This window comes from Aotus nancymaae, unplaced genomic scaffold (assembly GCF_030222135.1).
Source record: "Aotus nancymaae isolate 86718 unplaced genomic scaffold, 86718_ANA_hifiasm-v0.15.2.pri h1tg000039l, whole genome shotgun sequence".
Classification (NCBI taxonomy): Eukaryota; Metazoa; Chordata; class Mammalia; order Primates; family Aotidae; genus Aotus; species Aotus nancymaae.
In genome coordinates this window covers 8,920,708-8,992,251 of record NW_026988453.1, presented here as the reverse complement: position 1 = coordinate 8,992,251, position 71,544 = coordinate 8,920,708, and the positions used below count along the sequence as shown (strand labels likewise).

At 41.1% G+C, this 71,544-nt stretch overlaps 2 protein-coding genes across 14 annotated transcripts; both read left to right on the top strand.

Moving 5' to 3' along the window:
* The first annotated feature begins 5,970 nt into the window (after positions 1 to 5,970).
* On the top strand, positions 5,971 to 13,132 carry RAB29 (RAB29, member RAS oncogene family). 12 transcript variants are annotated; one of them, XM_064360291.1, is made up of 6 exons: positions 5,971 to 6,044; positions 6,477 to 6,602; positions 9,191 to 9,262; positions 10,128 to 10,309; positions 10,605 to 10,726; positions 11,009 to 13,132. In XM_064360291.1, the coding sequence occupies exons 2-6, from the start codon at positions 6,479 to 6,481 to the stop codon at positions 11,118 to 11,120; spliced, it is 612 nt and encodes a 203-aa protein (XP_064216361.1). In that variant the 5' UTR covers positions 5,971 to 6,044; positions 6,477 to 6,478; the 3' UTR covers positions 11,121 to 13,132. The 12 variants fall into 12 exon arrangements, with proteins under 12 accessions (XP_064216361.1, XP_064216368.1, XP_064216364.1 ...); XM_064360293.1 differs by having other exon boundaries at positions 6,009 to 6,072; XM_064360289.1 differs by having other exon boundaries at positions 6,030 to 6,044; positions 6,360 to 6,602.
* A 19,386-nt stretch (positions 13,133 to 32,518) lies between these two features.
* NUCKS1 (nuclear casein kinase and cyclin dependent kinase substrate 1) lies at positions 32,519 to 64,504 on the top strand. Of its 2 annotated transcripts, none has more exons than XM_064360285.1 (7): positions 32,519 to 32,613; positions 50,790 to 50,839; positions 52,426 to 52,531; positions 56,039 to 56,094; positions 60,472 to 60,624; positions 61,432 to 61,578; positions 62,633 to 64,504. In XM_064360285.1, exons 1-7 carry the CDS (start codon positions 32,597 to 32,599, stop codon positions 62,830 to 62,832), a joined length of 729 nt encoding a protein of 242 aa, XP_064216355.1. In that variant the 5' UTR covers positions 32,519 to 32,596; the 3' UTR covers positions 62,833 to 64,504. The 2 variants fall into 2 exon arrangements, with proteins under 2 accessions (XP_064216355.1, XP_064216354.1); XM_064360284.1 differs by having other exon boundaries at positions 61,429 to 61,578.
* Positions 64,505 to 71,544: the final 7,040 nt, after the last annotated feature.

Here is a 71,544-nt window from a genome sequence, read left to right as displayed (position 1 = left end):
TGTACTCTTCTGAGAAGACTCCCTCGTCCCCACACCCAGCTTAATTTTAAAAAATAGTTGTAGTTAGAGGTAGACAGACATAGTAATAGATTTGGATCACCGCTCTCTCAGCTTGTAGCCATAATTAGCCTCTTTTGGTCCCCAAAATGGAACAATAATGGCCTCTCTGTGGGGTTGTTGGGCACACAGAAGCTTAGATAAATAGCTTTTACGATGATGATGATAAAATGTGGGTTGAATTAGTGGTGGTAATAATACGAAGGAACTGGTGAATGAAGTGGATAGCCCTGGAGCGACGCTGGGTTTTGTCCATCTGTGACATGGGTGCAGCTGAAGCTGGACAACGCTGAGCAGTGAGAAGCACCAGCCCACTTCACAGTTAGGTCTCCACTGGGTGAAGGCTATGACCCGGCTAAGCTAAGCCAACTGTGACCCTGAGCCCAGCCTCATCCTCAGAGTCTCCGAAACCTAGTCCCATTCAGACATCATCCCACTCAGGGAGACCGCCAGACCCAACACCCCCAGAGGCCTGTGTGTCAGACCATATGCCAGCTGGTCAGGGGACTGGACAGACATGTCAGCCTAACCAGCACATTCTCTCCCTGGAAGCAAGCCACATGGAAAGGCAGATGATCAGAAAGTACCTGGAAAGTCACGAATCCTAACAGAAGTTAGTTTTAAAACTCAAAGGTCCAGCGGGCACCAGGCCTTGTTATATTTGGCTGCACAAGTCTGCACAACAGGGATACCTGACAGAGGGCCAGCTATTCTCATAAGACTCTGGTCCCTCTGCCAGACAGAGCCCAAAGGAGTGAAGCCAGAATTCTTGCACAGTCTCTCTTCTTTGCCTCTGAGACCTTTCTTTAGATCAGCGCCTTCCTTCTTTAGGTGTGTTTATACCTTCCATCAGTGTCCCTTCCTGGGCACCTCTCATTACATGGATTTCACAGTTTATCTCTGAGAGGCACAGGAGGACAACACTACTTCCAAGTTCTTGGCAAGGAGAGGCAGGTTATCAGTGGGTAACTAAGGATGGCCTATGGGTGCAATAATCTCTGCTTTCCTCACCCCCTAGAGATCTGAAATAACAGGAAAATAGAACAGTCGTGTCCGTGTTGGAAGGGAACTTTTTTTTGTTTCACAGATTAGACTTTCCCAGTGCCATGTTGACAGTTGGGACCACACAACTAATTCTTTAAAGTTTTTTCTTTAGTTTTCACTTTTTTGCTGTCTTCTTTCCCTGGCCTTTATTTGGGGTAGAAGGAGGATAGCCACAGAAGGAGGCAAATGTGGCGAACCAAGGCAGTGGAAACTATAGTTCAATGTTTTCCTTGGATACTCCCAGGCCCAAATCTAGCCTAGATCCTTGGCACGGGCCAGCAGAGGAATGACTGGCAGGCTTCCCTTTGAACTTGCCAGCCTCTCTGTCCTGAGGGTTTCCTTGGGCACCTTGCTGCGAAGTCTTCCGGCTGAATGCTTAGCTGGGTCACAGGCATTTCACCAAGCTGCCTGCCCCTCCCCAAAGGAATCACCAAAAGTTATTATCATTGAAGTGAGTCTGGAGGTTGGGACTGAGGAAAAGCTGCAGCCTCCTGGCCTCACCCTTCTCTGGATTGGTCCCTCTTCTCTGCACTGCTGGGCTGTTTGCTGTGTCACTTCAGTCTTCCCTTCATGTTACAAAGCATTTTTCCATTCTGCTCCTAGGACAGTGGTGGAGGCTCTGGAGGTTATATAAGCTGTCTGTCTTCTATTTGAAGTCAAGCTCCCAAGTCCTTAGCAGATTGCCTGGCACCAGATCATTTCTTCAACAAGTGTTTATTGAATTCATAGTGTAGGCATTGCCAATAACTACCTGACATCAGCAACATGCTAACAAGTGCACCACATCCTCTGTGTGGGGCTCTTGTCCAGAATGTTTTTTACATCTAATCTTGAGGAAACAAACAGACAATCCAGGATGTGAGACTTTCTATAAGACAACTGGCATGGACACTAAAAAGAAAGTCAATGTTATAGAAAGTTAAAAAAAAAAAAGGCAGATTGTTAGAGACAGTACCGTCCAATAGGCCTTTCTGTGATGATGGAAACAGTTTAGGTCTGTGCTGTTCGACATATTAACTGCTATCCAAATATGGCTATTGAGCACTCAAAGTGTGGCTAGGCGACAGATGAGCCAGCCTTTACATTTATTTGTTTTAATTAATTAATTTAAAAAAATTTTTGGAGACGGGATCTCACTATGTTGCCCAGGCTGGTCTCAAACTCCTGACCTCAAGCCATCCTCCTGCCTCAGCCTCCTGAGTAGCTGAGACTGCAGGCATGAGCCACCGAGCCCAGCTAATTTTATATGATTTAAATGTAAGTAACCACAGAGGGCTACTGGCTCCTATATTGGACATAGCATACTCCTAAGATTGAAAGAGACTGGAGAAATAGAATAACCAAATCCCACGCATGAAAATTCATTGTGTTCTGGATGAGAGGTGAGGAGAAAATGAGAAAAAAATATTGAGGAGCTATAGAGAGATGTAAAGGTCAACTGTTTTTTAGATGATATTACTGGATTAAGGTTAATTTTCTTAGGAGTGATAATGGTATTTTGGGCCAGATGAAGTGGCTCAGACCTATAATCCCAGCACTTTGGGAGGCAGAGGCAGGCAAATCACTTGAGGCCAGGAGTTTGATACCAGCCTGGCCAACACGGCAAACCCCATCTCCATTAAAAATACAAAAAATTATCCCGGCATGATACACACACCTGTAGTCCCAGCTGGTTGGGGGATTAGGCAGAAGAATTGCTTGAACCCAAGAGGCAGAGGTTGCAGTGAGCCGAGATGGTGCCGCTGCATTTCAGCGTGGATGTCAGAGTAAGATTCTGCCTCAAAAAAAAAAAAAAAAAAGATAATGATATTTTGGTTTTGTAGAATTTTATTATTAGTAGCTGTATGTTGAAGTATTTAAGGTTGAAGTGTCTGCTACTTACTTTCAAATAGTTCAACACACACACAAAGAGACAAAGCAGATACAGCAAAATGTTAGTAATTTGTAAATCCCCACTGAAGGACATATTAGTATGCATTGTACTATTAACTTGTCTATGGGTTTGAAATTTTTCAAAATAAAAAATGGGAAGTAAAAGTACAAAAGAGAGAGGCAGACACATACAGGAAATGTGACAGTAACAGAGCAAGGCTGACCACCTTCTCCAGCTTCCACACTATATGTTCCAAACGTATACCAGCTGACCCTTGCACAGATCCACTTACACGGGGCTTTTCTTCCTCTTCTACCACCCCTGAGACAGCAAGACCAAACCCTCACCTTTCTCCTCTTCCTCCTTGGTCTATTCAACATGAAAATGCCAAGGATGAAGACCTTTATGATGAACCACTTCCACTTAATGAATAATAAATAGATTTCCTCTTTTATTATTTTCTTGATACATTTTATTTTCTCTAACTTACTTTATGTTAAGAATACAGTATATGATACATATAACATACAAAATATGCGTTAAGGCTGGGTATGGTGGCTCCGCATTTGGGAGGCAGAGGCAGGTGGATCACGAGGTCAGGAGTTCAGGACCAGCCTGGCCAAATAGGGTGAAACCCTGTCTCTACTAAAAATACAAAAAGTAGCTGGGTATGGTGGTGCACACCTGTATCTCCAGCAGCTCGGGAGGCTGAGGCAGGAGAATCGCCTGAACCCAGGAGGCAGAGGTGGCAGTGAGCCGAGATCACACCACTGCACTCCAGCCAGGGTGACAGAGCAAGAATCCATCTCAAAAAAAAAAAGTGTTAAATGGCTGTGTATGTTATTGGTAAGGCTCCCAGCCAACAGTAGGCTATTAGTAGTTAAGTTCTCGAGTAGTCAAAAGTGATGCACAAATTTTCCACTGGAGGTTAGGTAGGTTCTCTTAACCCCTGAGTTGTTCAAGGGCCTACTATATATGCAAATCAATTGTTTGGCACTTTGAAAGTGTGTTCTCTCTTTCTTATTTATAACTGTCTCTCTTAAAAACTACAATCAGAACTGCGATTTAGTATAGAAGAAATGCACCTCTTGGCCAGGTGCAGTGGCTCATGCCTGTAATCCCAGCACTTTGGGAGGCCAAGGTGGACGGATCACTTGAGGTCAGGAATTCAAGACCAGCCTGGCCAATATAGTGAAACCCCATCTCTACTAAAAGTACAAAAAAAGGATCTGGGTGTGGTGGCGGGTGCCTATAATCCAAGCTACTCGAGAGGCTAAGGCAGGAGAATCGCTTAAACCCAGGAGTGAGAGGTTGCAGTGAGCAGCCTGGCCAACATGGTGAAACCCCGTCTCTACAAAAAATACAAAAATTAGCCAGGCTTGATGGCACACAGCTGTAGTCCCAGCTACTCAGGAGGCTGAGGCAGGAGACTCACTTGAGCCCAGGAAGTGGAGGTTGCAGTGAGCCGAGACCCAGCCTGGATGACAGAGTGAGACTCTGTCTCAAAAAATTGAATAAATAAATAAAAGAGTATAAAGGGACATGTATAAAGGAAATAATAATGCTCAGAATCTGAAGTCTACATGGAGGGAAGAAATGACGAGTCCAGTGACAGAAACAGGGAAGCTGAGAAAAGGAGCTATTTTCGTGGCAATGTAATAAGAGGGAGGATGTGGCAGGACATCCAAGTGGAGGCATCTTTTGGGAAGCCGAATATCACTGATCGAAGATAAAGAACAAATAAAGTGAAGGTAGATCTTTGACACCAAGGACAAGTCACTCAAGAGTTTGTAGAATGATTGACTAAGAGACCAAGAATCAAGCCTTAGGAAACACTTAGAGGGAAATGGGATGGAGAGAAACCTCAAAGAAAAAGATAATCATCAGAGAAGTAGGAGGATGAAAAAGAAAGAACAGCGTCATAGAAGGCATATGGGAAACAAATGGCAAGGAGTGGTCAGCTATGTCAAAGCAAAGAGGAACAGAGAAAACTGAATCCTTACAGGTGAGTAGCCTGGCCTAACCTCCTGTGCCTGGGCAACAAACATTTTGGGCAAAATATATTGTGAACCATGCTCATGTTCTTTCCCCACAGAACGTAAGTGATAGCCTCTCTATCAAGAGACCTAAGCAAGATTCCGTAGTGTCTGGTCCTGTGCTGTTCACATGGCCTTGCTGGTTCTCTTCCTCAATTCCTAGAAAAAGTATAGAAAATGGAACTCTCTTTGCTTGCCATTGAGCTCATGTCCTGCCAACTCCTACCTAAATGACAGGCAGGTCAGTAAAGTTACAGGCTGAGAAATTAGAATTATTCGTCAAACCCTAGTTTTATGATGATCTGTTAACAACAGCCACAACAAATCAAGGATTCCCAGTGTATTTCAATTAGCTTCTAGCTCAAATGATACATGAATAGCATGGTTAGAACAGGCATTGTAGAAGTATGAAAGAGGACTGTCTCCTGTTTTCTGTCTATCTTTATTGTTATTGTTGGATATCAAATGCTGTAACTTTTGGCATAGGTTTTTCCAAGGAATGGTCTCTTGGGTCAAGTTTCCCTGAACTTGCCTGGTATTGGGCAAGTTCATACGGAAAATATGAGTCATTTCACGAGGTCCTGGGCTTGTGCATCTATTTGAAGGAATAGGAAATGGACTTCCCTTGGAGCGTGATCTATGAGGATTGGGCTTTTATTAATGAAATAAGTTTTAATCTTAACTACGCAAAACCTTTAAAGACAGGAGAAAACTATCTGGGGACAGATTCAGGCCAGTGAGATCACGTTGCACAAATCTCCTCTTAAGGGATCTTTACTGACCCAGAACCGTTTCAAAATAAGATTCCGAACTGTTGAAGGAGTTTGAAGCCTTGAAACATTGTGTAGGTTGGTTTAAAACCAAATAATGAATACACTACATTTCCCAGGAGGCTTGGCGGGTGAGCCTCTGCACTCGGCTAGTTCTCTCTACCGCGAGGATAGTTGGGAAATGTAGTGCTCCAGGCAACCCTGCACGTGACGCTTGCGGAGGAAGGCGAGAGAGAGGCGCAGGAGGGGGTCTAGGGAATCGAGGTGCCTGCTGCTTTTTCCTCACAATTTGGTTTGTGCAGCAAGGGGAGGGTCCTCATCATCTGGCCCCAGTGGTGTAATGAGCTGACTGGGATTCAGTTGCTGGCTTGGAGCCGCTCCGGGGAAGTCCCGGTGGGTGAGGTTCCGCAGCGCCTGGTCCCGTTTCTCGGCAGTCGGGTAGCGGGGTAGGGGGGAAGGTGCGAACAGCCGGGGGCACGGAGCTCGCGCCCTGCGCCCCACCCAGGTTGTGGCTGCCCGGGGAGGAAGCGCGCATAGGTTGAGTGCAAAGTTTCCTTTTTTGCTTTCTCGTCAGAGCAGCCCTCACAGGCGGTGGGTGGGAATGCCTCACTTCAGTTTGAAGAGGGTCCGGAGCCAAAGGGGTTAAAACAAGCTACTTCCCCACTTTCCGCCTCTCTAAAACGCACACTCCGCTAGCCATGGGCAGCCGCGACCACCTGTTCAAAGTGCTGGTGGTGGGGGACGCCGCAGTGGGCAAGACGTCGCTGGTGCAGCGATATTCCCAGGACAGCTTCAGCAAACACTACAAGTCTACGGTGGGAGGTGAGACGTCTCGGGGGGGAGGAGTTGGAAGAGGCCCCGACCCCGGACTCGAGCTGGGGACCCAAGTGGGATGGGGATTTGCTGTCGGTTGTTGGGTCCTTCTTCGGGCCAGGAAGTAGTGTCTGGGAATCTGGATGGAGTAATTGCTGAGTGTTTGGTTTACACGCCTCTCTTGGGTTTCCCCAGTTCGATTTTCCCAACCTGAACCGACTGCCTGGAGAAAGATGAGAGCTAAGGAGCGACGATGAGAATAGGGAAGGGAGGCTGAGGATGAGCAATTGCTGTTTATTGCGAGCTCACTGTGAACTTGTCTCCTGCCTCAGCCTTTCAGCTGTCAGGGGCAAATCTCTCCAGTCAGCAGAAGCAGCTGAGATCCTCTGTAGGGCCTCCTGGTTAGGTGCAGTCTGGGGCTGTTGTCCTGCCCCTCTCTGTTGAGGAAGGAACCGCAAGGTGTTTAAGCTGGCTTCTGGGGGAGAACGCAGGAAGCAGAACTGGTCGGAAGAACTTGAGCTCAGTTATGGGGCTGTGGGTGGGATGGAAGACACAAAATCCCCAAACGAGCCCCTTGGCTACGCAGTCAGATGCCCATGAGGGCTGATGAGCTGTGTTTTTTGTCCGTTGATTGCTTAAATAAAGGTAACCAAGGAAGTCTTCGAAGAATGTGAAATATACCACTTCTCTGATCTGTCTTCCCACCACTTTTTCCCTCAAACTGGAGAAGATAGGGAGGAAGGGAACACCGTCATTTCTTTCTCGGGCGTAGCCTTTGGACTCAACTGTTTTTTCAGAGGTAGAATTGCCTTATTGTTAATTAGAAGGTATTTAGCTAGGAAGAGCTGGTGATGGGGGAGAGTAACTTAAAATTTTATTTATCTCTGTTAAAATAACTTAAGGGGGGGAAACTTGTACTAATGGAAAAATTGAAAATGTGTGCTCGCGTTCATATGGAGGTTTAAAAAGAAATTAACAAGCATTTACTTTGCAATTGAAACATTCTCCTTAAGAACCCCCAGCAGGGCTGGGCACAGTGGTCCACTCCTGTAATCTCAGCACTTTGGGAGGCCGAGGCGGGCAGATCATTTGAGGTTAGGAGTTCAAGATCAGCCTGACCAACATGGTGAAACCCCATCTCTACTAAAAGTACAAAAAAATTAGTCGGGCATGGTGGCACACGCCTGTAATCCCAGCTACTTGGAGGCTGAGGCAGGAGAATTGCTTGAACCTGGGAGGCGGAGGTTGCAGTGAACCAAGATAGCACTACTGAACTCCAGCCTGGATGACAGAGCAAGGACTCTGTGTCAAAAAAAACAAAACAAAACAAAACAAAAAAACAGTAGCACCCAGTGAGGTGGTTCATACTTGCAATCCCAGCACTTTAGGAGGCTGAGGCAGGAGGATTGCTTGAGACCAGCCATGGGAAACATGGCAAGGCCCCACCTCTACAAAAATTAAAGAAAAAAGTAGCTGTGGTCCCAGCTACTCGGGAAACTGAGATGAGAGGATTGCTTGAACTCAGGAGGTCAAGGCTTCAGTGAGCCCTGTTCACACCACTCACTGCACTGTAGCCTGGGCAACAGAGCAAGACACTGTCTCAAAAACAAACGAACAAAGAAATTTAAGTCCGGCAAAATTAAAGGTTTAAAGTTTCAGACACTCTATCTTGACCACTCAGCCCTCCCACTCCTAAATAACATAAGGTCCCTATTTCTCAGATTTGAGTTAAAAGTGTCCTGCTATTAATAGTTAATTTTTAATAATTGCTATAGTTTTCCCTTAGCAAAGAACATAATTGACTCTGGCTAATTTTTTTTCAGTGTTTATTCTAAATTTCCCTTAGCTTTGATTCCTGTCACAAATGTGAAAGATAATATTTCCAAACCTCAGAAATTACTCTGTTTCTCTCCTTATCCAAAAGCTTTCCCCGTGGAATACTCACCCAGCCTTAACTCAAGGAGTCTCAGCATATGCAGACTTGGTGGTAGATTCCAGCAGGACTCTTCAGCAACATCCATGCAGTGTCTTCTTCCTGGGACTCCACTGGGACCTTTTCCATTTATTCCATTCTTGCCCAAGATAATACCTGCAGCCTTACGGTGGATGTAGAGTTCCCCAGGGTGTGTTCTTCTCATAATACAATTTGATTAGAAACCAATAGTGAAATTGAATGTGGACGATACAAAAGCAACCACACGTATCTCATTTCCCCCTTCTCCCCCATCATCCCTTCCCTGAGAAAACCCCCTAAATCTCCCAGAAACTGTTTAACCTGAGAATGAGAGTTGTTTTCATAGTTACTCCCACCCCGTCTATAGTTACTCTTGCCTCCAGTCTTGGAGACAAGTCTTAGCAAATAAATGAGCTTAACAAGAGAGTAAAAGCTGGAAACCCCTTTGGAGAGTGAGTATGAATCATCCATCTCACACTTAATACATGCATGTAGATTCATCTCATGAATTGAGGGCTTAAAGATAAACAAATGGAACTGGTTGTGTGTCCCTAGGGTTGTCACTGCCTTTTTGATTGAAGTTTATCCCTATTCATTTTTTACAGTGAAATTTTATTAAAGTATAATGTGCATATATTTTCAGTGGATTTTGCTCTGAAGGTTCTCCAGTGGTCTGACTCCGAAATAGTGCGGCTTCAGCTGTGGGATATTGCAGGTAAAGTGGGAGGGCTGGACAGGAACAAGGGAAGAAATTTTTATTTAACCAGCAAGCTCTGAGGAAAAAAAAAAAATGAGGCAGCAAAGCCAGAAATTGTTTTTCTGAAGCTAGAATGATTGAGCTGCTCTGAGGACATACAAGCTGAATAGATGCAGAGCTTTTGTAGATGTTTTGCCCTGAATAAATCTGGAGCAGTCTGTATGTGGGTGGAGGGGCTGGCAAGGTGGTAGATTGTCCAGACCTTAGGTGGTCACTCCCAGAGCAGGGGAGGCTGCTTTTTCTAGATTTAAGGCTGACTTTGGTGAAAAACAAGACCCCCAGAAAATAGATACAATAAAAATAGTGAATCCTAATTATGTGCCAATCATTCTTCTAAGCATTTTAAATTCAGTGACTCATTAATCCTCACACCAACCCTATCATAAAAGCTGCTTTTGAAGAATCTCTTGAACCTGGGAGGCAGAGATTGCAGTGAGCCGAGATCGCACCATTGCACTCCAGCCTGGGCAATAAGAGTGAAACTCTGTTTGAAAAAAAAAAAAAGGCTACTGCTTTTATCTTCGCTTTACAGTTGAGAAATCTGAAGCACTGAGAGCTTGATTTGCCCAAAGTCACATAGTATGCAGCAGAGCAGAGATTTGGACTGGAGCAATCTGGGTGCCGAATCTGCCTTGGAAATAATCAGGCTTCATTATCCTTTTATGGGATAGATAGAAAACCAAGAGTCAGAGGGGGAAAGTGAGTGGCTCCCTCTGCCACACGTGCCTTCCTCTTCCACAAGGAATGGGGAGAGGGCGAGGTGTTAGGATACAGAGGCTGGCTCTCAGGTCACCTTCTTGAGAACTCTCCCCTTTTTCCCCAGGGCAGGAGCGTTTCACCTCTATGACACGACTGTATTACCGTGATGCCTCTGCCTGTGTTATTATGTTTGACGTTACCAATGCCACTACCTTCAGCAACAGCCAGAGGTGGAAACAGGACCTAGACAGTAAGCTCACGCTGCCCAATGGAGAGCCTGTGCCCTGCCTGCTCTTGGCCAACAAGGTATGTGACCAATCTCAGAAAATGGCCCCTAGCCTCTGTCTGTGGTTAGAAAGTAAGTAAAATGCTCTCGGATTCTGGGCATCCATTTCCCCTTCTTAAGCTGACAGAATCATCTCTACCTCCTTTCAAAGGATGTCGAGGGTGAGACTTTCTTTGGGAAGAATGTTGGCTGTAGATTTGCAATGCTGGTGTTCTTATCCATTGGTGGGAAAATGTTTTATATCCATAGTATCTGAGCCATATTCTTATTCCCAGAAAGTTTATGATGTTGCCTTTTATTTTTTCTCTTTGCCAGTGTGATCTGTCCCCTTGGGCAGTGAGTCGGGACCAGATTGACCGGTTCAGTAAAGAGAACGGTTTCACAGGTTGGACAGAAACATCAGTCAAAGAGAACAAAAATATTAATGAAGCTATGAGGTAAGTAGCTCGTGCTGTTCTGAGAATAGACATGCAGATGTATCCATCTTCCACTGTGACCCTGTGGACCCTCTTTTCTTGTTTCTGAGCCAGTAATGACAGAGCCACTGGAATGCCATCCCCTAAAGGTCAGAGATACTGTCTTCTCTCCCGAGATAACTGGGGACAAAGGGGCATTTAAACCTTCTGGCTTTACCAAACACAGATGACAAGTCAGACTACATCTGCCATTTCTGCTTTTCCTCTAAAATAAGCTTCTCAGGCTTGTTTTTTGTTTTTTAGCGTCCTCATTGAAAAGATGATGAGAAATTCCAGAGAAGACATCCTGTCTTTGTCTACCAAAGGGGACTACATCAATCTACAAACCAAGTCCTCCAGCTGGTCCTGCTGCTAGAAGTGTTTGGCTTATTTTCCATCCCAGTTCTGGGAGTCCTTCTCAATCTCTTCCCTTTGGTTGCCAACCTGGCAATTTTATTAAGTACATTTGAATTGTCTCCTGACTGCTGTCCAGGAAGGAGGCCCATTGTCACTTGGAAAAGACACCTGGGACCCATGTGCATTTCTGCATCTCCTGGATTCGTCTTTGACATGCTGCTGGCTCATGTTAGTTCCAGTTAGTGCCTTCTGTGTAAGATCATCTCATCATTCCTCCATCTGTGATCTGGAATTTTGTGAGGAGGATAAGAAATCAGCACCTGCGTTTTAGAGATTATAATTCTCACCTACGCTTGAGCTTATTTTTCTATTTGGTATGCATTGATATCGTGACTTCCAGTTGAGAGGAAAATGAGATCAAATGTCATTTTCCAAATTTCTTGTAAGCCATTGCTTTCAGATTCTTTTTGTCTTGGAATGGAAACATCTGATTCTGGAATGAGGAAGGAGTGGGTGTGGATATCTATGGATTTTTGGCTACTAGAAGCTACCCAGAAGTCCCTGTATTTTTGAAACTTCTAAAGTCATAATTAAGTTTCTCTTGTCTTGGCATCAAAAATGGTCAAGTTTTTTGGCTGGGCATGGTAACTCTTACCTGTAATCTCAACATTTGGGGAGGCCGAGGTGAGTGGATCACTTGAGGCCAGGAGTTCAAGACCAGCCTGGCCAGCATGGCAAAACCCCATCTCTACTAAAAGTACAAAAATTAGCTGGCCTTGATGGCATGCATCTGTAGTCCCAGCTATTCTGGAGGCTAAAGTGGGAAAATCGCTCGAGACTGGGAGGCAGAGGTTGCAATGAGCAGAGATCATGCCACTGCACTCCAGCCTGGGCAACAGAGTGAAAAAAAAAAAAGAATAGTCAAATTTTAAACTACCTATCTCATGCAGTGAGAGCATTTTCTTCCAGAAAGAGCTTAGTTCTCATGACAGGGTTGTCTAGTGTCTCCCATTTCCAGGTTCCTGGGTTGATGTCTTAATGCATAACACTGCAAGCGACATCAGTTGGCTGTGACGCTTTGAAATAGGTCTGCTCCTCACAGCTTTGGGAATCTGAATGGAAGAAGAAAAGGGAGAAGTTAACAACCCCCACTGGGGCAACTTTGGGAGCACTTAGGCACTTAGTCATAGGAAACAAATATTACATGGAGGCCCTGGCCTTGGGGAGGAACGTGGAGAGACAGAAAATCATTAGGTAATTTAAGTACTAAATTGGGCAGGGTTTTGTAGTATCAAATCACTACGAGACAGTTTAATTTGTTAAATTCTCTCAAGGATGGTGATTGATAACCTGCCCAAAGGTGTCGATATTCTTAGTAAACTCAGAGGCCTGAAGTTCTTTGATAGACCTTAAATAAGTGTCCTAAGTCAGGGTTCCCAAATCTGGCTGGTCAGAAATACCTGGGAAGTTTGTTAACATTTTAAAAAATGTTTTAAGATTTTTGGGTCCCAACCTCAAATCTACTGAATCAAAATTTCTAGGGATGAAACCTAGGAATGTGTTGTTGTTTTCAGAGCTTCCCAGGTGATTGTGAACAGCCTGGTTTGGGAACCATTGCTGGAGAACTTGGTAAAGACACGAAGACCCAGACCTTCTGTATTTACATTTAAATACAAATCCTGGGTTTCTATATACTCTGTTAGCTCTTTGCTGATTCTGCTACACACGAGACTTTGAAAACTACTGTCCTAAGAAAGAGATCAGAGGCCACATATCAGAGAAAGGGGGATCAAATCTTCAGTGGTTTGTTGTGTGGTTTTTTAATGCCAGTTATTTTAACTTGCACAGTCTTCTGAAACCTTGTATTAGTGGTTCTCTTTTGTATTACCATTTTCAGATAGGGTTTTGATTACTATGATTCTGAAGATAACAGTGGAGTAGCAAATTTCATTGATATGAAGAGATAATTGATTTTCATTCATTGGTTTGAACACCTGCAAAATCACAAATAAATGAGAACTAAGTCTTGTATTCATGGTAGTTATTGGCCTTAAATGTGAGTTTGTCAAAGTGCTGTTTTATACTGATAGCTCAAGAGAATTGTGGAAATGGAGACTTTGTTTTTTAAATTCCTTTTTTTTTATTTGTTAAATTTTTTATTCAAGGGGTACATATGCAAGTTTGTTACATGGATGTATTGTGTGATGCTAAAGTTCGGGTTTCTGCTTAGCCTGTCTCCCAGATAGTGAACATAGTACCCAGTAGGCAGTTTGTCAACACTTACTCCCTCTCTTCTCACTTTTAGGAGTCCCCAGTGTCTATTGTTTCCATCTTTTTTTTTTTTTAATTTATAATTTTTTTTTATAGAGACGGGGTTTCACCATGTTGACCAGGATGGTCTCGAACTCCTGACCTCGTGATCCGCCCACCTCGGCCTCCCAGAGTGCTGGGATTACAGGCATGAGCCACCGCGCCCGGCCTGTTTCCATCTTTATGTGTGTGCCCCGTGTTTACTTCCCACTTGCAAGTGAGAAATGCGGTTAAATACCTTCTTTTAAAATGAAGGTAGGCCAGGCGTGGTGGCTCACGCCTATAATCCCAGCACTTTGGGAGGCCGAGGTGGGCGGATCACCTGAGGTCAGGAGTTTGAGACCACCCTGGCCAACATGGTGAAACCCCATCTCTATAAAAAATAAAAATAGAAAATAAAATGAAGGTAAATATTATTCTGTTTACCTGTTAATTTACTAATACCAATTGCTTAGATCCATCTGCCTAGTACCAATTCAGTGCTTGATGTAACATGCCAGACACTGCTTGAAAATGTGACCTTTTTGAAAAACTGAATATGCTTTCTTTTCCCATTTGCTGACTCAGGATTTACCTGCTTTTTCAAGCATTGCTAGAGGCTGGCCAGCCAGCCAGCCCTTCTGGATATTCTCTCCCAACTGGTGAACGTTATATGCCTGAAACGAATTAAAGAAGGAACTGAAATATAACTAATTCCTCTTCATGCCCCCATCCATAAAGAAAAGAAATGATGATTCGGAAAAACAAAATATTTACATGAATGGAAATGTGATGCTACTAAAAATAATTAGGTCTTATCATTCGGATGCTACCTCTTTGGAGCATTCAAAAGAGGTAGCGTCCAAAATCGTTTGGAACATAGATATTGCAGCCCCTCCCTACAGACGGTCCTATATTTGCGACAAGATCCCTCTCCAACCACTCAGCTGGTCTTTGGCCAAAAAGAAAATGTAGTTCCCCAAGCGTGTTCTCAGAAACCAAGGGCTGAGAACACAGCTGTGGGGTAGTGTCCGCCCTGGCTTTCTTCTTTGAACAGACTGTAACTGAGTGACCAAACAAGTGAGGCAGAGGAGATTGTAGGTCAGGGAACGCCCTTCAGCAGTAAAGAATGGTTTGCTAGGCCAGGCGCGGTGGCTCATGCCTGTAACCAGAGCACTTTGGGAGGCTAACGCGGTGGGTCAATGAGGTCAAGAGATCAAGACCACCCTGGCCAACATGGCGAAACCCCGTCTCTACTAAAAATACAAAAATCAGCTGGGCATGGTGGAGCATGCCTATAGTCCCAGCTACTCGGGAGGCTGAGGCAGGAGACTCGCTTGAACCCAGGAGGCGGAGGTTGCAGTGAGCCGAGGTTGGGCCACTATGCTCCAGCCTGGCGACAGAGTGAGACTCCATCTCAAAAAAAAAAAAAGAATGGTTTGCTGTTTTATCACTACTATTGAGTGAGAATTACCCCAAGACATTTCCCTAATTCACTTTCTCCAGCTGGGGTCTCTCACTGTTTCCTATCATCTCCAGATTTCACTTTTTCTGAGGTGGTCTGTCTTTGGTCCTCAGTATACGATCTCATCTGACGTGAGCCTTTCTTGCCTGATACTTTTGTAGACAATGGCTAAGGCCATGGTTAGAGGATGTAAAAATGTCCATGGAATTCTGTAAAATCCAGTAACCAGATTGCCCAGGGAAACAAAGCTCAATGCACTTTTCCCCTCCACCCTTCTTGGTTCACTGTGTGTAGGAAGATTTCCTCAGCCGTGTAAGTGACTCATCTGTTGAAGCCATATAACCCCCAAAACTGCAGGCTAGAATAGGTAGGAAGTCACTAGAAAATGAGGTATTCTGGAAAGAACTCTCTCTCTCTCTATATATATATATAGAGAGAGAGAGAGAGAGAGAGAGTTGAGTTTTTTGGGTTTTTTCTTGAGACAGGGTCTCACTCTGTCACTGAAGCTAGAATGCAGTGGTGCAATCTCAGCTCACTGCAGCCTTGACCTCCTGGATGCAAGCCATCCTCCCACCTCAGCCTCAAGTAGCTGGGACTATAGGCGCATGCCACCACACCTGGCCAACTTTTGTATTTTTGTAAAGACGGGTTCACCATGTTACCCAGGCTGGTCTTGACTTCCTGAGCTCAAGTGACCTGCCCACCTCTGCCTCCCACAGTGCTGGGATTACAGGAGGCATGAGCCCCCACACACCACATCCAGCCTTGCATGCCTTTTTTTTTTTTTTTTTTTTTTTTGAGACAGGGTCTTACTCTGTTGCCCCGGCTGGAGTGTAGTGGTGTTATCTCAGTTCACTACAGCCTCAACCTCCTGGACTCAAGCAATCCTCCAACCTTCTCACCTCAGCTTCATGAGTACCTGGAACTACAGGCTCATGCCACCATGCCCAGCTAGTTTTTGTATTTTTTGTAGAGACAGGGTTTCACCATGTTTCTACGTATATTTTTTGATTCTGCCATAAATACCAGAGACTTCAGAATATAGTCAGAATATATGACCTTTGTTGTTAGAAAAACCCTACCTGCGTTTAGTTTTCCAGGATGACCTGAATTCTCTCAAGTTTTAGCTGCAGTTTTGGTATAATGATATTGTTCTATATTAGAGTCCTCCAGGGAAACAGAGCCAATAAGAGGGATAAATATTATAAATATAAGATATTTAGAAATAAATGTATAGGGAGATATAGATATGTAAGTATATATGTGTTTACTATAAGGAATTGGCTCACACAATTATGGAGGCTGACAAATCCAAAATCTGCAGAGCTTGGCTGGGTGCAGTGGCTCATGCCTATAGTTCCAACACTTTGGGAGGCTGAGGTGAGTGGATCCTTTGAGGTCAGAAGTTCAGGACGAGCCTGGCCAAAGTGATGAAACCCCATCTCTACTAAAAAATACAAAAATTAGCCAGGCATGGTGGTGGGTGCCTATAGTCCCAGCTACTTGGGAGGCTGAGGCAGGAGAATTGCTTGAACCTGGGAGGCAGAGGTTGCAGTGAGCCAAAATTGCACCACTGCACTCCAGCCTGGGTGACAGAGTGAGACACTGTCTCAAAAAAAAAAAAAAAAAAATCTGCAGAGCTGATGACCAGCAGGCTGGAAGAGCCAATGTTCCAGTTCAAAGCCCATCAGGCAGGAGAATTCTCTTTTACTCGGAGGAAGGCAGTATTTTGTTCTACTCAGACCTTCAACTGATTGGATGAGGCCCACCTAGGGAGAGCAATCTGCTTTACTCTGTCTGCCAATACAAATGTTAATCTCATCCAAAACACCCTTACAGAAACGCCCAAAATAATGTCTGACCAAGTATTTGGGCATCCTGTGGTCCAGTCAAGTTGATACATAAAATTAACCATCACATGATGATGGGTACTGTTTTGTACATTCTAATTTAACTCACAATCAAGTTAACATTCATCTGATTGAGAACTAATTACATGTTAATGGGAATAAAGAAAGCACATAGGAAGAGGAAAGAGGTATTTTATGATTTATTTCATACAGAATTCTTCCGTCAGATCTGTGAGTTATATATGCCTCTTACACTATCTTTGAAATAAGAAAGCAAGCAATTCTTCCCATTCTGTGTTTCAGGGAACAAATGTCTTGAAATTTGACTGACTGAAAGCCAGCCAGTTGAATCTGTAATAAAGCCAAGGCATAACTGCAAGTCTTCTCATTCTCTGTCTCCATTCTGTCATTTAGGTTTCTGGGAAACATTTGGCCTGAAAAACCTATTTTAGAAAATAAGCCCAGACATTTAGAGAAACAGAACTGAGCCCTTTGGGGTTTGAAACTGTTGGTTTGTGTTAGATAGCTTTTGAGAACATGTTCATGTGTGAAAGAGACATGCATGTAATTAAATTTGGGGCCAAATTAGGTGCAGTTAGAATAGCATGCAGTGCAGACATCTCCCAAGCTGTTTCATTGACAAGTTCCACTTACTAAGACATGTCACCTCAGTGACTGTCATTTAATTTTGAATATCACTTTTCTGTTTGCAAGTGCAGAGATTTTGACAGCCATTCCAGTTTCAACTGTTGTAGCCAGTAGCTAATGTTAATGTGACTGTTTGCTATAAACCAAGTACTCGCCCAAGTACTTCACATGGATTATTTTTATTTTCACAATGACCCTATGAGATAAACAAGTGAGGAAATGAGGAACAAAAAATTTAGACTTTGCTCAAAGATTAAACAGCCAGCAAGTGGCAAAACTGATTTTTTTTCACCTTAAGTGGTGTTGCTCCAGAAACTGGGCCCTTTATTATACTACACTGCCTCCTTGAAGTTTTTCTCTTTAACAAGGTCTCAATATGGTGGGAACAGTAATGTATTAAATGGACATACAAATTTTCCAATACTTTTTTTTTTTTTGAGACAGAGCCTTGCTCTGTCGCCCAGACTGGAGTGCAATGGCGTGTTCTCGGCTCACTGCAACTCCGCCTCTCAGGTTCAAGAGATTCTCCTGCCTCAGTCTCCTGAGTAGCTGGGATTATAGGCCCCTGCCACCGCGCCTGGCTAACTTTTTTTGTGTATTTTTAGTAGAGACGGGGTTTCACCATGTTGGCCAGGCTGGTCTCGAACTCCTGACCTCAGGTGATCCGCCCGCCTCTGCCTCCCAAAGTGCTGGGGTTACAGGAGTGAGCCATCGCACCTGGCCCTTCCAATACTTTCATAATGAAAGATGAAAAACCTACTTATTAAGGAAAATGAAAAAAAATCCAAACCACCCAGGGCCCAGCAACCCAAACAAAACCTCTATTTACATTTCAGTAAATTTGCCTTCAATCAACTTTTATGCAAATATTTCTTCACATAATTGTCTTTATACTTAAACAAAACTTTTTTTTTTTTTTTTTTTTTTTTTTGCAGAGACAGAGGCTTGCTATGTTGCCCAGGCTGGTCTCAAACTCCTGGCCTCAAACAATCCTCTCGCCTCAGTGTCCCAAAATGTTGGGATTACAGAGAGGAGCCACAGCACCTAGCCCAAACAAAATATTCTTTATTACATGCCTGGTATGTGTCATGGTCACAGGAGGAGGAGTAGGTGACATAAAAACCTATGCCATTGAAGTCCAAAGAAGAAGGAGGTCAAGAAAGAATTTTTGAAGTAGCATTTGAGATGGATAAAAAATTAAGAGCTGAGACAAGATTTCAGGTTGGGTGGAAGAAGCTTAGAATTCTTACGCAGGTTTGGGAAGTAGCCAGTGGAACCCAGGGTGTATGTTTAGAGCAGTGGAAATAAGCTTAGATGATTGGCAGATTGTTTAGGTCATTAATTTAAGCGATAGTGGTATACCTACCATGTGCCAGGTACTTCATTAGGTATGTAAGATGCAGGGCTAGGGAAGAGAAGGTTCCTGTTTAGGAAGGCCAGTCCAGAAAGCAGATGGACATGTGAAAAGAATTGAGTCTCAGTGCAGAAAGCACCAAGTCTTCTTACGGTGATGGAGGACAAGGATAAGGTCAGGGAAAGCCTTGTGAAGGAGAGGTTGCTCAAGCTGGATAAGAGCTTGCCAACTGGAAGACTACAGGAAATGAGGAGAATAGTGGATATTCATTATAGCGGGAGCTGGCAGGGGGACTGTAGCGTTCTCTTTGTTTAGGCTGCTATAACAAAATCCCTTAGATTCAGGTAGCCTATAAACAACTGAAATGCATTGCTCACAATTCTGGAGGCTGGAAGTCCAAGATCAAGGTGCTAGCAGATTTGGTGTCTGGTGAGGGCCCTCCTCTTCATAGGTGGCACCTTTTTGCTGCTTCCTCACGTGGCAGAAGGGGCAAACAAGCTCCCTGTGGCCTCTTTCATAAAGGCAGTAATCCCAGTCAGGAGCCTTCCACCTTCATGCCTAGTCACCTCCCAAAGGCCTACCTCCTAGTACCAACACATTGGGAAATCGATTTTAACATAAAAATTTGTAGGCTGGGTATAATGACTCACACTTCATTTGTTTGTTTGTTTGTTTGGTTGGTTGGTTGGTTGGTTGGTTGGTTGGTTTTGAGACGGAATCTCGCTCTGTTGCCCAGGCTGGAGTGCAGTGGCGCAATCTCAACTCACTGCAACCTCTACCTCCTGGGTTCAAGCGATTCTCTTGCCTCAGCCTCCGAAGTACCTGGGATTACAGGCGCCTGCCACTGTGCCCTGCTAATCTTTGTATTTTTAGTAGAGACGGGGTTTCACCATCTTGCCAGGCTCGTCTCGAACTCCTGACCTCATGATCCACCCACCTCGGCCTCCCAAAAGAGCCATAGCTCCCCGCCTCTTTTTTTTTTTTTTTTTTTTTTGAGCCAAAGTCTTGCCGTCACCCAGGCTGGAGTGCAATGGCACAATCTTGTCTCACACTGCAGCCCACATTCAAGCAATTCTCCTGCCTCAGCCTCTTGAGTAGCTGGGATTACTGGCACATGCCCAATTAATTTTTGTATTTTTAGTAGAGACGGGGTTTCAGCACTTAGCTAGGCTAGTCTTGAACTTACCTCATGATCCACCCATCTCGGCCTCCCAAAGTGCTGGGATTACAGGCGTGAGCCACTGCTCCCAGCCAATGACTCACACTTCTAATCCCAGCACCCTGGGTGCTGAGGTGGATTGTTTGAAGCTAGGAGTTTGAGACCAGCCTGGTCAACGAAGCGAGACCCTGTCTCTACAAAAAATACAAAAATGGGACCAGGTGCAGTGGCTCACACCTGTAATCCCAGCACTTTGAGAGGCCAAGGCAGAGGATGGCTTGAGCCTAGGAGTTTGAGGCTGCAGTACGCTATGATTGCACCACTACACTCCAGCCTGGGCAACAGAGCAAGACCCTGCCTCAAAAAAAAACACAGATGAATTTTGGAAGGACACAGAACATACAGACCACAGCAAAGGTAGAGGTGAGAAAATGAGATTGGAGTTTGGGTCAAATTAATGACAGTCTGTATGCCATGCTGAAGTGTTTAGGCTTCATCTTTTTTTTTTTTTTTTTTAAAAGGGTCTCACTTTGTTACCCAGGCTAGGGTGTAGTAATGTGGTCATTACTCACAACAGCTCACTGCAACCTCGAACTCCTGGCTTCAAGTGATCCTCTAACCTCAGCCTCCCAAAGTGCTGGGATTACAGGTGTAAGCCACCACATCTGGCCTGGACTTCACCCTGTGGTAGAAAACTATGAAAGGGCATTTGTAATCTTTTTCTTCTTCTTGAAAAACATAAACATTACTTCTTTTATAAGTGGCTTAAAGCAACACTAATTATCTTACAGCTCTAGAGGTCAGAAGTCCAAAATGGGTCTCACTAGGGTAAAATTGGTGTTGGCAGGGCCGCACTCCTCTCTAGCAGTTATTTCAGGGAAGAATCATTTTCTTGCCTTTTCTGGCTTCTAGAGGCTGCCCACATTCCTTGGCTCATGGCCCCCTTTCTTCATCTTCAAAGCCAGCAATAGCTGATAAAACCTTTCTCATATCTCATCACTCTGGCCTTTTTTGCCTCCCACTTCCACTGGTTGTATTATGCTTTTGAGACAAGATCTTACTCTGTTGCTCAGAACGGAGTGCAGTGGCATGACCACAGCTCAGTGCAGCCTGGACTTCCCGAGCTCAGGCAATCCTCCCACCTCAGCATCCTGAGTAGCTAGGATCACAGGCCCATGCCACCACACATGGCTAATTTTTTTTTTCCTAATTTTTTGTAGAGACAGGCACTTTGGAAGGCCAAGGCAGAAGATGCTATGTTGCCCAGGCGGGTCTCAAACTCTTGGGCCCAAACTATCCTCCTGCCTCAGCCTCCCAAAATGCTGGGATTACAGGCATGAGCCACCATGTCTGTTCCTCTTCCACTTTGTTTTCTTTCTTTCTTTTTTTTTTTTTTTTGCAGGGCGAGGGGTGTTGTGGGAAACAGCCTTGCTCTGTCACCCAGGCTAGAGTACAGTGGCACAATCTCAGCTCACTGCAACCGCCATCTTCCGGGTTCAAGGGATTCTCATGCCTCAGCCTTCTGAGTAGCTGGGATTACAGGCATGTGTCACCACCCCCAGCTAATTTTTGTGTTTTTAGTACACAGGGTTTTGCCATTTGGCCAGGCTGGTCTCGAACTTCTGGCCTCAAGCAATCCACCCACCTCAGCCTCCCAAAGTGCTGGGATTACAGGCATGAGCCACCATGCCCAGTTCCTCTTCCACATTTAAGGACCCTTGTGATTACATTGGGTCCAATGGGATAATAAAGGTTAATTATCCCACCTCAAGATCAGCTTATTAGCAATGTTACTCCCTGCTCAGATATTCACAGATTCCAGGAATTAGGACATGGACATTTTGGGGGAGTCATTATTGTGCCTACCGAAGATGGGAAAAGCCAGTAGTAGAAGGATTAAGGAACTTGCCCAAGGTCACACAGCTAGTTGGTAGTAGGGCCAAGAATACACACTGTTTTTTAAAATTCAAATTAAATAGACATTTTTAAAAAGGAACCAGGCGCAGTGACGCACATCTGTAATCCCAGCACTTTGGGAGGCTGGGATTACAGGTGTGAGTCACTGCGCCTAGTTGGGTAGATCACTTGAGGTCAGGAGTTCGAGACCAGCCTGACCATCATGATGACAAACCCCTGTCTCTACTGAAAATACAAAAATTAGCCAGGTGTGGTAGTGCATGCCTGTAATCCCAGCTACTAGGAAGGCTGAGGCAAAGAATCGCTTGAACTCGGAAGTTGGAGGTTTCAGTGAGCCAGGATCATGCCACTGCACTCCAGCCTAGGCAACAGAGCGAGTCTCCATCTCAAAAAATAAAAAATAAAAAGGAGATCGAATTTTCCTATAATTTCATCACTGAAAGATAACTTGATTAAGAGTTAGAGTATTCTTTCAGGTTTTTCTCTACATATACAGTCCCAGCTGTGAACCATTCCCCTTTGAAAAAAAAAGAGAAAGAAAACGGATTCACATACGGCTTTCTGTAGTTTGCTTTATTCTTTTTAACGCAGCTTGGCTCTCTTCCCATGTGAGAACACACAGTTCTAGCTCATTCCTTTTAATTGTTGCTTAATTTTCGTAGGACTATGTGGCTATATTAATAATTTATGTTGACAGTTATCTTTTTTATTTTTTTTTTTTTGAGACAGAGCCTTGCTCTGTAGTCCAGGCTGAAGTCCAGCGATGCAATCGCGGCTCACTGCAACCTCCTCCTCCCGGGTTGAAGCAATTCTCCTGCCTCAGCCTCCTGAGTAGCTGGCCCCCATTACAGGCACCTGCCACCATGCCCGGCTTTTTGTATTTTTATTAGAGACAGGGTTTCACTGTGTTTGCCAGGCTGGTCTCTACCATATGATCACCTGACCTCAGGTGATCCACCTCCCTCAGCCTCCCAAAGTGCTGGGATTATAGGCATGAGCCACTGTGCCTGGCCTTTGCCAGTTATCTATTAATGGATATTTGGGGTATTCCTTTTACCTCTATTATAAAGGGTATTACAAACTAACATTTATATACTTAAAAATTTATGTGAAACTTCTTTAGGAACTCCTAGAAATGAGTCAGAGTATATGCACTTTGATATAAACTCCCACCTCTGAGAGGCCAGTTTCACCATATCCTTAACAAGACAGTTTTCAACCTTCACCAATCTAAGAAATGAATTTTTTTTTAATTTTCTTAAAATAATTTACCTTTTCTAATCCTCCAGTGTGCATGCGAGAAAAATTTTTTTAATTTGTTTTTTGTTACAAGTGATTGTATTTTTAATGTATGAGTCATTTTTATTGTATGAGTCACCTATTTGTATCCTATGTCTGTTTTCATTTTGTCTTTTTCTTGTGACTTTTAAAAAGCTCTTTTTATATTATGAACATTAACCTTTTGTCACACATATTGCAAATATTTTCCCCAGTTCATGGAGGGATTTTATTTTATTTTATTTATTTTTTATTGAGACGGAGTCTCACTCTGTCTCCAGGGTGGAGTGCAGTGGCACCATGTCAGCTCACTGCAACCTCCACTTCCGGGGCTTTCAAGCTGATTTGATTCTTATGGCTCAGCCTCCCGATTAGCTGGGATTACAGGTGCACACCACCAGGCCCAGCCAATTTTTTTAATTATTATTTTTAGTAGAGATGGGGTTTTACCATGTTAGGCTGTTCTTAAACTCCTAACCTCAAGTGAGGTGCTTGCCTCAGCCTCCCAAAGTGCTGGGATCAGGCATGAGCCATGGTGCCTGGCCTGTGGAGGTATTTTAAGTAGAGTAATATTAGATTTGTGCTTGAGAAATCTCTCTGGTGGTAGCTTAAATGCTAGTACAGTTTAGCCTTTATTGTGGAAGTTGCATGGACTTACTGAAAATTTGAGTGTGAGAATGATACAAGTACCTTGATTTAGGAAGGTGATATTGCCTGTTGTATCTACTACAGATTACAGAAAAAGGAGAGAAGAAAGACTGTTATAGTAGTTTAAGCATGAATGGTGACAATGTAAATGGCAAGTGAAAAATGAATTTGAGAAATGCTACGAAGAAGGTTTCCACCTTGAAGACTAACGGTGAGGCATGGGGTGGAGTCAGTAGCACCAAGATTTGAACTCAGGTAGCTAAGAGGAAGATGATAACACACAGCAAAGAAAACAATCTACAGAATGGAAAGGCCTACAGAATGGGAGAAAATATTTGCAAACCATGTATTCAGTAAGGCATTAATATCCAAAATATATAAGGAACTCATACAACTCAATGGCAAAAAAAAAAAAAAAAAAACCCCATGAAAAACAAAAACCCAAATAACCCAAAGAAAAAATGGACAAAGGCCCTGAATAGATATTTTTCTAAAGAAGACATACGAATGCCCCACAAACAGCCAACAGGTATATGAAAAGGTGCTCAGCATCACTGGGCATCAGGGAAATGCAAATCAAAACCACAATGAGCAGGGTGCAGTGGCTCATGCCTGTAATCCCAGCACTTTGGGAGGCCAAGGCGGGTGGATCACCTGAGGTCAGGAGTTCGAGACTAGCCTGACCAGAGGCTGAGGCAGGAGAATTGCTTGAACCCGGGAGGTGGAGGTTACAGTGAACTGAGATCACGCAATTGCACTCCAGCCTGGCAACAGAGCAAGACTCTGTCTCAAAAAAAAAAAAAAGATAAATGTTGGTAAGGATGTGGAAAAAAGGGAACCCTGATACATTGTTAGTGAGAATATAAATTGGTACAGCCATTGTGGAGAGCAGAATAAAGTTTCCTCAAAAAATTCAAAAATAGAACTACCATATGATCCAGCAGTCCCACTTCTGGATATATATCTAAAGAAAATGAAATCAGTATCTCAAAGAGGTATCTGCACTCCTATGTTCATCACAGCATTATTTGCAATAGCCACAACATGGAATCAGATTATCAGTGGGTGAATGGATAAAGAAAATGTGATGTGTGTGTGTGTATACATGCATACACACAACAGAATATTATTCAGCCTTAAAGGAAATTCTGCCATTTGCAAAACATGTGTAAAGCTGGAAGACATTATACTAAGTGAAATAAGCCAGGCATAGAAAGACAAATACTGCATGATCTCATTTATCCAGTGGGTAGAATCTCAGAAAAGTGGATCTCATAGTAAAACAGAGTAGAGGCCAGGCACGGTGGCTCACACCTGTAATCCTAGCACTTTGGGAGGCTGAGGTGGGAGGATCGCCTGAGGTCGAGAGTTCAAGACCAGCCTGACCAACATGGAGAAACCCTGTCTCTACTAAAAATACAAAATTAGCCAGGTGAGGTGGTGCATGCCTGCAATCCCAGCTAGTCGGGAAGCTGAGGCAGGAGAATCACTTGAACCCAGGAGGTGGAGGTTGCGGTGGGCCGAGATGGAGCCATTGCACTCCAGCCTGGACAACAGAGTGAAACTTTGTCTCAAAAAAAGAGAAAAAAACAGAACAGAGGCCTCGGAGGCAACACCACACATCTACAACCATCCGATCTTTGACAAACCTCACAGAAACAAGCAATGGGGAAAGGATTCCCTGTTTAATAAATGGTGTTGGGAAAACTGGCTAGCCATGTGCAGAAAGCAGAAACTGGACCCCTTCCTGACACCTTACACTAAAATTAACGCCAGATGGATTAAAGACTTAAACATAAGACCTAACACCATAAAAAACCCTAGAAGAAAACCTAGGCAAAACCATTCAGGACATAGGTGTAGGCAAGGACTTCATGACCAAAACACCAAAAGCATTGGCAACAAAAGCCAAAATAGACAAATGGGACCTAATCAAACTCCACAGCTTCTGCACAGCAAAAGAAACAGTCATTAGAGTGAATCGGCAACCAACAGAATGGGAAAAAATGTTTGCAATCTACCCATCTGACAAAGGGCTGATATCCAGAATCCACAAAGAACTAAAACAGATTTACAAGAAAAAAACAAACAAGCCCATTCAAAAGTGGGCAAAGGACATGAACAGACGCTTTACAAAAGAAGACATACATGAGGCCAACAAACATATGAAAAAATGCTCATCATCACTGGTCATTAGAGAAATGCAAATCAAAACTACATTGAGATACCACCTCACGCCAGTTAGAATGGCGATCATTAAAAAATCTGGAGACAACAGATGCTAGAGAGGATGTGGAGAAACAGGAACACTTTTACACTGTTGGTGGGAGCGTAAATTAGTTCAACCATTGTGGAAGACAGTGTGGCGATTCCTCAAGGACCTAGAAATAGAAATTCCATTTGACCCAGCAATCCCATTACTGGGTATATATCCAAAGGATTATAAATCGTTCTACTATAAGGACACATGCACACGAATGTTCATTGCAGCAGTTTACAATAGCAAAGACCAGGAACCAACCCAAATGCCCATCGATGATAGACTGGACAGAGAAAATGTGGCACATATACACCATGGAATACTATGCAGCTATCAAAAACGATGAGTTTGTGTCCTTTGTAGGGACATGGATGAACCTGGAAACCATCATTCTCAGCAAACTGACACAAGAACACAAAATCAAACACTGCATGTTCTCACTCATAGGTGGGTGTTGAACAATGAGAACACATGGACACAGGGAGGGGAGCACTACACACTGGGGTCTGTCCGGGGGAAATAGGGGAGGGACAGCAGGGGGTGGGGAGTTGGGGAGAGATATCATGGGGAGAAATGCCAGATATAGGTAATGGAGAGGAAGGCAGCACATCACACTGCCATGTGTGTACCTATGCAACAATCTTGCATGTTCTTCACATGTACCCCAAAAGCTAAAATGCAATTAAAAAAACAAGAGAAAAAGAGAGAGAGAGAGAGAAGAGGGTGGTTACCAGGGATCAGAGGGTGGGGACAATAGGGAGATGATGGTGAAAGGGCACAAACTTGCAGTTATAAGACGAACAAGTTTTAGAGACCTAATGTACAATATGATGACTGTAGTTCATATTTTTTACACATTTGAAATTTGCTAGGAGAGTCGATTTTTTTTTTTGAGACAAAGTTTCGCTCTTGTTCCCCACGCTGAAGTGCAACGGTGAGATCTCGGCTCACCGCAGCCTCCGCCTCCCGGGCTCAAGCAATTCTCCTGCCTCAGCCTCCCGAGTAGCTGGGACTACTGGCACCTGCCACCACACTGGGTAATTTTTGTATTTTTAGTAGAGATGGGTTTTCACCATGTTGGTCAGGCTGGTCTGGAACTACTGACCTCAGGTGATCTGCCCACCTCAGTCTCCCAAAGTGCCGGGATTACAGGTATGAGCCACCATGCCCAGCCAGGAGAGTGGATCTTAAGTATTCTCACTACAGCAAAAAAAGGTAACTGTGAGGCCATGGACATGTTAATTAGCTTGACTGTGGTAATCATTTCATAATGTATCAAAACATGATGTACAACTTAAATATATACATTTTTTATTTGTCAATTATACCTCAATAAAATTGACATGGGAAAATGATACAGAGGACAGGAATGGAGTCAGGAAAATAATGTGGGTGGGAAAGATGATATTTTTGACATAAATAAATTGAGCTTGTGGATATCCAAGTGGAAATACGTGTTAGGCAGTTAGGGATACTGAGCTGGAACCCATACAGAGGCAGAAAGGTCAGCACTAGTTAGTGAAATCATGCCCACTTGGTCATGGTTGGAATAGATTAATTCTCCTAGGAATAGTTAGGAGGTAGAGAATGTCATGTCTCTCTCTACGAAAGAGAAAGTGCATCGCAGTCCTGCAAGCTGATGGTCATTACTCCTCATCACTGCACCTTTTCTCCATCTGGAAGCTGTGAGCAGATTTTAACTGTTTCCAGTATTCAGGGATGGTTGTGTTCTGTTGGAGGAATAAATCGGCTGTTGGAATTTGGGTTTTTCCTTGAGTGAAGAGAATGTGATCCCATTCTACCTCTCACAGTGCTTCACAGTCTGCAAACTAGTTTCACAAGTGAGCTCATTTTTTTTTTCTTGTTATGCTAACCTTGTGAAGTAGATAAGGACCAGTATAATTATCCCCATTACACAGATGAAGGAGCTGAGGCACAGGGAGTCTGAAATTTGCTAAAGGTCGCCTGGGTAGTTAATTACAGAGCTCAGAGACAGACAATCTTGATTACAAGTTCAGTGCTTTTTATTCTACCTTGGGGCCTCCCTTTCAGCAGTGCTCACCTCACAATATTTGACAGTGGTTTAACAGATAAAGCTGTGTCTCCCTCAATGTTACAATGGCAAGTTTTCTATGGATTTTATTGGTGTCCAGCAAAACAGCAAGTTAGTCTTGTGGCATTTTTCTTCAATTTAAACTGGACATCGAGTTGTACATCTTTATTGTCTAGTGGTACGAATTCACCTAAGCTTAGCTCTTAATATTCAAAATGGAGAAGAAGCTGGGAATCTGGAGCAAAGAAATACACACTGGAGAAAATGAAGACAAGGGAAAATATCCTTTTTAATCACGGACCTATCTCCAAGCAGGCTACTCAACCTCTGGGGTTGTAGAGAGACCAACCTAATGCAGTTCTTCTATCCCATCCTGTATTCTAGAATGGTGGTACAAAGAGAGCCAGCAGGTTGGAGGTAGAAGTTTAAAAAGTACAAATTAAAAAAAAAAAAAAAAAGAAAGACTTAGAGAAGCTTTAACTTCCTGGCAGCATCTCCAAAGCGGGATACCCTTCTGTGGTCCTGTGGTCAGTGGAAGCAGTGTCTGTCTTTAGACCTGGTTAGTTGACTTTCATGAGTTCACAGAACTGAAAGTGCCCAGCACAAAGTGCTGAAAGAGTTTTCTGAAGCTCCCAGCTGCTACAGCGTAACCCTTGATGGAAAAACGTTTTTGCTGGGTATATGGAAGACTCATCAGTCTTACCATCTCGGCACTGCCAGTTCTTACTGTCTAACATATATGAAAGAGAAGGAAAATGGTACTTCTCAAAACAAAACTAAAATAATAGTGGGAAATTAAGCACTGTGTTTAAAAGCTCGTAAGATTTCATTTCCAGGGAAAAGGAGTAACTCCGCCTTTTCTTTCTCTTGAGCCTTTTCTGTTTTCATAGTTTCTCCTAGTTTCATTACATATTGTCCCTTCAGCGTTGTCAGATAGTGCTTCTAAAACCTTATCTGTCCTATGATCAGTGTCTTTCTTCAGTTTCCAGCAAATTGATTGTGGATAAGACAGGTACATGGGGCAGGTTACTGGAGGACAGGTTAGAGGGAACTGACCTTGGAGACTGCACTCCACGTTCTTTCGACACTACTGGCCATAGTTCTGTACTTATCCACTAAAAAGTAAACTGGAAGTTCAAGTCTTTAGTTATTTCCTCCCTGAGAGACGGCGTTGGTTGAAATACTAAGTGAATAAATGAGCAAATGGAAGGAAGATATTAGTTGAAGCTGCAGTGGAGAGAGAGGTAGGATATGAGCCTGACCTTGGAAGGGGGAGAGTCTTCATTCAGTGGCCATTTGTATATGGGCCTTGCACTACACTCTCAGGCCAACGCCCTGAAGACCTATTCTGAAATTTCCACCTGCCTGCACTTGTTGACTATGGCCATTTCGGTTCACTACCTAATAAATGAGTAACAAGAATTCCTCTTCCTCATCTCACAATACCAAATAATAGTATTTACTAAAATAATAACAATTTGTCCTAATAAAAGAGCCCCCAGAAAAGCTACTTGGTGATCACTCTGCTACCCAAGTTTCTGCCCTGGCATTGTGACAATAGTAGGTATGATAATAAACTTAGCCAAAACATATATGGAGCTGGGTGTGGTGGCTCATGCCTGTAATCCCAGCACTTTGGGAGGCTGAGGTGGGTGGATCACTTGAGGTCAAGAGTTCAAGACCACCCTGGCCAATATGGTGAAACCTTGTCTCTACTAAAAATACAAAAATTAGCTGGGTGTGGTGGTATATGCCTGTAATCCCAGCTACTCTGGAGGCTGAGGCAGAAGAATTGCTTGAACCCAGGAGGTGGAGGCCGCAGTGCGCTGAGATCATGCCACTGCACTCCAGACTGAGTGACAGAGCTAGACTCTGTCAAAAAAAAAAAATATATATATACACACACACACACACACACACACACACACACACACACATATATATATGGACTCTCATTAGGATGGCTATTATAAAAAAAAAAGTTGGCAAGGACATGGGGAAATTGGAACACTTGCGCATTGCTGGTAGGAGTGTAAAATGATACAGCTGATGGGGAATCTTTATGGCAATTCTTCAAAAAATTAAACAGAATCGCCATATGATCTAGCAATTCCCTTTCTGGGTATATATCCAGGAAGGAAAGTAGGTATTCAAACATATTCGTACCCCCACTTGTCCAGCAGCACCATTCACAACAGCCATAAGGTGGAAGTAACAAGCGCCCATTGATGGATGAATGGATAAACAAAATGTGATGTATACATACAATGGAATATTATTCAGCCTTTAAGAGAAAGGAAATTTTGACACTTGCTACAACATGGATAAACCTGGATGACATTATGCTAAGTGAAATGAGCCAATCACAAAAGGACAAATACTGTATGATTCCGCCAACATGAGATTCCTAGAACAGTCAGGTTCATACAGAAAGTAAAATGGTGCTTGCCAGGGACTGTGGGGAATGGGGAAGAGTGGGGAGTTAGTGTTTAATGGGTACAGAGTTTGTTTGGGAAAATGACAAAGTTCTGGTGTTGAATGGTGGTGATGGTTGCATACAATGTGAATATGTTAATGCACATGACTGCACACTTAGAGACAGTTAAAATGGTACATATATGTTATGTATTTTTTTAACCACAATTAAAAAATTGAGGGTGAGTGTTGTGAGTCACACCTTTAATCTCAGCACTTTGGGAGGCCAAGGTGGGCCAATCAGTTGAGGTCAAGAGTTCGAGATGGGCCTGGCCAACATGGTGAAATCCCATCTCCATTAAAAAACACAAAAATTAGTTGGGTATGGTAGTGCACATCTGTAATCTCAGCTACTTGGGAGGCTGAGGCAGAAGAATCCCTTGAACTCGAGAGGTGGAAGTTTCAGTGAGCAGAGATCACGACACTGCAATCTAGCCTGGGCAGCACAGTGAATGAGACTCCGTCTCAAAAAAATAAAAATTAAAAATAAAAATAAGGCAGGCAGAGGGTGGAATGATAAAGAAGAAACAAAATTATTAATTTGCTTAATGCTTCACTAATGGACTGTGCTATTCTCTTCTTTTTGAGAAGCCAGATTTTATAAAGGGAAACTTTCAGAAGGCAGATGTGGTATGTTTTTTTGTTGTTGTTTGGGAAGTGTATCTTCAGTAGGTTATTAACATTCTGACTGTGGCAGGGATTGATGTCTATTTTCAATGGCAGGCTCAGCCTTAGTCATTACCATAGGGATCCTGAGCTCTGCCTTGACAGTGTCAGGCATTCAGCAAATGTTCACGGATTTAAATGAAATTATGTGCCTTATTTTCAGTTATATGACTTGAAAGAGTCTTTGTTTGGTTTTGTTTTTCAAAGTACAAGAGTAAATCAATAGAATTGAAAGGGTTTTGAGCCAGCTCCACCCATCTCTACCCAGGAATGGAATCATCTTTTAAAACTTGAATTTAACAGTTACATAGCACTTACTGTGAGCCAGAGACTATCCCAAAGGCTTTTGATAGATATATAAACTCATTTAATACTAATAAGCCTATGCCGTTAGGTACCATTGTTTCCCATTTTACAGATGAGAAAACTGAGGCACAGAGAAGCAAAGTTATACGACTATTAAGTAGTGGACCTGGGATTCCAACTGAAATACCTTGTGGACCCAGAGCTCATGCTTTTAGCTATTGCACACCTGACTCTTTTTTTAAAATAGTAATGTACGAGACTGGGACTTTAATGACCCTGAAGTGGATCTCAAGGTCCAGAATGGAGAGTGGAAATTGTGGATGAAGATATTCCTTGATTATGATCCTGCCTTTCTACTCCAGCAGCCTGGTTAGGTACCTGAGGGTTAATGCTGAAGCCACGGTAAGGGGCTTGTAGGTTTAAGGTCAAATTTTTTGAACCTAAGGAATTTCCCTCCAATTCTGTAGCAGCCCCTTAGTGACGAATCTGCTATCCATCCCACGGGTTTTGCTATTGGAGGATTTTCTAGGTGATCAAGGCAGACGAGATGAAACACTATTAAACTAACACTGACCTACGCTGAACCCTATATAAATCTTTTTTTCTAGCCTTTCTGAGATACGGCCCAAGACGAATCTGCAACTCTGGAGTGGAAGCCAGGGGGCGGGCTAAGCAGCGACCATTTTTGTTTTGCGGCCGTGCGCTCTCAGAGTATCTTGACTAACAGGACCCCACGGTGAAGGTGGAGCCTATCAGAGAGCAGGGCGGGGCCTGGGAGACGTGATGATTCAAACGGGCTAATGATCTGGGCGCATCTGGCAGAAGTCGCCAATAAGCGGGCGTGTTGGGGAGGAGCGCACAAACGCTAGTGGGTTTGGTTGCACGGCGGCTTTGGCGCATTTTCGGCTGGTTTGATTCATCCATTTTGAAGAGACGGGGGAGCGGGGGGCTCGTCTGTTCCAGGGGCCCTGAACCAAAGAGCAGCGGAGTTTGAGAAGCCTGCAGCTCGGAGTTCGGCGGCAGCGGTCCCATCGGCTGAAGTTGGGGGGGGTGGGGCGCCGAGCGCGCGGGGTGGGGGGGGGTACTGGTCTTTGGCTTCTCGACTCGGTCCTGTTTCGACAGCGAACATGTCGCGGCCTGTCAGGTCAGTGCGGAGTCTGAGGCCTGGAGCGGGTTGGAGGGGGCTGGGGGCGAGTGGTGAAAGAGTCGGGGACAGAAAGCTAGAGTCGTCCATCCCCGGTGCCACGCGCGGCCTCCTCCCTTTTGGGGCCCGCGCGCACCCTGGAGCGTGGGGGGCCCTGCTGGCGCGCGGGGGTGGCGGCTGCGCGCCTGTGCGCGCGCCCCTCCCCGCCCCGCGCCGCTGCAGGGCTCCGGTCTGCTCAGTTGCCTCCCCCACCCGTCGCACTGGAGCGGGCGGGTTGTCCCTGAACCGCCAGCGGCCGGAGGGGGAGGGGTGTGAAGTCAGCGCCCCCAAGAGGCCCCACCTTCTTGGGGCCGTCCCCTCGGAGCCAGCGCGGGGAGGCGGGTGGACTGGAGCTCCACTCCCCGCCTTCAACGAGGAGGGGCGGAGGCACCCGTAATGCCCCTACTCCCCGCGACTGGCGCGGGGGTGGGGGCCCTGAGGCCTATTTCTCTGGCGGACGGGGGTGTTCCAGGCAAAGGGGGAGGGGCAGCACTTGCCACCGGGCCGCGAGTTTGTACTTCGGGGTCGCTGCAGGCCCCGCCTCCCGGATCGGGCCGAGCGTGGGCGGGACCCGTTTTTACTCCCCCTCCGGGCAAAAGTGAGAGTTCGGGACTGGATCTTGGAAAATAATGGGCTGCTGCCTCTCCCCCCACCTCAGAGTTTTGAGAGAATTAACCCCAAAGTTCGCTCTTTCTCTCGGAATAGAAATGTCCTTCCTCGGGGAAATGTCAGTGTTCAGGGAGGTGCGGGTTAACAGCACGGCCCAAATCCCGTGTGGTTCTCGTTCCACTCTCACCCGCGTACGCGTCTCGGGATATTTTTGTAACCTCTCGTCCCTGAGTGACTTTAGTAATAAAAGGGCTAGGTTCGGGTAACCATCAGACTTCATTCTCGGAATTTCAACAAGTTTGCTGTTCCCCCAGTGGTCGGTGGAATCGTCCTATGCCATCCTCCAGGCTATTGTATGGAATGTGCCATTTATGGAGGGGTGTGGTTTAGTCCAATCTGTTGAGGCCTTAAAAAGGAGAGCTGTTGCAAATAAATATTACTTTTAATGTAAGGAATTGGTTTCTTTGCATAGCATGTTTTCTAAATAAATATAGATAAAGGCTTAGTTTTTAAATGTTTTAACAGTTGTTGCTTCCCCTACATTCCAAGTTGTGTGGGAAATGGAAGTATCTTTAGAGTTCTAAAGAGAGGTATGGGACCCTGGAAAGGGTTTTCTACACTATTCTGACTTCAGACTAGATCATCCTCCAGCTGGTGGTGGTATGGGACTGCGTACTGCTACACGCGGGGTGGGAATGAGGAGAAAGAGCTGCTGCAGCTTCAACCAGTATCCGTGGTAACTCACTATATCTACTATGAAAAGTATGCTGGCCTTTTGGCGAGGAGTCTGGATAGCTCTTTCAGAGTATAGTATGCATAACTTTTTTTGGCATAAAACTTGACGGATTTATCCCATCAACTTAATGGAATGTTTTCTTTAGGATCAGGTAAAATAGACAATAAAATAAAGAATTTTTTTTATCTGGATTGAATCTTTTGTCTTCTGGAAGTAATTAGTGTGTGGTCAAATTAGGTTATTTTTCTCCACCTTTTAAACTTTAGTTCACTAAGTTTTGATTTTATTTTATTATAGTGACTTTCTTATCTCATCTGCCTGAATTTGTTTTTCCAGATTTAGGTATTGGAACATGAACAGAACATTTTTACTGGAAACTTGGATTTTTAATATTACCATGTGGGGATATATATATTAAGCACATTCTGTCAGTGTTTTTGGAGGCATTGGGATTTTTGGACAACTTTTTTCTTAGTGTGTTGTTTAAAATGATTTTGACCTTGTTTATTGCCCTAATTGAAGAGCGATGTTTATATGTTGTGGGGGTTTTTGGTTTTTTTGGGGTTTTTTTTTGGGTTTTTTGTTTTTTTTTTTTGCCATTTTCAAATTATTAATTTCAGAGCAAGTTGGTTACTGGATATATTTTAGTCGTAAATTCTCTTTGTAATTATTTTTTAAAATAAGTCTTTATTCATGACCGATAATAAAGCAGAAATAATTAAACTTGAGTTTGGTGGTTTGTTAAATTTTGCAATAAAAAAGTCCTGACTTAGGGAAATACTACTGTTCAAAGTGTAATTCAAGAATCTATATTACCTTAGTGCATTTAACATCAACAAAAAAAAATGTGATAGACATTGACCTGATTTCAGAATGATCAGCCTTGTTTTAAAAACAACAAAAAAGCACAAGTTAGAAAATATTGTCACTGTGTCTTCTTTTGGGGTATTTCTGCCCTTAGGCCTTCGTATAATTTTGCAGTTTTTCTGGTTCTCTTTTTACCATAGATATTCGTTTTTATTTTAATACGAACCTAAACATTTTAAGAGCATTTGGAAATGTACTAATGGCACCTTAACATCAATTTCCAAATGAAGGGTATGGTGGGCCTGTTGGCTACTGCATGATTTTAGATAGACTTGTGTCTAGCACGTTATGTTTAAGTAACTTTGTTCATACAAGATTGCTGTCTTTACCCTTTACAGTGGCTGACTTCTAAATGAGAGCTCAAACATTTTAGACCTTGGATTCAAATTAATAGCTTAAAATGACAGTTTTGGAGCTAGGGAGAGGTTTAGGCAAACTCACTTTATTAAAGCCAGTTTAATGGGGACCTGAATAAGTGAGGTGCATTGCATCACACACTAGCAGGTGCAAATGTGGGGCCGAGAACCTAGATTTCCCAATTCCAGTTCTGCTTGTCCCCACCCTCATAATCACTGTACCGTCTGCCCAATCAATATTAAAGTTAATGCTGATTAAAGAACATAGTGTATAACATTTTTAACTTTTCAAAGTGCTTTCATGAGTCAACTTTGTGAGGAAGGAAGAAAAATGCCATTACTTGTAAGGGGTGAGAAAGAAAGCTCAGGTTTACTGACTTGCCCAGACTAGAAACCAGATTTTTTGAAATTCAGCTTTGTTACACTCTGCAGAGAGCCTCCTCCCTTACTGAAAGTGATTCAGATTGCTCAAATTAATCTTTTTGCTTCTCTTTGTAACCTGAGTGTACTTGATACCTTGTCTTTTAACACTTGAGATTATAAGGAACCTTACCATTGAAAATTTAGATGTGAAAACATAAGCTCTTACAAGTTGTTATAAATTATTTTATTGTTTGTCATGTTTATAAGTAATGTTGAGAATTAACAGCTTTCCCAAGATTCCAGTTTGCTTTCTTTTCAAAGAGAATTGTTTGGGCCATGCCTGGATTCTAAAAATTAACATTCTCTTCCCCAAAACAATTTGTTTCAAGAAGTCCTAGAAACTTGAAAAGGGAAAACCTAAAAACTTGAAAGTTCAAGTTTAAAATTTGTTATCAAATGCGTACATGAAGACACAAGTTTAATATGGTTGTAGATGAGACTGGCTCATTCTCTTATTCTCTGTGTGTGTGTGTTTGTGTGTGTGTGTGTGTGTGAGAGAGAGAGAGAGTTAACCTTTGATCTATGCTTTTTTTAAATTACATGTCACTTTCCTCCAAAAAGACATCATTCCTTCAAAGATAAGCCATAAAAGATATCTTACATAATTTAATTTACAAATTTATTTATTTTATTTATTTGAGATGCAGTGGCATGATCTCGGCTCACTGCAACCTCCGCCTCCAGGTTCAAGTGATTCTCCTGCCTCAGCCTCCTGAGTAGCTAGGATTACAGGCGCCCACCACCACACCCAGCTAATTTTTGTATTTTTAGTGGAGACAGAGTTTCACCATGTTGGCCAGGCTGGTCTTGAACTCCTGACCTCAAGTGATCCACCTACCTCAGCCTCCCAAAGTGCTGGGATTACAGGCGTGAGCCACCGTGCCTGGCCAGGAAGTTAATATTATAAGAAAAGTATTCACTTTTGCTCAACATACATGTAATTAATTATCTGAAAATTACAATACAATGTTTAAAATGTTTTTTTAAATCACCATATAACATGACAAAACAAGCTTAAAGAATATGTTATAGAACTGTAATAGCAGAGCTAAGGTTTGAACCGAGATCTGAATACAAAATTAGCATTTTTTCCATGGTACCAGTCTTTCTTGCCTAGTATTCGGTGTGAAGATGGTTAAGTTTTTTTATTTAATATCTCTTCGATGGTGAATATTCTATATGCATTGATTTTAAGCGCTCTGTATAAAACATAGGAAAAACAGCCAAAATGTTTAAGATGAGCATTTTTCTCAACTCAGTATTTAAAATAATTTTCAGAGTTCGTTTTTTGAGACAGAATCTGTCTCACTGTCACCCAGGTGGGGGTTCAGTGGTGCGATCACAGGCTCACTGCATCCTCTACCTTTCATACTCAGGTGATCCTCCCACCTCAGTCTTTCCAGTAGCTGGGACTAAAGGTATGGCCTTCCACACCTGGCTAATTTTTTGTAGGCAGGGTTTCGCCATGTTCCCCAGGCCGAGAGAGGAAATTAAAAGTACTAAATTAAAACAATAAGAAAGAAGTCCAGTTCCTTCAGTTTACTAGTGATGACTTTGAACCCAAGGAGTTAAAGTGTAGCGATAATAGCAAGGCTGGATTGAGACTGCATAAATCTTAGCCATTCTCCTTTTTATTATTTGTATTTACAGTATTTGATTCTACAGAGAATGTATTAGAAGTCCACATTCCTAGTTTGAAATCATTGGGGCAATATGTGTTTTTAAATTTTTTGAAAAACTGGGAATTCCCAAAGGTAACAGGATGCATGTACTATATAGTAGTAATGTACCATAGCTAGTTTAGGGTAGTACTCCTATAAACAAACACATTTATAGCTCTAATGAACTTAGGAATTTTCACACTAAGACTATAAAAAGCCTCCTATTTAGGTCATCATGTTTTGCCACCATGTAAGTTATGAAAATTCTTAATCTTCATAACTTTGGATTTCTAAATTGTTGGTTAGTGATTGAGGACATTTAACAGCTTGAGCTGAAAAAAATAAAATCACTTCCAGACTTAATAGAATTATCAATTGCTGAGCAACTATTAGGTGCTAAATATTTTACCAGGTAATTTATACACATTTCAAAATTATGCGCAAGGCATATATTATGCTCATTTCATGTTAGTCCTGAGGCTAGGATAAATAAAGTAACTGACACAGTTCACCCAACTATGAAGAGATGAAGCAGGAATTTGAATCCTCGTGTGAACAACCCAAAGCCAGTTCGTGATCTTTTCAATGTGACATTGTCACAGGGTATACTTTGTCTTCTTTGGAGGGAGTTAAGTTCATAATAGAACTTTTCTGGGAAGGAAGAGGAGAATATGTTAAGAGGTTAAGGGGAGATACACCGGACGGGAGGAAAAACCAGTGCAGTGTTTAGTTTGAGTCTTTGCAGGGGGAACAATGGTGGCATTAAGTTTATACAGTTCAAAATATGAGGGCCTTTCCCCTTGACTAGGTGATTCCAGAGCCACCTAAAAGACAAAAAGGAAATGAAGGGTTTATTTTACATAAAAATATAGATGCAAAAATGCTAAACAGACGATTAGCTAACAAACCAATGAGTACAGCAACTGACTGTCATCAGTAGGCTCTTGGAAACTTCCAGCTTTAAGCAAAATGATACATAGTAAGCAAGTTCTTGAATAATGTTTTGTTATAATGATGAAAAAGAAAGGTCTCCCGCAACATTTTGTTTAAGGCTACAGTTTCCAAGAGCCTATCGATGTTAAGTGAGAACTGTATTAAAAGATATATTTGATCTTGAATGTCATGAATATACTAAAAATATTGTATATATTTTATATATATACACATATATTTTATACATGCGATATATACATATATATTTTATATATACACATTTTTATATACATACATATATTTTATATATATATGTATATATACATGAGACAGGTAGGGTTTGTCCCAAGAGCGAAACAGTTTGTGTGAGTCAACATACTGAGAGACTAAAGGAAAAACTATTGCATTTGAAAAAGGTTTAATACCTATTGTAAAACCTAATGCATTAAAAAATTAGAAGGAAATGATTTACTTGACAAAGGTTACAAATAGGTTAAGTGGTTGAGTTTTTAGTGTTTTAAGTCAATTAGCAATTAAAGCTAATTCTTGGGGAGAGGTAATCCTAGCACGACAAAAGAAGCCCTGGGTATCAGGAAGCATTTCAGCTTCTTCTAGGTTTATATAATGGAGATGTTGAATTCCACTGGAGTAATAGTACCTTGCAGTGACAAAGCATTTTACGATTTTTCAAGCTTTTTCTCACTGGCTTCTTCCAGCCCATAAAACACCATTAGTTAAGAAATAGAAAGCTAATTTTGAATAAACGATTTTGCTTTTTGGGGTTTTTTGGCCTGTTTTTCTCAAAAACATAAAAAAGTCACCATACTCTGTAACTCTGGGAAACTGTGCCTATTATAGTCTATGTGAATGTTGTCCCTCTAGAGTTGTATGATTTGCACTCTGCATAGCCAAATGGGTTACTTTGCAAACGAACTTAAAGTATTGAGCATGCTGAAAAGTGTTAAATTTGCATTTTTAAAACAATTCTTAGCTGTAAGGAATGCGACCTTACTGTATATTCAGAAGTAGCTTTTTGGATTGTTGAGACTGGAGACTGCACCTAGGAGCCTCGCATGTTGTGCACAATAGGAGGAAACATTTTATTTAGCACAAGACCACTTTGGTCAAACTGGTAATTCCTTTGTTTTTTCGGAAAATTTTATTGCTGTCTAGATTGTAGGAAGTCATATTGATCGTTAGAGTTATATTGCCATGTTTTAAAAGAACTGCTATTTAAATGGTCATAATTATAGGTCTTTGAAACACTTTAAGTGAAGAGATCACAGGCTGCTTAAGAGTATTTCGACGAGGTATTGCAGTTCTCAGGTGCTTCCTAGGTATTATCTATTATTGAATTGTGTTGTCTGTTTAGTTATGTGCTAAGCAAAGTGATCTTCAGGGAGATTTCCTTTCCAGCTACCTTTTGTTGGAGTGTTCTAGGTCACAATAAAATGACTGAAAAATGAACTACTCAAGAAACTAAATATTAGCTCCACTGAAAAAGTCCATCCTGCTATTTCTAATGCTGGGATAACACAGGGCTGCCTGTCTTCCAAGGACTTGCTGCAGCTCTAGAGATTGATAACCCCTCTTACTTGAGTGACTACTGCTTTCTTACAGAGAAACTTGATTCTGTAAAATTTACTGTTTGGAATTATATCAGTAAAAATGAAACATCATACTTTTGTCAGGAAGATCTAAGTCATTTTGACACAGAGAACTAGCCTTGATTTACAGCTTCAGAGCTTTGAATAAGCGGTTGTTAAACAGAAAGTAATGCATGTATCTTAACTTCTTTCCCAGGAAATAGGACCTTAGTTCCACTATGCAGTCCAGACCTGATGTTGACCCGTTTAACACAGTTCTGTGCTTTTGGTCTATCGAGACACTGCTTCATTTATCTTAGTCCTACCCTTCCCCAAAATTCTGTAACTTTCTGTTCCATGAGATGCTCCACACTTCCCTCATGTGCTTGTCCTTCATTGTATTGAGTCAATAAAACTAACTTTGTCAGGCTACAGCTTTGTTCCTAGTGATTGAGTTAAGACAGTTTGGAAGATACGACCGAGGTTTCCAAGACCATGGGACTCTGCTTAGTAATTGCACGTCTGAGACCCCTTCAATCTCACACATTGGAGGCTTCTCTATCCCTAGTTGCATAGGTTTTACACTAAACTTCCATTGGGAAAAGTCTAACCTGGCTGACATTATTTGTCAAATACTGTATCTTATGCTCATTGAAATTTGTGTGTGACTTTAAAACATTTTCCCATATGGTGAAACTGAACGTGGTAAGTTGTAAAATAAAGTAACTTGAGTCTTGAAAATAAGGAGTGCCTTATGAGAGTTAATACTTATTCATGGTGCTAAAGCATTAACAAGTTGGTTAAAAAAATTATAATATATATTTATATTTAGTAGGAGATTGTGACATTTATCTAATAAATGTGTCTGGCTCATCACTCAGAACACCTTTACTCACTTCCTTTTTCTGCAGAAATTAGAGACCGAGGCCATTTGAAAAAATTAGCTTTTTTCTATAATGTTCTTGGGGATTTTTTTATTTTTGCTTTCTCATATCTTGTGGCTTTGTTGTGGATTTTATATTTATTTATTTTTCTTTCTTTTTTTTGAGACAGTTTTGCTTTTGTCACCCAGGCTGTAATGTGATGGTGCGATCTGGGCTCACTGCAACCTCTGCCTCCCAGGTTCAAGCTATTCTCAGCCTCCCGAGTAGCTGGGATTACAGGCACCTGCCACCATGCCCAGCTAATTTTTGTATTTTTAGCAGAGACAGGGTTTTGCCATGTTGGCCAGGCTGGTCTGGAACTCGTAGCCTCAGGTGATCCAGCCACCTCGGCCTCCCAAAGTGCTGGGATTTCAGGCATGAGCCACAGTGCCCATCCTATTTTATTCAGACAGGGTCTCAATTTGTCACTCAGGCTGGAGTGCAGTGGCCCAACCTCAACGCAACCTCAGCCACTTGGGCTTAAGCAATCCTGCCCCCTCATTCTCCTGAGTAGCTGGGACTAACAGGTGTACACCACCACGCCCAGCTAATTTTTTTTTTTTTTTTTTTTTTTGTATTTTTAGTAGAGCTAGGGTGTCACCCAGGCTGGTCTCCAACTCCTGGGCTCAAGCATTCCTGCCACCTCAGCCTTCCAGAGTACTGGGATTACAGGCGTGAGCTACCAATGCCCGGGGGAATTTTATATTTTATATTTAAAATTGTAAATAGGATGGGCCAGGTGTGGTGGCTTATGCCTGTTATCCCAGCACTTTGGGAGGCAGGTAGATTGCTTGAGTCCAGGAGTTTGAGACCAGCCTGGCCAACATGGTGAAATCTCATCTCTACTAAAAATACAAAAAAGTTAGCTGGGTGTGGTGGCGCACAACTATAATCCCAGCTACTGGGGAGACTGAGGCAGGAGAATTTCTGGAACCTGGGAGGTAGAGTTTGCAATGAGCCAGCATCATGCAGCTGCACTCCAGCCTGGACAATGGGGAGACTCACAAAAAATGAAATTTATTTTTCATTAAAGTTAAATAATTTTATTTAATAATTTTTATTTAATTTAAGCAGGATGATATAAAATACAGTTAAAACAATGTATTTTAGGCAAAAGGAACTTGAAGGTCAAGATAAGTGAAGCTGTTCTAAGAAATTTCCCAGAGTTGGCCAACACAGTGGCTCACACCTGTAATCCCAACACCTTGGGAGGCCAAGGAGGTCGGATCGCTTGAGTTAGGAATTCGAGACCAGCCTGGGCAGTAGGGAGACCTCATCTCTACAAATATAAAATCAGCCAGACATGGTGTTGCATAACTGTAGTCCCGGCTACTCGGAAGGCTGAGGCAGGAGGGTTGCTTGAGCTCAGGAGTTTGAACTAACGTGGGCAACATGCCAAAACCCCATCCCTACAAAAAAAAAAATTAGCCGAGCATGGTGGCTAGTGCCTATAGTCCCAGCTACTGGGGTGTGGGAGGATCACTTGACCCTGGAAGGTCCAGGCTGCTATTAGGTGTGATTGTGCTGTGTTACTCCGGCCTGGGCAACTCAGTGAGATCCTGTTTCAAAAAAAAAAAAAATTACCCTGAGTTGTGTTCAGGCATTCTGTCCTCAATATTTTTATATGCTGAGAAAATCTTGCATGTGAGATTTTTAAATCATCTTTGTGGGTAGAATGGAAAGAGGTAAATGTTCCAAATTTTAAAGGAAAGGCAGCAGTACTTGGTGTGCAGCAACTTTAATTGCACCAGTTCTTTGGCAGAATTAGATTTGTAAAGACTTAGGAAAGGAAGGTTTGAGAAGCTGCATCACCGGTGGCATATGTGGATTATAGGGTTGGAAGTACTTAGGTTGGAAAATTGCTTTCACCACTTAATGGCTTGCAGTCAAGTTACTTGGTGTTTTGAGCATTCTTTTCCTCAGAATTACTTACTTGTGGCATTAGGGTGAGAATTAAATGACAATTTAGGTAAAGTAGTACATTTCAAATATCTGAAGTAACTGCTGTTATGATTATTAATGAAAGTCATCGCAGATTCACACACAAAAAAAGGTCATATAGATCAGTAGTCTTCATAATGTTTGGTTTTGGAGATATCTTAAACGTTTGATGTAAATTTTATGTAGTCATTTATTTGAGACAGGTTCTCCCTCTGTCAGTCAGGCCAGAGTGCAGTGTTGTGATCTTGGCTCACTACAACCTTCGCCTTCTGGGCTCAAGTTACTCTGCCACCTCAACCCCTAGAGTGGCTGGGACTACAGGCACACGCCACCACACCCAGCTTTTTGTCCGTTGTTTGTAGAGATGGAGTTTCTCCATGATGCCTGGGCTGATCTCTGATCTCGAATTTATGGGCTGAAGTGATCTGCCCACCTCAGCCTCCCACAGTGCTGGGATTACAGGTGTGGGCTACCACACCTGCTTCAAATTTTAAGTATAATTTTGGGCCAGGCATGGTGGTTCAGGCCTGTAATCTCAGCAGGATGGAAGGATTGCATGAACCCAGGAGTTGGAGACCAGCCTGGGCAACCTGTCTACAGCGTGTCTCTGAGCATGGTAGTGTGCACCTGTAGTCCTAGGTACTCTGGAGGCTGCAGTGAGCCACTGCACTCCAGCCTGAGTGACAGAGTAAGAACCTGTCATTTAAAATAAATAGACTGGGCGTGGTGGCTCACACCTGCAATCCTAGCACTTTGGGAGGTCGAGGCAGGTGGATCACTTGAGGTCAGGAGTTTGAGACCAGGTTGGCCAACATGAAACCCCATCTCTACTAAAAATACAAAAAAATTAGCTGGACATGGTGGCAGGTGCCTGTAATCTCAGCTACTGGGGAGGTTGAGACAGGAGAATTGCTTGAACCTGGGAGGCAGAGGTTGCAGTGAGCTGAGATCATGCCACTGCACTCCAGCCTGGGCAACAAAGCGAGACTCCATCTCAAAATAAATAAATAAATAAATAATTTAAAAATACATAATTTTTGAGTTAAAGTTTGCCTGTTTCCTTTAATGTGAAACTTTCAGAGCTTTTCACATTAAAATTCGCTTTGGGCTGGGAGCGGTGGCTCACGCCTGTAATCCTAGCACTTTGGGAAGCCGAGGTGGGTGGATCACCTAAGTTCAGGAGTTCAAGACTAGCCTGGCCAACATGGCAGAACCCCATCTTTAAAAAAATAAAAATAAAAAATTCACTTTGAATGTTTAGTGGGATGGTAATATTGATAATATCCCATTGATAATTACCAGAAAACCATTAGAAAACCTATTTTGACAGAACACAAGTTAGACAATTCTGCAGTGAGATAATTTTAAAAATATAAGATAAACGTATATAAAATACTTTTGATTAGCTGTGTTTAATTTTATGTTTCCTGGGAAGATTTTGTTTGAGCAAAAAGTGTTTACTGCTAAAAAGTTTAAATGTCACTGATTTAAATGAACTAATTTCCTTTTTTAAAAAGTTTATTAGAGCAAAAGAATTCTTTGAAAATACCAAGTTTTTATTTCAACAAGGATTTTGACAGCTTCACATAAGGTCCTTGTAAGATGGAGAAATATGGGCAAAATCATTGTTCAGTGTGAGGGACTATCTCACATTGACTTTGCTTGAGCAGCCTTACCCAGAGAGGGCTGACAAATAGATTGTTATCCTGGAAGACCGTTTCCACTGATGACTGAAAGGGTTCTGTTCTTGGCATATCTTCTAATTAATGATATGGATGAGGACACTGATGGTGTACTGATTAAATTTGCAGATGATAATGAAGTTGGGGAGATAAATAATATGTTGAAATGGCAGGATCAGGGTACCAAATGATCTTAGATTATGGAAACGGAGGTTTTAGTCATTGGAATTACTATATAGTAGACTGAATGATGGAACAGTCCAAAAGGGAACTGAAATCTTAGATTGTATTGAAGTATAGCGTTAGAATAGGAAGAGGAGGGTCATAATCCTGATCTGCTCCCCATTTCCCATTTTTTTAAAACCAGATTATGTTTCATTCTGGGCGCTGCTTTAATATTTACTAAGTCCAAGGTGGTATGGAGGAAAGCAGCTAGAGCATGAAGAAAGTACTTGAAATATGAGGAAGTGTTAAAAAGGAACCCTAGTGTTTAGCTTCAAAGAGAAAGTAGGAATAGTCATATAAATTCAAGGAATGCTCTGACGAGGAGGGGTTAGATTTAGACCCTGGTAATCCCAGGAGGTAGAACTAGATAGGACCAGTGAGTGGACATTAGAGGCAGATTCATCTCACTGTAAAGAGCTACTTAGTTACTGGAATTTTCTTAGCATAGGCTGCCTTGGAGATCATGAGAGTTTCTCAGTCATTCCCTTCCAGGGATATTTGTTGACAGGATTCAAGCTAAAGTTTGAATTAGATTGTCTAGGGTCCAGTAGCTCTACTATATATAATATTCTTGGTACCACCATATCTCCCACCCCCACTACCATCAAACTTTGATAGGTTTTATGAATGCTTTAAACTTAAAAAATGAGCCGGGGCAGTGGCTCACGCCTGTAATTCCAGCATTTCGGGAGGCTGAGGCGGGCGGATCACAAGGTCAGGAGTTCAAGACCAGCATGGCCAACAAAGTGAAACCCCACCTATACTAAAACTACAAAAATTGACCAGGCATGGTGTCACACGCCTGTGGTCCCAGCTACTTGGGCGGCTGAGGTAGGAGAATCACTTGAACCCGGGAGGCGGAGGTTGCAGTGAGCCAAGATTGCACCACTGCTCTCCAGCCTGGGTGACAGAGCAAGTCTCCATCTCAAAAAAAAAAAAAAAAATTTAAAATTTTTTAGCCTAAATGGTAACCTGAAAACTTTACCACAAAGTCAGAAATAAAAATAAGGAGGGCTGAATGTGGTAGCATATGCCTGTAGTCCCAGCACTTTGAGAGGCTGAGGAGGGAGGATCACTTTAGGCTAGGAGTTCAAGACCAGCCTAGGAAACAGCAAGACTTGGTCTCTACAAAATAATAATAATAATAATAGTTAAAACAACAAAATAATAATAATAATTAATTAACTGGCTATTATGAGATACACCTGTAGTCTCAACTCCCCAGGAGTCTGAGGTGGGAGAATTGCTTGAATCCAGGAGTTTGAGGCTGTAGTGAGCTATGATCACACCACTGCACTCCAGCCTGGGCGACAGAACATACCTTGTCTTAAAAAAAAAAAAAGAAAATATATATATATGTATTGCATTTTAGTGAAATGAGCAAGAAAACAAAGACAGGCTTTCTAAATGATATTAGAACCAGTACTCTTAAGACTTACATATTTTGAAAGAATTATATCCAAATAAGAGTTAATTATGTGTTCAAAATTACAGTGGTATTCTGGGTGGGACAAGTTAATACTTATAAATAATAATAGCTATTATTGATATTTATATACCTTGTATAAATGTTCTTAAATGTTCTCAACACTCTTGAGAGGGATTGTTTTTCCTCTTTTCCAGATGAGATTGAAGTTCAGTGAGGGGAAGTAACTTGCTTGAGGATATACAACTTGTAAGAGTCAGGATTCAAATTCAAGAATCTGTGTTTTTAAACTCTATGCTGTATTGAAATTTTATGCTATCCTCCAGTTCTAGTTACTGATACTCATTTTATATCACTTTGGCGTTTAACTTAATACAATCATGTGTCACATAGCACCAGGGATACATTCTTAGAACTGCGTTTTTAGGTGATTTGCAAATCTTAAAGCAGGTATTTCCACAAACCCAGATGGTACAGTCTTCTGCACACCCAGGCTGTATGGTATAGCCTATTGCGCCTAGATTATAAGCTTGTATAGCATGTTACTGTACTGAATACTGTAGATAATTGTAACACAATGGTAGATATTTATATATCTAAACATAGAAAAATACAGTAAAAATATGGTATAATGATCTCATGAGACCATTGTCATATATGCAGTTCACTATAATGCCATTATGCAGCACATGACTGTATTTTGAGGAAATTAGAATGTTTCTTTGTTTTTACCTAGAAATAGAACCTCCCATTCCCTGGGACTTAAATATTCTTAAGTGCTGTATTTCTGTCCTGTCACCTCATTAGGAACAAATTCATCAAAAATATATTTCAACCCTAGACAAAGCAAGTCTCTAAATGGTGGAAAGTCTCACCCTGTCCCCTAGACTGGAGAGCAGTAGCACAATCTCAGCACACTGCAGCCTCCATCTCCCGGGTTCAAGCGGTTCAAGCGATTCTTGTGCCCCAGCCTCCCGAGTGGCTGGGATTACAGGTGACCACCACCTTGTCCTGCTAATTTTTTAAGTCATTATGAGTCATGAATGGCCCTTGTTATCACAGATCTTTTATTTATTTAAATTATTTTATCTTTTCCCTCTTTAGCATTTATGGATGACTGTATTTTTTTCTGATTGGTTGCCCTCAATAAGGCAGAATTGCTTCTGTGTTCATATTTTGCTTTACACTGATTTTATAGTTTTTGTGATAAATGACAATATATGAGATAATTCTAGCTGTTTTCAGATTGTTGAAAGTTAAAATATTTCGTATTTCAATGGAAGGGACAGTCTTTCAGTTTAATTTTGAAATTAATTTTTTTATATAATGCCAATATAGTCTACATGGCATTTCTCTAGTTCTCTGTTGAAAAATAGGATAGACAAAAATGTACTAAACAAAGAGTATCCTTTTTAGTGTCTTAGGTTTAAAGTAACAAGTTACAGGCCAGGCTCAGTGCTTCACACCTGTAATCCCAGCACTTCATGAGATTAAGGCGAGAGGCTTGTCTGAGGCCAGAAGTTTGAGACCAGCCTGGGAAATAGTAAGACCCCATCTCTACAAAAAAAATTTTTAAAAATTAGCCAGGCATGTTGGCTGTGTGCCTGTCTGTAGTTCCGGAAGCTAAGGTGGGAGGATCACTTGAGCTCAGGAGTTGGAGGCTGCAGTAAGCTATGATTGTACCCCTGCTCTCCAGCCTGGGTGACAGAACAAGACCCTGTCTCCATGGATGGATGGATGGTTGGATGGATGGATGATAGGTAGGTAGGTCTGTCTAGATAGATATATAGGGTAGAAGGAGGAGACTAAGTTTTCTTCTATTGTGAAGGGCAGTTAAGTTTTAATGACAAATGCCATGAAAAAAATGGTATTAGGATCATTTGCAGTGACTGTTTTCTGTATTATATTTTAATATAATGCCTGCCATTGTATTTAATACATTATTTAATATTTTGTTTATCATTTAAGTTATTATTTAAGCTTACTTAATTTTATAGAATATCTTTTAGATCTGTCAAGCAACTTAGGTTAGAGGAAGAACCTAAGGCCCAGATAAATTAAATGATTTTCTTGAAGTTCTAGAACCAGAATCCAGGATTCCTAGTACAAAGATTCTGTACTAATAACTTTCTGGAGTGTTTCTGGTGATAGACTAAGGAATTAGCTATTGTTAGCAAAGTTAAAGCTCTTTATGTCGAAGCCCCATTTAATATGATTGCTAAAGCTACGCAGTACCTTTCACCCCAGAGCCCTAAAGTAGCTAACATGTTTTCTCATTTTATTCTTCATATGATATACTGTGTACCATTCTGGTTGTCCACCCTTATATAGTCTCATAGGATATATCCATTCCTACATGGCACCCAGAAACTGGGTAATAATATGTTAGTTGCCAGCCCACAAGCATGGGATAAGCTAGAATTATACCTACAAGTTTGGAACCTGTATTTTAATTATTAGAAGATAAGATTTAAGATTTCCTCTTCTGGATACCTTCCTTCCCCTGGTTCCGTGACCCATTTCTTTTTAATCCTAAATAATACAGAAAATGGTCGTGTTTGCATTACGATCATCATACTGTTTTTCATGGCATTTGTGATTAAAAATCACATGGCTAACATAACATTTCCATGTTAGCCCCAAAATACTGGATTTTTTCATAGCCATAGTTTTAAGAAAGAAAATATATTTTTCTTGATAAAGTATGCTTAGCATAAAATTTACCATCTTAGCCATTGTTGAGTATATAGTTCAGTACTGTTAAGTACTTGACATTGGTGTAAAGAATTCAGTCCTGCAAAACTGAAACTAAACCCATTAAACAACGGCTCCTCATCCCCACTCTTCCAGTCCCTGGCCACCCCCACTCTACTTTCTGTCTGTGAATTCAACTACTCTAGGTCCCTCATGTAGATGGAATTAATAGTCATACTTAAAGTTAATTTTCCTGATAATATGGTATCTTTGGTAATATAAACTTAGCTTCTAATAATTAAATATATAGTTGAAGTATATTTTATAGTTTTGATAAACTAAAGAAAAACAGAAGGCAGAACTCCATAAGAGCCTTGTTTTTTCTCTTTCTAATGCTGAGTCTGTAACTATATCTTCCTCTATATGTAAGCTTACGCCTTTGTTTTCCAGAATTCACCCCATCCAGATAATCTCCACATATTAAACTAGAAGATAGACCAGTGTTTGCTTTCTGACCATCCTGTCTTTGAATTGAAATGGTGTCTTAATCTATACAACTAAGAATATCTCTCTGTTCAGGTTTAAGTATAGTTTTTTCTTTTTCTTTTTCTTTTTTTTTTTTTTTGGCGATAGAGTCTCACTCTGTCGCCCAGGCTAGAATACAGTGGCACGATCTTGGCTCACTGCAACCTCTGCCTCCTTGGTTCAAGCAATTCTCCTGCCTCAGCCTCCTGAGTAGCTGAGACTACAGGCAAGCGCCACCACACCCAGCTAATTTTTGTATTTTTTTAGTAGAAACGGGGTTTCACCATGTTGGTCAGGATGGTCTCGATCTCTTGACCTCATGATCCGCCCACCTCAGCCTCCCAAAGTGCTGAGATTACAGGCATGAGCCACTGCACCCGGCCTTCTCTTAATTTTTTAAGTTCACTTGATCGATTTAGGCCTACAGTAGCAGTGCAGTTTTAAATCTGAGGCTCTTTTGCCAGCTAGGCTGTTTGGGTACTAACATGGAGGTCTATATGTATCTCTAGAGAAGGAATATTAAACTTTTAGATTTAGAATGCAAAGTACCAAAATAGAAATGAAGATTTGTTTGTGATGTTAAAGATACCTTACTTGATAGGGAGGACTTAAAATCATTAAGAGTCAAATAGATTCTGCAGATATTCTCACTTTTGTTTTGTAATAAAGCATCTTTTGACTGGACCAATGAATTTTTTTCCTTCCCCTTCTGTATAAGGCTTAACATTACCATAATTTTTTGTGCATTATAATGTAACTATACTATACCTAAAAGTTGCTTTTGCCTTGAAAAGCTTAGTAATAACCTTGTTTATCAAAAGCTTAGTAATAGCCTTGTTTATCAAGTATACATATACATATATTTGTGTATCTGTGTAAAATAACATTTACAATGATGGCTTATAAATATGGTATCTGAATATGATGAATATATAGGTACATGGTGATTTGGCTTATTTTGCTATTTTATGTATACTTATTTTGAGAGATGGGAGATTGTTTTGTAGAAAAGAATGGAATTTGAATTATCACTGAGATGAGCAGTATGAGAATTGTAGTTTGACATACTTATGGTTTAAGCTATGCTTTCTTGTAACAGAATGTGAAGTACTTTGACTTAAGTAGGGGCCCTTAAAAAACAATTTTCGGCTGGGTCCAGTGGCTCATGCCTGTAATCCCAGCACTTTGGGAGCCTGAGGCAGAATGATGGCCTGAGCTCAGGAGTTTGAGACCAGCCTGGGCAACACAGGGAGACACTGTCTCTACAAAAAATTAAAATAAATAGCCAGCACGCGTCTGTAGTTCCAGCTACTTGGGAGGCTGAGGCAGAAGTATTACTTGGGCCCAGTAGGTCAAGACTGTAGTGAGCCATGATTGTGCCACTGCTTTTCAGCCTAGGCGACAGAGTGAGACCCTGGCTCAAAAAATTAATTAATTAAATAATTTTCAAAGAGCTAGTTTAGTTCTGTTTATGAAAGAGAAATGTGTTCTGATGTCTTCGAAAAATCTTACAGTTTTATGATTTTAATTAGAGTCTCTTCTTTCTACAGAAATAGGAAGGTTGTTGATTACTCACAGTTTCAGGAATCTGATGATGCAGGTAAGTTTTGTGATTTCAACAAATTTTAAGTTGGACTGACCTGTGGAGGTTACTTTTATCATGCTTTTGGAATAAGTTTTACTTTTTTATTTTCAGAGTATTTACCGAAACTGTGTCATGATCTGCATCAACCAAAGCAAAAGTTGAACTTACATGGATTTTAACTTTTCCTTCATTGATAATAAACATTAAACAATTTTTTTCTTACCTGGTTTTGGAGTCCAAAGTTTAAATGTCCGGTAATTCTGATATAGTGTTCATTACTTAAAATACCTTCGGCTGGGCGCAGTGGCTTACGCCTGTAATCCAAGCACTTTGGGAGGCCGAGGAGGGGAAACCACTTGAGGTCAGGATATATCTCAACACGGTGAAACCCATCTCTACTAAAAATACAAAAATTAGCCAGGCGTGGTGGCACGCGCCTGTAATCCTAGCTGCTCGGGAGGCTGAGGCAGGAGAATCGCTTGAGCCCGGAAGAACAATCCACTACAGGGCAGGCACAGTGGCTCATACCTGTGATCTCAGCACTTTGGGGGCAAAAAAACATCTTCTATTATTACAATAAAACTTGTGCTTTGTGATATGTTTTTCATAATAAAGCAACTAAGATGAGAGTCTGTTTTGTGAAACAATTTTGATTTGTGAACTAATTCATCATAGAATGAGTGTTGTAGCTAATTCTTAGCCATAAGAGATTTTTTTAGAGTTGTCTCCTTAATCTCATTACTTTCCAGATATGTTTACTATTTTTTCTTCTTTCTTTCTTTTTAATCTAACTTTTCTTTATAAAGACAGTATCTGCCCTTTGGGAAGACTTAGAAAATGCTGAAAGATATAAAGAAGAGTAAAAAAAGTAATATGTAGCACTAATATTTATAAAATGCTTGCTAGATGTCAGGAATTGTTTCGAATGTTTGTATTTAATAATTCCTTAGAATCATTCGTTAATATGGGATATACTATTATTATTTCTGTTTTGAGTATTTTTCTTATGCTATTAACGGTATTTGAAAAATTCCTATCAATGGTCATATAATATTCCCATTTAATAACATCGCGTGTGTTTGTGTGTGTGTACACACGTAAATGGTGCAGTAAACAGCTTTGGAAATAATTCCCTGTTAAGATAGAGTCATTTTCGTTAGTTTTATAGGGCTTTTGAAATTGGAGATACTTTCTTCAAAGGCAAGAGTATGTTATATTTAATACTTTAAAAGTAATTTGCTTAGTAATAGTAACTGTGTTTACTTCCTAAAATGTTTGTAATATAATCATAATCTGATAATTTTCAAATAAGTGTGAAGAGGTTGAAATCAAAAGGGGAGGGTATAAAATGATAGAAGGTTAGCTATAGATAGATGAAATATATATACACGAGGACTAGAGGGTAATATGGAAAAATGAAATTAATGTGGTAGGACTGGGTGGGAAATAATTGTAGTTTTTTTAAAAATTAAAGAAACTATTTGGGAAATCTTACTCCTCTCACCATTTAAACAGCATGAGAGATAATTATGTCAGTAAATATAGTGGTGATTTTAACATGTAAAAATCATAGTTAATTAAGTTTGAAAAACACTGTTTAGATGAAGATTATGGAAGAGATTCGGGCCCTCCCACTAAGAAAATTCGATCATCTCCCCGAGAAGCTAAAAATAAGAGGCGATCTGGAAAGAATTCACAGGAAGATAGGTAAGAGGCGTTGTTTTTCTGTTCCCACTTACATTGTCACCACTCTGAGATGAGAGCAATCTCTGATCTCTAAATTATTGAAATCTCATATACTTTTGAAAAGTACTTACTGTCCGCTTAATACTTTGCATATTTCATATTATCTCAGGCTGTGCTTAAGGATGTAATTCGTTAGTTATCTAAGGTTAATATTGATACTTTCATTGTAGTGATAACAAATAAGTGATATATCCCATTCAGTCACAAATCACTGGCACAAGTATAACTAAAGCTTGTAGACTGTCAAGTTGTATAGCCTGTCACATTTTGCTGTCTCATAATCGAGTCTCCTTTGTTTAAATAATCTAACCATTTTGGAGAGTTTATTTTCCCTTAGTTTTACAAATGAGTTATGATTTTTTAACTATAATTTTGTCTTATAAGACCAGGATATTAAATGGACACCGTGGCTCATGCTTGTAATCCCAGGACTTTGGGAGGCCTAGGTAGGGCAATTGCTTGAGCAGGAATTTGAGACCAGCCTGGGCAACATAGGGAGACCACGTCTCTACACAAAAATTTAAAAATTGGCTGAGAATGGTGACACATGCCTGTCGTCCCAGCTGCTCAGGAGCCCAAGGCAAGAGAATCCTTTGAGCCCAGGAATTCAATACTGCAGTGAGCTGTGATTGCACCACTACCCTACAGCCTAGGTGACAGAGCCAAGACTCTGTCTGGGGGAATGGAGGGAAGACCAGAATATTGTAATTTCTGCCCTATTGTTAAAGGTATACACATTGTCACACTCAGTGTAGCACAACTTTAAGACCTTCTTGGTAATGATGGTGATGATAGTAATGATGATGGCTACTGTTTGTGATTATTATGTGACAATTTCTATTATGGGCTTTACATACACTATCATTTAATTCTCACAACATCTCTATTTGGATGCATAATATTAACTTAGAGGGGTTCTGTGATGTAACCAAAATTATCCAGCAAATGGACAAACAGGTTTTTAAACCATATCTATTGGACTCCAAAGTTGACAACCTCTAATGCTTTTTTTGCATTTTCAGAAATGTGCTTTTGAGGAAAAATAATACAGAATTATACTGTTGGGAAACAAGTCTTGAAGAGTTTCTGCTATGGCCATATGCTGGTATACATCTAACCTAGTTGTTGTTTGTTTTTAATAGAGATGGGCTCACGTCACGTTGCCCAGTCTGGTCTCAAACTCCTGGGCTCAAGTGATCCTCCCATCTCAGTGTCCCAAAGTGCAGGGATTACAGGTGTGAGCCACCATGGCTGGCCTAAAACAGTTTTGATTTGTTTTGTTTTGTTTTGAGACGGAGTCTCACCCTGTCACCCAGGCTGGAGTGCAATGGCACTCAGCTCGCTGCAACCTCCACCTCCCGGGTTCAAGCAGTTCTCCCACCTCAGCCCCCAAGTAGCTGGGACTATAGGCATGTGCCACCACACCCAGCTAATTTTTGTGTTTTTAGTAGAGACGGGGTTTCACTGTGTTGGCCAGGCTGGTCTCAAACTCCTGGCCTCGTCATCCGCCCACCTCGGCTTCCCAAAATGTGTGAGCCACCACGCCCAGCCAAACAGTTTTGTATGGCAGCCCAACTCAGAACTATTTTTCATTATATTCATTTTCATTATCATATTTCTCCTAGGAAAGAGCTGTTTTGTGGCGTGTTATAATGTCTCATTGCCATAATTAACACCTAGCTTACAGTTTTTCTTGTTTCAGTCATTTGATTTTATTATTCTAAGTGTTGGAAGGATTGAAATAAATACAGGTTTTATTGCTATCTGTATGCTTTGTGTATTTATTCCGAGACTAGTGCTCTGTTGATTTTTCTGTTTTCAAAGTTCAGCCTTCACTTTACTTTGCTGTAGTGGTACTAAAAGATTAATGTAGTCTATAAACTCAGTAAAAGAACTAGAAAAAATAATATAATTCATCATTGTGTTAGAATTATTAATTTGGTGCTTATTTTGCATAAGAAACATTTATACAGAATAGTCACAGGTTTCAGAATTATAAAGTGTCTTGGACTCAGGTTGCTTAGTAAAAGAATATGTTTGGTCATTCTCTTTGGTTAGGTATCATTAGTTCAGTAATTTCTTATTTGAGTGTGGTCTAGATTATGGGGAATACCGAAAGTGATTTATAAGACCTGCTATTTGAGAAAGGAAAACTTCGAATGCAGTTTTTATGTGCAAGTTTTTGGTTTTTGTTCTTCAGAATTTTTCATGGAATCATAAAATTTTAGCACTGAAGAAAGAATACCAAGTAATTTGCTTAAGATCATACAGCTAACTAATGACAAAGAGATAGACTACTAGGGGCTGGGTATGGTGGCTCATGCCTGTAATCCCAACACTTTGAGAGGCCAGGATGGGTGGATCTCTTGAGCTCAGGAGTTTGACACCAGCCTGGGCAACATGGTGAAACCCCATCTCTATTTTTAAAAATATGTAAACTAACAGAGAGATGGGATACTAGTATCCAGTTTCCAGAGTTAAGACTTATGAGAACGTAATATGAACTTTGAAGCTCCTTAACATCTTATTTTACTTTGCAGAGTGATTTTGAGCTCACTTTTATTTTCTCCATGGTACCAGGCAGGACCATATGTTGATGTTTCTGATGCAAAGAAATACTGGGAGGAAATATTAATAGGGGATAATTAAATCAATTTATTTTCCATTTGGTTTTAGGTAAATTTTTAGGCATATTATAAATTATATAACTGAACTATAATTTCTTTTGTTTGAGACGGAGTCTCACTCTGTCAGCCAGGCTGGAGTGCAATGGCGTGATCTCAGCTCACTGCAACCTCTGCCTCCCAGGTTCAAGTGGTTCTCCTGCCTCAGCCTCCTGAGTAGCTGGGATTACAAGCATGTGCCACCACGCCCAGCTAATATTTGTATTCTTTAAGTAGAGATGGAGTCACCATGTTGACCAGGCTGGTCTCAAACTCCTGGCCACAAGCAATCTGCCCACCTCAGCCACCCAAAGTGCTGAGGGTACAGGTTACAGGTGTGAGCCACCGTGCCCGGGCTGCAATTCCTTTTAATAATTTTAGATATTTTAGCAGTTTTTTGCATGTATATTTAGTGATTTTATTTGCCATCATTAACACTATATAATTTGCTTTTAGTATTTTTATACTCTGCCTTTGTTCGAGAATATTTTTCTTATTAAATATTATTGTGAACCAAGCAGTATCCATAGGTGAAAAAATTCCAGCCTGTGGTGAGACACCTTCTTTTATTCCTTTGGGTCTTTGGAAGCAGTGTTTTGCCAAGTAGATAAAATTATGCTTACTTACCAGCATCCCTGTAATGTAAGGAAATAATGGAAGCAGTTTTACTCCTTAGCATTTGTTTGAACATTTTATATAGAAGAGCTATTTTTCAGTTCTTCTCAAGTCAGAAATAAGAGATCTATGTTCATTTAGATTTTGAGCTAAGACTTTTAAACGTTTGCTTTTTTGCCTCCCTTTATAGTGAGGACTCAGAAGAAAAAGATGTGAAGACTAAGAAGGATGATTCTCACTCAGCAGGTAGTAAACTATTTTAAATGTAAGAGGTATAATTCTATTTATATATTTTATTAGACATTTTAATAAGTGATTTTCTATGCCAGGCACTGTTGCAAATCTGGAATTACAAAGACGTTTCCATCTTCAAAGAGCTCGTAATGATTCTCAGTCCTGGTGGCTTATTACAGTCATCTATGAATCTTTTTTAAAATGTATATTCTGGGTCCTGTCTCAAAATTTCTGATTAAATAGATCTAGGTGGGATGTTGGGGCTTGATTTTCTTTAAGTATCTCCACATTATTCTTATGCATGGTCAATATTGGAAATGATTTACATAAACAAAAGACATCAAACCAAATTGAATAATGTGTAAATATAAAACTTGGGGGCTGGGCACATGGCTCATGCCTGTAATCCAGCACTTTGGGAGGCTAAGGCGGGTGGATCACCTAAGGTCGGGAGTTCGAGACCGGCCTGAGCAACATGGATGAAACCCCATCTCTACTAAAAAAAAATACAAAAGTAGCAGAGCATGGTGGCACATGCCTGTAAGCCTAGCTACTCGGGAGGCTGAGGCAGGAGAATCACTTGAACCTGGGAGTTAAAGGTTGCAGTGAGCCGAGTTTGTGCCATTGCACTCCAGCCTGGGCAATAAGAGCAAAACTCTGTCTCAAAAAAAAAAAAAAAAAAAAAAAAAAAACTTCGTAAAATAGGAACATAAAAAAAGAGAGTGGTGGACTCTAGGTGGAAAAGCAAATGGAAGTTTTATTCCCACTCTTTTTAGCTGAGACATAGTCTTTTGAAACAGTGGCCATAGAGAAGCTGTTTTTGTAAAAATGTTAACTTAAAAGAATTAATGTGAACTAATGAGGAATCTCCATGGCCAAATGAAATGTTCAATCCAATGATTCTGCATGTTGGTATTTATTTTTAAATTTAATTCTTCTAAGAATTGTGAGTTTTTGACCTACATTTCCTTGCTGTTTCCCTGGATCTCCCTTGAAATGAGACTGCTGTTTAACTAATGCAAAGGGAGATAAAAAGTTCTGCTAAATTCACTCTGCTTAGCTGTTTTTACTTTCCCTCCTATTCAAGTATACTATCTGGCTACCTAAGTTGAAAAGAAACTATATTAATCTTTTGCACTATCTAGTGATCCTGTGATAATACAGTATATGCTTTCACTCATTTGCCTTGTTAATCCTAATTTGAATGTCTTACACTTAATAGTTTATTGAGCACTTCTAGATAAATAACTCTGTACTAGTACTAAGGTAAGCATCTACCAAGTGGGTTTAGTTTTGGGTCTGCCATGTCAGCTTTATTCTGTTTGTCTCTAGATGAGGTTTTTGAGAGTGAAAGAGATGACTTGAACACTGACCATGGTAAGGTTCATAGGACTGGGAGTATTTCCAGCAGAAGGACCACTTAACAGAATAAGGGATTTTAAAACTTCAGGAAAAGGGCTGTAGGTAGAGACTAATTCAAATATGGCTTAGTCTAAAGGGAGTAGGCTGGCTTCCTACCCTTTAACCAAATTTATTCACACACTGTGTATTAAAAAAATTTTTTTGGCTGGGCATGGTGGCTTACACCTGCAATCCCAGCACTTTGGGAGGCCAAGACAGGTGGATCACGCGGTCAGGAGCTCAAGACCATCCTGGCTAACATGGTGAAACCCCTTCTCTACTAAAAATACAAAAAATTAGCCAGGCATGGTGGTATGTGCCTGTAGTCCCAGCTACTCAGGAGGCTGAGGCAGGAGAATCGCTTGAACCCGGGAGGCAGAGGTTGCAGTAAGCCATGATTGTGCCACTGCACTCCAGCCTGGCAACAGAGAGACTCTGTCTCAAAAAAAAAAAAAAAAGAAAAGAAAATACAAATTTAGCTGGGCATGATAGCGCATGCCTGTAATCCCAGCTACTCAGTGTCTGAGGCAGGAGAATCACGAACCCAGGAGGCAGAGGTTGCAGTGAGCCGAGATCATGCCATTGCACTCCAGCCTGGGCAACAAGAGCAAAACTCTGTCTCAAAAAACAAAACCAAAAAAAATCTGTTTTTTTAGACTGAGCACAGTGGCTCACACTTGTAATCTTAGCACTTTGGGAGGCCAAGGCAGGTGGATCACTTGAGGTCAAGGGTTCAAGACCATCCTGGCCAACATGGCAAAATCCTGTCTCTATCAAAAATACAAAAATTAGGCTGGGTGTGCTGGCTCATGCCTGTAATCCCAGCACTTTGGGAGGCCAAGGCAGGTGGATCACCTGAGGTCAGGAGTTTGAGACCAGACTGGCCAGCATGACAAAACCCTTTCTCTACTGAAGATACAAAAAAATTAGCCGGGCATGGTGGCGGTTGCCTGTAATGCCAGCTACTCAAGAGGCTGAGGCAGGAGAATCGCTTGAACCTGGGAGGCAGAGGTTACAGTGAGCCGAGACCCAGCTATTGTATTTCATCCTGAGCAACAAGAGCAAAACTCAATCTCAAAAAAACCAACCAAACAAACAGCAACAAGAAATTAGCCAGGCATGGCAGCACATACCTGTAGTCCCAGCTACTCAGAAGGCTGGGGCAGGAGAATGGCTTGAACCTGGGAGGCAGAGGCTGCTGTGAGCCAAAATTGTGCTACTGCATTCCAATCTGGGCAACAGTATGAGATTCTGTCTTAAAAAAACAAAATTTTTTTTTTTAATTAATAGACTCTAAGAATATGTGAAAGTAAATTTTTTACAGGCTTGTCCAAACATCTTTCACTAATTGATCTAAATATGTTTGTTTGTTTTTTTTTTGAGACGGAGTTTTGCTCTTGTTGCCCAGGCTGGAGTGCAATGGCATGATCTCGACTCACCACAACCTCCACCTCCCAGGTTCAAGCGATTCTCCTGCCTCAGCCTCCCGAATAGCTGAGATTACAGGCATATGCCACCATGCCTGGCTAATTGTTGTATTTTTAGTAAAGATGAGGTATCTCCATGTTAGTCAGGCGGGTCTCGAACTCCCGACCTCAGGTAATCTGCCCATCTTGTCCTCCCAAAATACTGCGATTACACGCATGAGCCACCACACCTGGCCCTAAATACGTATTTTTAAAGATTTTCCTCAATCCCCTCTAAATTGAAATGGTCACAAGCCATTCATTGTAAAGGGTAACAGTTTGACATTATTTTAGGGTTTACATGTTTTATATCTTAGAATAAAGATTGAGAGACATTCTTTCCCTCTCATACCATGTTAAGATATTTTTCTAACTTTAGCTTTCAAAAATAGTGAACATAGATTTGAATATAATTGAGAATTTTAGAGCAAAGTAATGATGTAACTAAAGTATAGGAAGCATGTGTTCACACTTTAATTCAGCTTGGCTACTGCTTAAAATGACACACCTATGTTACTTTATATGTAATCGTGGGTACATAGTCTTGTTCAGGTTCATTCTTTGTGAATTTAGGTCCCCCTTTATACATTTCGTAGATTTTTTTTTTCTATTTTTATTTTAAGTTCCAGGGCACATGTGCAGGATGTACAGGTTTGTTACATAGGTAAATGTGTGCCATTGCAATTTGCTGCACCCATCAACCCATCATCTAGGTGTTAAGCCCAGCATGCATTAACTGTTTTTCCTCTCCACCTCCCCACCCTGCCCCTCCCTCACCACAGGCCCCAATGTGTGTTGTTCCCCTTCCTGTGTCCATGTGTTTTCATTGCTCAGCTCCCACTTACAAGTGAGAACGTGCAGTGTTTGGCCTTTTGTGTCTGCATTAGTTTGCTGAGGATAATGGCTTCCAGCTCCATCCATGTCCCTGCAAAGGACATAATCTCCTTTCCTTTTTTATGGCTGCATAGTATTCCATGGTATATATATGTACCACAATTTCTTTATCCAGTCTATCATTAATGGGCATTTGGGTTGATTCCATCATTTTGTAGAAATGTTGAAGGATAGAATTTGCCCTTTTACAATGAAACAAAGCTGCATATTATATCCTATATTGGCCACTCCATTGGCTTTTTTTTTTTTTTTTCAAGACAAGAGTCTTTGTCGCCCAGGCTGGAGTGCAGTGGCATGATCTCGGCTCACTACAATCTCTGCCTCTCCAGTTCAAGCCATTCTCCTGCCTCAGCCTCCCAAGTAGCTGGGACTACAGGCGCATGCCACCACACCCAGCTAATTTTTTGCATTTTTAATAGAGACAGGGTTTCACCATGTTAGCCAGAATGGTCTTGATCTCCTGACCTTGTGATCTGCCTTGCCTTGGCCTCCCAAAGTGCTGGGAATACAGGCGTGAGCCACCGCACCTGGCCCAGTTATTTACATTTTCAGTCAATTAATCTTTTGCACTATCTAGTCAAATGTAAAAGTCTTTAGACATTGTATCATGATAATTCTTATATTGCAGAGGATAGTGAAGATGAAAAAGAAGATCATAAAAATGTGCGCCAGCAACGGCAGGCAGCATCTAAAGCAGCTTCCAAACAGAGGGAGATGCTCATGGAAGATGTGGGCAGTGAGGAAGAACAGGAAGAGGAAGATGAGGCACCGTTCCAGGAGAGTACGTGAAGTTGGTTTGTGTAGTTTGGTTGTTAGGTCGTGATTGTAGTTTCTGATCTTGGTTCCTTCGGCATTTTCTAGGATACTGAATATTACATCTAGTCCCTTAGATTGGGTAGATACTCCCTGTTAAAAATTGGTGCCTGTTAATATTTTAAAAGGTTCAGAGATTCTCACGATTGCCCACCATTTGTAATCTTTGCACTTTATTTAATGATGTTTGTGTTCAAACATTGAATGAACATTTGCTTAAGTAATAATCACATTAGGCGTTGTGATTGCGATGTGTATTTTGGCCTGGTGGAGGAGGTTGTAGACCTCTTTTCACAGAAAAAAAATGTTAATCACAAAATTTAGATGTTTCACAGGTTATTCAGATTTGTTAATTGAATGTATTTTTGTTTCATGTTGGGTTTTCTTGTTTCACTTATTCATGATTGGACCAAAAAGGCCCTGTCAGTTCAGTTTGGTTTCCCTAGTCTCAACCAGTACTACATGGAAGTGATGGAACTACCAAAAGTTATTTGATGGTTTCAGTTTTTATTCAGGTTAACTCCTACTCTTCCTGTTTTCAACCTACTTTTCAAACACATCACTCATGTAGCTCTCTCATGGCATGCAAAATCCATTTGACAAATGAAGGCAGTGATGACTCCAGTCAAATTGGTAGTATAGCTCCAAATAGAATCCAAGAGTGTTTGATTCCCAAATCCCATCCTGTAGTCATTCTTAGTACTGTCTTCTTTTGTTCACTTGGAAGGATGCGTACATTAAGTTAGATGTTGAAATTCTTCTTTCTTCTCAGAAGATTCTGGCAGCGATGAAGATTTCCTGATGGAAGATGATGATGATAGTGACTATGGCAGTTCAAAAAAGAAAAACAAAAAAATGGTTAAGAAGTCCAAACCTGAGAGAAAAGAAAAGAAAATGCCTAAACCCAGGCTAAAGGCTACGGGTAAGTTCTGCGGAAGTGAAATTAAATGTACTGCTTTAAAAATTTTGAGAACCATTACTTTCGATACAGAAATTCTTCATTAGGATTTGGCATTGGCCTGATGTTTAGCAAGAATACAAGAAATCTAAAAGGGTCTTGTATTCTGGAGCTGGAAGCATCTCTTATTAATAAAGACACTAGCCTATTTAAGAGTCTGGTGGGCCTAGGCATGTTCTTCAATTATTGCCATACTTGAGCAAGATTTCAGAATGATCTGTTTGTTTCAGGCATAGTGGTAGAAACACTGTATCATCATAGCTGTTACTGCTCTTTTTTCCTCACTAGTATCACAGTCTCAGCAGCCAGAAAAGACTTAATTGTGAAAATGCACAAATCTAGAGTAATACGTTTAAGTTCCATGTTCTGATCTCTACCCCATCCTCTGTGCTGTCAGAATAAAACCACGCTTGATGATATGAGTTAATTTTTTTCTGAGCCCTAATGGTTTCTGCCAGATATTCTCCTAGTTGGAGCTAGTTTGTTAACTAAATCAGAAATTGATTTGCTTTTTGTGTAGGTGGTTTTATTCTATTAGGTACAACGTGTCATTGTTAAACTTGTATCACTTCTTACTGTTAGGAATGATGGAACTGTCAGATGTATTTGATGGCTTCAGTTTCTAATCAGATTAATTCTTATCCTTCCCTCTTTTTGACCAGCTTTTTATAAACAACTTTTGTCATAAACAACTGCTTCACAAACAATGAAGGATGTCGTGCGTATTCTGTAGCATGGCATTTCTTCATTACAGGTTATTACTGCTAACGTCATATTAGAGTGTTGGTAAAGACTGTTGGGAAATACTGCAGCATATTGTAGTAACTTGTCGTGACCAGTTTAGAAACTGAGATAAATTTCCCTAGGGATATATGCGTACCCTCGTGCCCACCTTGGTTTTTAGTAAGTTGCATATTGTCTTTATAGATTTTATTCTTACAGATTCTTTTATTTTGTAGCTGATTTTTATTAAAGACATTTTTTTCTTCCCTTCCCCACATTATTTTTCTACTTTCAGTGACGCCAAGTCCAGTGAAAGGCAAAGGGAAAGTGGGTCGCCCCACAGCTTCAAAGGCATCAAAGGAAAAGACTCCTTCTCCCAAAGAAGAAGACGAGGAACCGGAAAGCCCGCCAGAAAAGAAAACATCTACAAGCCCCCCACCTGAGAAATCTGGGGATGAAGGGTCTGAAGATGAAGCCCCGTCTGGGGAGGATTAAAAGTGATGATGGTCTGGGGAGAGATTTTATTAAAAAAAAAAAAAGAAAAAAAAAGAAAAAAGAGGGAGGAAAAAAAGAACCTACTTAAGATAGAACATGGTTTTGGCTATGGCTTGACTCATGGGCTTTCAGTGCTTTTTTCCATTTGTTGAAAGTAACATTTCTCTCTCTCTCTTTTTTTTTTAAAGCAAACCATTGTATGTTTAAGTGTTTAAGTTACCTTTTGGTCTATTGGTCTCTTTGCCAACCCTCCCCTTTCCCAATGAAAGCCATGTCAAATTAATCACTGGATTGACTGCTTCATCTTTTTATTTTTAATGAAAGGTGTACCACAGTTGTAAAGCAATAAGATTTGAGATGAACACTATGGAAAATTTGCTTTTTGATAAACGATAGCAAGTTGAATAGTAATCAAAAACACAGCAAGATTTTAGTTCAAAATGATTGCTCCTTTCTCTACCTGGACTTTTAAAAAATCAGTTGTCATCTAATACGAGTTTATTTGTCTGTAGACACAAATATCAATGTCTAAAAAATCATGTACTTTAAACTTCCACTAATGAGGCAGATAAGAGATAAATATGAAAAGACTCGGAGCCAGTGATCCTGTTATCCTGCTACAGTCTTTAGAGAGTTTTAAAAAAAAAAGCAGGGCTGCCAAAACTGAAATCACTCTTGATTTCATATTTCCTTCTCTAAATATATATGTATCCTGTTTTTTGGATAAAATTTTACCAAGGATCCAAAAAAAAAAAAAAAAAAAAAAAAACACCCTAGAATTTAATTGACAAGATCAGTCTACACGTCACAGTGGCTTTCTTCTCAAACTGACAATGTTTAGGTTTTAAGCAAATAAAATTCCAGTTAATGCGAAACTCAGTCACAAAGAGTTGAGATTTTTTCCTTTATGAAATAGAATTAACATTCTTTTATGCTACAAATGTGCTTTCAGGTCCCATGAACCATGCTTTGCTTTCATTTGGGGATAGAACATTTTCTTTTTCATATCCTGATCTTCCTATTTCTTCATAGAAACATGATATGAATGCATCCCTGTGATCCTGCTGCTTCGTAGGGCACCGCTGCACACCCTACCCCCAGTGCCGACCACCTCTGCTGTAGGACGCTATTTTTCTGGTCCTGTTCTTCACTTAACTTCCCATCCTGTCCTTGACTAGGAATGTGTTAAGTGCTGCTCCCATACGATTCAGTTGGCTCTTGTCTTTTTAGTTGGTCCAACCCCTGCTTTACTGCTCTTGCTCCTTAAAGCAGGAGGGACTAGAGGAACCAGGCATTTTGGAGGCTTGTGTGCAGTTGATAACAGACTTTTACATACCTTATAAAAGCAGTCAGGAGATAGATCCATAGGTTTGATCCTTGACATCTGATACCAGGCGCTTATGGGAGCAAGGTTTAAAGGGTCCTGGTATGCTAATAAATTGAAAAATTAGTGAAGTTTAACTTCTGCCTTTTTTCCTGCCTTTTAATCTAGATTTGTTTCTTCAGTATCCTACTTTGGGGTTTACTAGAAACATGCTTTGTCTGATTTTATTTAAAAACACCCAGTGGCAGAGTCATTTCGCTATTGCACTGTGTGTTAAATAATGAATAACAAGTTTTCAGTACGTGGCCAATAATACAGGACTTGAACATAAATAGCAATTGGATCATTCTCTTTCGTGATGGTTGAATTCAGTTGTGAACTTTGTAGTGAGGATGTTAGAGATTATTTGCCTAAATGGGTTTGTTCAGGTATCCACGTGGTAAAAGACCTATCAGTGTTTCCACCATGCACTTCTATTTTTTAGAAATTTGTAATTTTAAGTCTACATTCCTAGTAACATTTGAGCTTTCCTCAGGCTGTGTTTCGTGAAGAATGAGGGGGAGGGCAGGTTTAAAACTTCAGCCTCAATTTGTTTATGTAACAGTCTCTTTAATATATGAATCTGCACTAACATCTCTGTGATATATGCACATATTTTAGAGGTAATCATGCCTTCTGGGTTACTTGTGTGCATTTGATTGGGCTTCTTGTTTAGAGTCCCTTTTAAAATTAATTCATTAGACTGAAAAATGTATTCTATTATTTCTAATAGACTGGACAGAAGGATCTGTGTCCCCAAGTGAGACAGGCTCTGAATAACTTTTGTTTTCTCCACTTTTGTCTTTTTTTTTTTTTTTAAAGAGACGGGGTTTCACCATGTTGGTCAGGCTGGTCTCGAACCCCTGACGTTGTGATCCGCCCACCTCGGCCTCCCAAAGTGCTGGGATTACAGGTGTGAGCCACCGCGCCCAGCCTTGTTTTCTCCACTTTTTACTGATGATTTAAAACACTCTAGTCTTCCCCTCAAATCATGCATGCAAATAGGAGGACAGTGGTGGTGACTCAACTAGATACAGGTGCTCGGTAGTCAGGCTTGATAGTGATGTCAGGATGTATTACGAGCCGTAAGCCGGTACTGACTGGCCATTGGCACCACCCTCGACTAACCTTCCTCTTTTTTTCTAGTGTGCCTATGGTGAAATGGCAATAGCATTCACTGTCGCATTTTGCAGTGCTCAGGAAGTGGGATGTGAACTTTGAAGGTGCTTGTTTGTATTAGCTCTGCTAGGTTTACCTCTACAACGTAGATTTCGGCAGCTACGCTGACTGACACTACACTCTAGTTCTTAAGGATTTTTTTCCAGATTCCCCCCCTTCCCCAGCTAGACATACGTGGTATACTTACATCTTATTCAATCTGTCTGTAACCTGCTGCTGCTTTTAGTCCTCCTCACCTCAGACCGGAATCAATGGAGTGGGCCCAGAGGATACATTTTAATTTCAGTAATGGTAGGTAGATTTGTCCTGCTTTCTGAAACATCTCCCCATTTCATATCTCCACTCCACATTGATTCCATAAGGGAAAATTAATGGGTGTTTCCTCCTTTAGGGAGGTAATATAATGAGCGTGGACATCTTTTAATTTTGAGGAATAGTAGTTGATTTCCCTTGAAGGAGCTTACATACTGACTTCTTTCACAGTGACTTGTTTGCCCCAGTTCAATCCTCAGTTTAATACTTATTCTTGGTACTGGCTCAAATAGCATTTTCTTATGGATAACAAATCAAGAGTAAAATTTGAGGTTATAATCCGGTAAAGTTTTTAACTCTCGTGAATATGGTCAGCTAGACTGAACTTGACTTTTTTTTTTTTTATGGTTTTTTAATCTGTGAACATTCAAATAAGTGGATTTTTGAGTACTGGTTGGGGAAGGGAGTTGTGCTTTTCTTTGAACTTCAGTTTACGAGATGCTTTGAGAGTATTAGGCAAAAGCAGAAACAAATACCAGGAGCAACGGGGAAAGCTTTATAAAAGATCATGGTGGCCATCATTGCAGCTTTGAAGAATCAGTGCTGGTTTGAACAGTTTTTTGCCTGCATCATTGGTAGCTGCACTGAAAAAAAAAAACTTTCACCTTAGGAATTTGAAAAGGAAGAAGCCTGGGCTCTAGTCTTCATGGCATTTAGACTGAGATACCGAAATGGAACAGCAGTAACGCATTTCCTGCCACAGGATAGGGAAAATGTAACAAGGTGGTTGCTCTTGAGGTTAGAAAATTGTCTATTTCTCTGTGGATGAAGCTGGATTTACTTGAAAATGGAGAGTTGGTTTATTGTTTGAATATTAGGACATTAAGCTATAGCCAAGTTTCAGTCTCAACCCATTTTCCCTTTGGGATAAATTCGATACAACATAATTCTTTTTGAATTCTGAATCCGTAAATTACAATTTTTTTTTCAAATTCACAAAATTCACAGTGGTGCTGACTGTGTAATAACCACTATTGGGAAAAAATCCCGTAAACCTGCCTGTTGCCATGCCAATGGAGTGACTGAACTGGTGACATCTGTTTGAGCATGCTTTGTGTGGCTGGTAGAATGCCACCATTGTGCATACACTTTGTACATCAGGGTGAAGGGAGGGTTTTCTAGATTATTGGGGGAGGGTAAAATTGGGATTTTTTTTGTTTGTTCCTTTTTTGATGGGGTGTGGGGGTATAGTACTCAGCTTACGCCCTAAAATAACATGTATAAAAACCCCTGAAGTATTGTGTGGGTGTGTATGTGTGAGTGTGTGTTTGTATACGTCTGGCAATTAAAGCTTTGTCTTCTGGAACTTAGTGAATTCTTTTCCCTTTCTCCTCCAGAAGTATTTGTTACAAAATCTGTAAATAAGAGCTCTACTTAGTTTGTTTACCATGAACATGTTGCAGCAAACCTTATGCATCTAATTCCTACAAGGTTAAAGAAAGACTTTTAGACTTGCCAGGTTAAGCAACAGCCAAGTTCCCAGTAATTGTTTGCCTTGATTTACCTTTTAGATTTCATTTCGTCAACTCTAAAATTCCCAGTCTTCCTTGATTTTAGTCCTTAATCTTTTATGTTCTGAGCAGGAAGGGTAGAAGACAGGAGCCTGCCTCACTGTATTAACTACTCCATGGGCTGAGACCAGGGCATCTCTTCTTCATACTGCAATGTTGCTAGATACATGATCAGACAACAGAGGGTTGGGCATTCTTGCAATACCTTAACAGTGCTGAAATCTGCAGCATGGTACTAAGGAAGTTAAAGTTTGAATGTAACCACTTTATTTAAAAGGCTTTTTTTCCTTTAATTTAAATGAAATGGGTTTGAAGTGAACATGATTTTGTTGACCATGTTCGTGAATTATAGATGCAACATGCATTGGTAGAATCGTGTGATGGTCCTTTGTGATACTTAATTTCTACATATCCCAGTCTCTGTATGTATCTGCATAGACAAAGAAAAAAACAAACTCCTGCTTTGCTTTTATTGAAGGGTTTCCAGGACTGCGTGTCTGCTCCTGAGCTCTGTTTTAAGTATGTGTATCCTTTGCTTGTATTTTGTATTAAAAAAAATAAGAAAAAGAACCCTTTATTGTTGAGCATGTTGGCATTGTCCCCTTTATTTTTTTCTCTTTTTGGGACATATGAAGCAAGTTATTCTTTTTCTGTATCTTTTTTTCTTTTGTAAACTTTTTTTTTGTTTTGTTTAAAAATGGCTTTATAAAAGGGCTTTTATAACCCAGATGTGTGCTCTGTGTACTTCTTGTAATACTTTAAAGCAAACACACTAACTTACACAGCTTTGTTCATCAGCTCCCAGTCCAGCCTGACTTTAGGGGGAACTTATTTCCCTAATATGTTATTTAGAAAGACCATCCTTGTTGGTAAAAGATAAGCATGTCTTGGTTCAAAAGTCAATACCTCAGAGGTTGGAATCAAGAGGCAGTGGACTCAACAGTTTCTGATTAATTAAGGCAGCACTGGACTGGGTACGTTAAGGATTCTTCATTAGTATTTTTTCTCACGTTTACATCCAAGGTTGTGAAGTGTTGTGGAGCTCAAAGTTCAACAATCATATATAATAAAAGATAATGTTTATACCCACAAAACACACTTGCATTCCATTTCAAATACCCATAATAACTACACTGAATTTTGAATTAAAGATTACTCCTTAGGTGGAGAACATGGTACAAGATCCCTCTTTAGAACTGGGCTTAATTTTTTTTTTTTTTATTTTTCATTTTTTATATTTTTTTGAGGTAGAGTCTTGCTCTGTCACCCAGGCTGGAGTGCAGTAGTGTGATCTCAGCTCACTGCAACCTCCACCTCCCACGTTCAAGCGATTCTCCTGCCTCAGCTTCCTGAGTAGCTGGGATTACAGATGTGTGCCACAACGCCTAATTTTTTTTTTTTTTTTTTTTTTTTCTGAGACGGAGTCTCGCTCTTTTGCCAGGTTGGAGTGCAGTGGACAGTCTCGGCTCACTGCAACCTCCGCCTCCCGGTTTCAAGCAATTCTCCTGCTTCAGCCTCCCAAGTAGCTGGGACTACAGGCGCGCATCACCACGCCCAGCTAATTTTTGTATTTTTAATAGAGAAGGGGTTTCATCTTGGTCAGGATGGTCTCGATCTCTTGACCTCGTGATCCACCCGCCTTGGCCTCCCAAAAGGCTGGGATTACAGGCGTGAGCCACCGCACCCAGCCTAATTTTTGCATTTTTAGTAGAGACAGGGTTTCACTATATTGGCCATGCTGGTCTTGAATTCCTAATCTCAGGTGATCTGCCCGCCTCAGCCTCCCAAAGTGCTGGGATTATAGACATGAGCCACCCGTCACAGCCATTTTTTTCTTTTTTTAGAGATGAGGGTCTTACTATGTTGTCTGGGCTGGTCTCAAATTCCTGGGCTTAAGGGATCCTCCTGCCTCAGCTCCCCCGATTGCTCAGATTATGAGTAGCTGAGATTACAGGTGCAAGCACCCTGCCCACATACTCGTATTTCTTAATATAATGAGTTGTTGTCTCAGGTTAAAGTTGACTTTGGATAAACATTAACCATCTACTTTTCCTCATAATCCTTAGGTATTTTGTGGATGACATACAAAATTTTATATTTCAGGACAGTGCTGAAGAAATGCTGTCTGATTTAAAGGATTTCAAAAACCAAGAAGTGGATAAACAGATGATGAGCGGTAAAACACACTTGGGGCCGGGTGCAGGGGCTCACGCCTGTAATTCCAGCACTTTAGGGGGCCGAGCTGGGCGGATCATGAGGAGTTTGAGACCATCCTGGCCAACATAGTGAAACCCTGCCTCTACTAAAAATACAAAAAATTAGCTGGGCATAGTGGCGGGCAGCTGTAATCCCAGTTATTTAGGAGGCTGAGAGGCAGGAGAATCGGTTGAACCTGGGAGGCAGAGGTCACAGTGAGCCGAGATCATGCTGCTGCACTCCAGACTGGGTGACAGTGCAAGACTCAGTTAAAAAAAAAAACACTTGGAACTACCTGGACGCCTATTCATGAACATTGGTATACAGTACTACACTGTAGTTGTGGAACACGCATTACCTCATTTAATTTTTCTAACTGTGAGATTAGCAAGTGTTTGTTCTTCCAATATTGTAAAAACTAACCTGGTTCAGGTAGGATGAGGTTTGATGTGGCACCTGACATAGCTAGTGTGTAGAACAAGGGTTTCAATCAGTTCTGTGTGCTTTATCACAGTTGTTAGTTCTAAAACCAGCTTCCTTTATCTGGTATAAATGGGTCCCTTGAGGCTTCTTCCTGGTATTCAGCTTTTGAGCCTTTTGCTGTTCCCTCACATCTCGCAGTTAATACTTGAACCAGTCCAATGATTTATATCAAAGATTTAATGGGAAAAATCGGAAACTTCAATGAGATACGAAGATTTCTCACTGAATACTTCAGTTTGCTTGAAAATCCTGATGACCCCTAGATACCAAGCCTCAAATTATTTAAGAACTTTTATTTTCTGATTATGTCTCGATAGTGACTTTTGAAAATGTTCGTCATATTGACTGTATAGCAGTTACGGTCTGCCAGCAGAGGGCAGTGTTTGTCCTCCATAGATACTGGAATGCTTGCTCTCCCCATCTCATTTTTAGATACTGTCTGCTAGGCTCAGGGTCCACTGTATCAACACTTTGCCACTTACTTGGGTTATCGAAGTTCTGTGATCAGTGTACCCAGTTAACATCCTAGTGTATGTAGCAGCATTCTTTTCTGAATTTAAATAGGAAATAGAATCTCTTGATTCATGCATTATCTGTCCTCTTGTCTTCCCTCTTTACATCTCCTAAGACTATGTGGATAACATCCCAAGATAAAAGTGTAGACTGAAATTTCAAAATGCAGCTGTGAACTCTTTGCCCTATTTTGAAACAGGTGTTGTCTTTTGAAATTCTTGCACAAGCAGCAGTGATATGTGTTCACATACAACAAATATTTAGATTTGTTTTCAAGGTAATGTGGTACTTTGTGTTCCTTTATTTTGATGGCATGCTTCTCTTTTCCTCCATTATCTGAATAGAATAGATAGGTACTCATTTTGACACGCTTTGGCTGGGTCCCCACCAGGAGAAATCAGTATTATTCATGGGTGTGCCCCCTGGTTCAATAGTAAAGCCCTGCACAAATATTGTGAAATCAATGCTGTGCTAATTCTGGGGTCAGGGAGTGAGAGGGTACAGCCAGACTTTCCATCCTAATAAAGCAAATAATTACTTTAAAATATGATAACAAAATGTTGGAAATAACTGTTTGCCTTGATTTAGCTCTGAGCTGGCACCCAGAAGGGATTTGTTTAAAAATCTAACTTTAAGGAACGGGTTGATCAAGGAAGAGTACACATATATATTATTACTGGTAATGTTTTAGCTATTAAGTTGAATACACACACACACACACAAACCCTTTTATTAGAATGTGCGGGCCACCTCCTTTGCTAATGTACAGCGCAATGTGTCTAATAGTTACACTTTTTCCATCTTGGGTAGAAACACAAATACATAGTCTATATGTAGTCAGGGCTGTCTGGATTATGAGAGACTCAGGCTCTGAAGGAGGTAGAAAGTCATTGATCCAAGAAAAATGATGGCTTAGATTTTAGGATATGATAACTACCAATTTGATAACCCTAGATGATTGGTTATCTGGTAAGAAGTGCTTCATCCATAATGAACTGAACATATGACATATGTAGTAATATAATTAACAAACAATAAGGTGTGGTGGCTCACACCTGTAATCCCAACACTTTTCAGAAGCTGAAGCAGGAGGATCACTTGAGGCCAGTTCAGACCAGCCTGGAAAACAGTGAAATCCCATCTCTACAAAAACAA

What these genes read in the sequence shown, in the direction of transcription:
- RAB29 (XM_064360291.1), top strand. Translation starts at nt 6,479, where the DNA reads ATGGGCAGCCGCGACCACCTGTTCAAAGTGCTGGTGGTGGGGGACGCC. An exon ending in CTACAAGTCTACGGTGGGAG is followed by an intron (nt 6,603 to 9,190) that starts GTGAGACGTCTC and finishes ATATATTTTCAG; the next exon opens with TGGATTTTGCTCTGAAGGTT. An exon ending in AATATTAATGAAGCTATGAG is followed by an intron (nt 10,727 to 11,008) that starts GTAAGTAGCTCG and finishes TTTGTTTTTTAG; the next exon opens with CGTCCTCATTGAAAAGATGA.
- NUCKS1 (XM_064360284.1), top strand. An exon ending in TCAGGAATCTGATGATGCAG is followed by an intron (nt 50,840 to 52,425) that starts GTAAGTTTTGTG and finishes AACACTGTTTAG; the next exon opens with ATGAAGATTATGGAAGAGAT. An exon ending in TGAGGCACCGTTCCAGGAGA is followed by an intron (nt 60,625 to 61,428) that starts GTACGTGAAGTT and finishes CTTTCTTCTCAG; the next exon opens with AAGATTCTGGCAGCGATGAA.